Raw genomic sequence first — 71,938 nt, forward strand, 5'->3', positions numbered from 1 at the left:
GTTAGAAAACCTGACTCAGAGAAGTGGAGGCTAGTACATGATTTGCGTGCTATTAACCAAATCGTGATACCTGAAACACCAGTAGTGCCAGACCCACACACCCTATTGTCGAACATTCCACAAGGGACCAAATGGCATACTGTCATAGACTTATGCTCAGCATTTTTTAGCGTGCCACTGCACCCAGACTCACAGCATTTGTTTGCTTTCACGTATGAAGGGCAGCAGTACACATACACTAGACTTCGCAAGGGATACTGTGAAAGCCCATCCATATTTAATCAGGTACTGGCTCAAGACCTCTCAGCCCTGGAGTGTCATAGCACCATCTTGCAATATGTCGATGACCTTTTGATTTATAGTGCGTCCAAAGAACAATGCCAGCATGACTCACTAAAGGTTCTAAGAATGTTGGCCGAAAATGGCCACAAAGTGAGAAAAGAAAAGTTGCAATTTTGTAGACAAAAAGTGGAATACCTAGGTCGTGTGTTAGCGGGAGAAAGCCGTACTATAGCGCCAAAGCATGTAGAGGCCATATGCAAGGCCCCACAGCCAACCACCGTACGACAGATGTTGGCGTTTCTAGGAATGGCGGGGTTCAGTCGCCCATGGATATGTGAGTTCGCGCTAAGGGTTCAACCATTACGGGACATGATTAAGGCAGCAGACCAATCACAGCCAAATGCCCCCCTCGTCTGATCTCCAGAAGCTCTAGCCGCACTTGTAGATATTAAAATGGCCTTAATGACCGCTCCTGCATTGGCTAACCCAGACTATAGCAAACAGTTTCACCTCTATGTATCCGAAAAAAAGGGGTACGCATCGGCCGTCCTAACTCAGCAGCAACAAGAGATGGGAAAACAGGCCATCGCCTATTACAGCACGGCTCTTGATAACATAGAAAAAGGGATGCCACCCTGTTATCGGTCTTTGGCAGCAGCCGCATTTGCATATCAGACAGCGTCCTCAATCACCATGGGGCACCCAGTTACATTATATACGACCCATGCATTGCATGCGCTCCTAACGAGTCAGACCTTTGTGATAACGAACTCCCGTCGAACGGGATATGACTCCATTCTGTCAGCCCCGGAGCGCACTATAGAACGGTGCACCACGGTGAATCTGGCCGATAAACTGGTAACCCCGATAGATGGTGTACCCCATGAGTGTGTAGCGGAATCAGAGAAATTTTTGAACGCGCGTTCGGATTTGGAGAACTGCCCTATTGATAATGCTAAGCATACGTATTTTGTGGACGGTTCCTGTTATCGTACTGATACGGGCAATAAGGCTGGGTTCGCAGTAGTAGAAGCACGACGAAACCCGGCGACGTTTGAGGTGGTGATGAGTATTCCCCTTCCCCAACCCTGCTTGGCCCAGCTAGATGAACTACGGGCGTTGACAACTGCATGTAATTTGGGCCGTAATGAGAGTTGCACTGTATATACGGACTCGGCCTATGCTCATGGAGTCTGCCATGTGTTTGGACCAATCTGGCCTCAAAGGGGATTCCAGCGGGCAGATGGGTCCGCCGTGACCCACGGGGAAGCGATTTCAGATTTACTACATGCTATGACATTGCCCACAAAATTAGCTGTAGTGAAATGCAGGGCACATAAGACTGATGATTCCTTTATCACTAAAGGGAACGCACTGGCGGATGAGGCAGCAAAGAAAGCTGCCGTAGGGCCTGCGCAGATGATGGCCCTAACTCAGCCGGGGGGGGGGTCAGCTGCAGCATCCACAGGAAGACAATGTGGCCCACTTAGTGGAGCTGCAGAACACCGCAGGTGTGGCTGAAATATCAGCGTGGATAAATATCTGCGTGGGGGGGAGGCGGGTACTGGATTGTGGCGCAGCATAGAAGGGTTATGTATAGCCCCAGCCTGTTACCTCCCGCTCTTGATCAAAGAAGCCCATGGCTTGGATCATGCCCATAGGACCGAAACTATCCGAAAAATTCGTCAGGAATGGTGGTCCCCATTTCTGGCCAGTATGGTGGACTATGCATTGAAAAGATGTGATGTGTGTATCAAGAACAATGTGCGAAAGAACTTTACTGCCCCTTTAGGACATATTCCCCCGCCGACGGGACCTTTCCGGCATATAATGATGGATTATGTAGACATGGGAGCAGACAACCGGAAAGAAGGGAAGTGCTACATTCTAGTAATAGTAGGCCGCTTCAGCAGGTGGGTGGAGGCAACTGCGACTTCCAAGGAAGACGCGAGGGCGGCGGCTAAATTTTTATGTCGCAAGGTCATTCCCCGGTTCGGTATTCCAGATTTTCTGAGTTCAGACAACGGCACCCACTTTGTGAATAACGTCATCGACAATGTTGCATCTGCCTTGGGGATAGATCATAAGCTAGGTTGTGTATATCATCCTCAATCCCAGGGCATGGTGGAACGAGTGAATGGTACCCTAGTTAATAAACTGGCAAAAATATGCGAGAGCTCACGCCTAAACTGGGTCCAAGCCTTACCACTGGCATTGATGAAGATGCGTTCACAGACCAATCGTATGACGCACTTGACTCCTCATGAAATGCTTATTTGGCGCCCAATGCCTATGGCGTTCACCCGAGGTCCATACACAGGGCTGTCTTTGGCACAATTGGAGGACGAAATGCAGGATTATGTGCGAACCCTCACCCAAATCCATAGACATTTGTATTCACAGGTTCGTGAAGCAGTCCATGGAGAGAAAGAGGTACGGGAGGACGTGCGTCTAGTGGCACCCGGGGACCAGGTATACATTCGTGTTTTCAAGAGAAAGAGCTCCCTTGCGGGAAGTCGGGAAGGACCTTTCACCGTGGTCGCTGCAACCCCCACGGCTGTGAAAGTTGAGGAGAGGAATTACTGGTATCACTTGAACCACTGCAGCCACGCCGAACCAGGTAAGGGGCCGCTACTGCAAGACACTACCGACGAACAACCATCGACCTCAGGTCTAGTCAGTACAAGGCAGCCCATTGGGGCAGTGGTGTTCACCGATAGCGACAGTGATTCGGATCCATCCCTGAGCCCTGCCTACGGCTCTCGAGCCCAGACTAAGCGGCGGGCTGTGGAAAAACTAGATAAACTGTCTCAGTCTGATGCCAGCAGCCCAACCATCCCTCTGCTTCTCTCCACTCCTTGCTATGATATGGACCTTGTTCTCTCCCCCCGAATAGAAGTGAAGGGTGTCGTAGTTACCAGCCCACAGGAATTTGTAACCCCAACGGAGGAGGATTTTCTGTCTACGCTTGCCAATCTCTGTCAAGACCTTGACGACCCCGCTTTGCCTCTGAGCCTAATTGACTCGGATACGCTGCAGTCCCTAGAAGCACAGTTGAACTTACCTGAGATTACTCCTGAACTTCAGTCTCCGTATGAATCCTTGCACACTCCCCTACCACCGGTTCCAGAGGGGACCGGTGGCACGAGCTCCACAGAATAGTAGCACATATGGGGGTAGGGTGATTTTTGCAGCAGGGCTAATAGCACTCTTTTTCTTTTTCTACGACCCAATGTTTAGAAGGACTATTCATATCTTCAATAATGCCCTGGATTCCTATCACACCTTACGCCCACAATTGGCTGCTACTTCCCGCACAGCCCCCTATCCCCGTATCAGGCATGTTCGATCCTGGACGGCCCCTGGCTCAACTGTAGGTTCACGTAGCTCGATGTGCGTGTTAGCTCTCCTTAGACTCGCCCATGAAGAGTCCCTGATTGGCAGAATTCAATTCAATTCAATTCAATTTTATTTGTATAGCGCTTTTTACAATAGACATTGTCTCAAAGCAGCTTTACAGAAATATCAACATGAGAGAGAGATAGTTTGTATATAATGTAACCTTAGTTTTGACAGGTATAGGTCAAAGGTCAAAAAGATACATATTCTCACTCTCTATATCTAGATCAAAGGTCATGATCATAAAAATATTTATAGTTATGTTAAATCGGGATCACATACATTCGTGTCACAAACGTTACCATACATGGTACGGCCATGTGTATTCCAGACACCCACACACATTGCACACATGTTCTTTCTTTTCACATAGAATATGAAACTCTCTGAGGTAGGTCATAAAAATATATATAGTTATGTTAAATCTGGATCACATCTATTCCTGACACAAACGTTACCATACCTGGTACGGCCACATGTGTTCCACCCACACAAGTTGCACACGCATGTTCTTTCTAACACTCTGAGGTAGGTCATAAAAATATATATAGTTATGTTAAATCTGGATCACATCCATTCCTGACACAAATGTTACTATACCTGGTACGGCCATATGTATTCCAGACACCCCACACACATTGCACATGTTCTTTCTAACACTCTGAGGTAAAAATGGTAAATGGCACACTTATCCAAAGCGCTTTACACTGTGTTTCATTCACACATTCACCAGTGGTAGCAGGAGCTGCCACGCAAGGCGCTAGCTTACCATCGGGAGCAACTTGGGGTACAGTGTCTTGCCCAAGGGCACTTCGACATGCGGAGTCAACTGGGCTGGGAATCAAACCGCCAACCCTATGATTAATGGGCAACCCACTCTACCAACTGAGCCACAGCCACCCCACAGGTAGGGCAAATGTTACCAGTTATGTTAAATAGGTTTCCCATCCATTCCTGACACAAACGTTACTATACATGGAATGGCCATGTGTATTACACACACACATCCAAGCAAAAATATGACACACACAAACACACTTCATTTTCACATTATTTAAAAGGAATTTAAGTGTTATGTACTAAATTACCATAATTATGAACACAAGTTGTTAAGTTGACAATCATTTTTAAAATTACGTTTCTCCATTTAGATTGTCTGCAGTAGAATGCAGTCTTTTAAACCAGGAAAAATGATTGCCTTTAAGTTGTATAACAATAGTAAGTAAAATCCAGTGTGATTTACATTACAAATCTCATACGTAACATCTCTGCAGGATTTATAGACGTTAAAGCACTGAATGAAATGAGCAATATAGACAAAAAATAAACACTCTGTGTCTACTACTTTTATCTCTCTCATAGAACTATCCACAGTCCAAAGGCTGTGGAGCTAGAAGGCTACGTGTGCGAATGACAAAAGATTTTAAAAAATAAAATAAAAAATGTATCAATACATGAAATTAGACTACACAATGTAGTTGAGGTTTACATGAATAAGCAGAAATGTAATCATGCTTATCTTTCCTGTAGCACAAATGAAAAGCCCTCTCTAGATGAACAGAACTTTTTCCTTCTTATCCACTGCTACGGTAAACTAAAGAGTAGATATTCAAATTACACTGCTAAATATGACTAGCATTAGCTACGTGTAGTAGTGCAAAATAGTCCATCAAATGTATTAGCAGGTGTAGTCTATACACGAGTCCACTATTGGTCATATCACAATTGAGAACATGCCCCAAATTCCTTGCTTTAGTAGAATTTAATTGTAAGTGAAATGATAATCACATTGTAATGTCCTTAGTATTTGTTCAGTCTACAGGTCCTCTAACACTCTGTTAAATGAATAAATGTAAATGTACTACAACGTAAATTTTGTTTTAAATCAATTAATGCAGAAATTACACACAATATTAAGTTGATATAATATATATATAATATATTGACATTATTATGTCAACATAACTAATCAATATAATGTGTACAACTTTAAATATTTAATTAATTCATTAAATTAGAATTTTTATCTTACAACCAGACATTAAATTTAGATTGTGGGGGTTTGTTTTGTATCGCTCTGCTGTTAGAAAATACATGATGGTTGAATGTGAACATAAATGAGCAGAATGTAAGCTTGTGAAATAAATGAAACTTTATTGATTGCACTTTTGAGAAAATGGCATGACTTTGAATAAAAATGTACTGAAATAAATACTCTAAAACATTGATATACCCGAAGAAATGTAAAGAAAAAAAAAAGAAAAAAGAAAAAAAAAGTTTCTACATACCTTCTAAATAGGTCCCTTTAGGAGGTAAACGTTTTAAAAACGTTTTTTATAAGAAACGCGCGTATTACATGCCTTCTAAACCTAACCCTTTAGCATGTAAAATGTTTAAAGTGCTGCTTAAAAGAATCGAGAGTTTTGTTTAAACTAGAAGACACATTTTTCGGGCGATGTCTTGTAGGCCTATACACACTGTCCTACACATGTGTTTTCCTGGGGTGACAGTTCTGTAGACAGTGTAAATTTTACATTTATGAGCTCTGGTGACAGTGTCTGAAGTGTGTGTGTATGTGGGTGTGTGGGTGTGTGTGCGTGTGTGTGGGTGTGTTAGAGAGAGAGAGAGAGAGAGAGAGAGAGAGTCATGTGTTTCCTGGGGGTTTGCTGACCAGAATGCTTACAGTGTGTTTATGTTAATGAACTAAGGGACGAGTCGTGTGTTTCAGGGTTTAACTATCCCTACCAATGTGTACATTTGTGGTTTAAGTGAATCTTTGTTTCTGAAATTACTTCTGTGGTAAATATCAGTTTGTGTAACTAATCTATCAGAAAATACTAGACCTGGTGACTGAATGTGGTAGATGTATTAGAATTTTGGACATGTTATGCATGTGTAGCTCCCTATGTGTATGATCTATGTGTAATCCTTCTGTCAAGAAATGAACAGACTGAGGTTTGTGAAATAATTGAACTGTTTATTGGCTACGTTGTTGAGAAAAACACTGTGATGTGTAAAACATTTCTACAGTCCTTCAACGCTGTATGATGTCGTTGTTCTCTTTTACTGAAAGAAAGGTCAAAACCATCGGTGTTATTCGTTGTGGAGACTGAAGTGACAATATGTCTGAAGAAAATGAAAATATGTATTACATATCCTACCTTCTAACCAGGTTAATTTAAGGGTGAAAAACCTTTTTTAAAGACGGTGTTTTAAAAGAGTCGTGCTCTTTGTTTAAACTATAAACAAGATTTCAGAAAATGGTTCGCCAACGAGGATACTTACACAGAACTGTCGCTAAATACATAAGCTTTTGCTATGCTTTGACATCCCATGTCCAGCAGTACATTTATGACCTCTGATGACCATGTGGGTGTGCGGGGGTTGGTGTGTGAGAGAGAGAGAGACACAGCTGTTCTTTTGTGGGTTTTGCTGACCAGAATTCTTACAAATGTGTTTGTTAACGAATTAAAGGGAGTCGTGTGTCTCAGTGTTAAAATAATGGTTAAGACGTTGTAGTTAAAACACAGAAGAAAGTCTGCAACTATCTGTTACAATGTCTGCTCCGAGAAATCCTAATACCCTTAGAAGATTGCTGTGTATTCACCAACAAGAGGACCTGTTGAAATGAGAGAGGACCTGACTTTTGCTCCAAAAAAATTAAAAAACCAAGAGGTTAGATTGACAAATTATTAATGAAGGTAATGTAAAGACGTTGTTGTTTAACCCTGAGCAGGGCGTCAACAACTCCAAAGATCGTGTCTTAAGTCCGAGGGTTTAGTTAGGAGGTAGAAAAACATTTTTATACATTTTTCTTTTCAAGCATCGTGTTCAGACATTGCAAATCATCAGTCTGAAGGTTAAGGGTTTCTTAGATTTTTGCTTCTTCAGCATCAAAAAAAAGTCTAAACCTTAATCTTATTATTAAACTCAGAAACAATATAACTGTCTGGTTGTGATCATAATAAAAGGCAACGTGAAAGGTGACTTAATTCCCAATGAGATTTCTCTATGTTCTCTATGACCTTTCTACAGTATATGCCATTAGGTCCTTGTTTCCAGCCATCATTACAGCACGGGAGAGGAAATCTCATTTATCAGATGTGTGATGTACGTCTAGACAATCTGATGACAAACTACACACAACATTTATGTTGAGAAAATTCAGCTTGATCTTTGTTCCCAAATAACATTGTGCAGATCCATGTTGTAGAATTGCGTTTATGTTGTCTATGAATGTGATTAATCTCTTATAGGATGCAATAGGGTGTGTTAATTAACCACTAATAAAGTGTTTTAGTTTACTGAATTTCATTCACTCAGCTCAAACGGGTCATTCCTTCTGATATCTGTATTATTACTTTTACTCCGTGTCTTTATCTCCACCACTTTTGAAACAAAGTGATGCACATGTATTGCCTAACCCTATCCTTACTGAGTGTACCTATTCCTTGTGGACAGGCTGTGTCTACAAAATCAGCAGGGGATCAAATACTTTTTTCCCTCACTGTACATAGCAGACAAATATACATATAGACAGTTTTATTTTGTAGACCATGTATGATAACGTTTGTGACACGAATGTATGTGATCCCGATTTAACATAACTATAAATATTTTTATGATCATGACCTTTGATCTAGATATAGAGAGTGAGAATATGTATCTTTTTGACCTTTGACCTATACCTGTCAAAACTAAGGTTACATTATATACAAACTATCTCTCTCATGTTGATATTTCTGTAAAGCTGCTTTGAGACAATGTCTATTGTAAAAAGCGCTATACAAATAAAATTGAATTGAATTGAATTGAATTCTGCCAATCAGGGACTCTTCATGGGCGAGTCTAAGGAGCCAGGGGCCGTCCAGGATCGAACATGCCTAATACAGGGATAGGGGGCTGTGCGGGAAGTAGCAGCCAATTGTGGGCGTAATGTGTGATAGGAATCCAGGGCATTATTGAAGGTATGAATAGTCCTTCTAAACATTGGGTCGTAGAAAAAGAAAAAGAGTGCTATTAGCCCTGCTGCAAAAATCACCCTACCCCCATATGTGCTACTATTCTGTGGAGCTCGTGCCACCGGTCCCCTCTGGAACCGGTGGTAGGGGAGTGTGCAAGGATTCATGCGGAGACTGAAGTTCAGGAGTAATCTCAGGTAAGTTCAACTGTGCTTCTAGGGACTGCAGCGTATCCGAGTCAATTAGGCTCAGAGGCAAAGCGGGGTCGTCAAGGTCTTGACAGAGATTGGCAAGCGTAGACAGAAAATCCTCCTCCGTTGGGGTTACAAATTCCTGTGGGCTGGTAACTACGACACCCTTCACTTCTAATCGGGCCGAGATAACAAGGTCCATATCATAGCAAGGAGTGGAGAGAAGCAGAGGGCTGGTTGGGCTACTGGCATCAGACTGAGACAGTTTATCTAGTTTTTCCACAGCCCGCCGCTTAGTCTAGGCTTGAGTGCCATAGGCAGGGCTCAGGGATGCATCCGAATCACTGTCACTATCGGTGAACACCACTGCCCCAATGGGCTGCCTTGTACTCACTAGACCTGAGGTCGATGGTTGTTCGTCGGTAGTGTCTTGCAGTAGCGGCCCCTTACCTGGTTCGGCGTGGCTGCAGTGGTTCAAGTGATACCAGTAATTCCTCCCCTCAACTTTCACAGCCGTGGGGGTTGCAGCGACCACGGTGAAAGGTCCTTCCCGACTTCCCGCAAGGGGGCTCTTTCTCTTGAAAACACGAATGTATACCTGGTCCCCGGGTGCCACTAGACGCACGTCCTCCCGTACCTCTTTCTCTCCATGTACTGCCTCACGAACCTGTGAATACAAATGTCTATGGATTTGGGTGAGGGTTCGCACATAATCATGCATTTCGTCCTCCAATTGTGCCAAAGACGGCCTTGTGTATGGACCTCGGGTGAACGCCATAGGCATTGGGCACCCAGTAAGCATTTCATGAGGAGTCAAGTGCGTCATACGATTGGTCTGTGAACACATCTTCATCAATGCCAGTGGTAAGGCTTGGACCCAGTTTAGGCGTGAGCTCTCGCATATTTTTGCCAGTTTATTAACTTGGGTACCGTTCACTCGTTCCACCATGCCCTGGGATTGAGGATGATATACACAACCTAGCTTATGATCTATCCCCAAGGCAGATGCAACATTGTCGATGACGTTATTCACAAAGTGGGTGCCGTTGTCCGAACTTAGAAAATCTGGAATACCGAACCGGGGAATGACCTTGCGACATAAAAATTTAGCCGCGGCCCTCGCGTCTTCCTTGGAAGTCGCAGTTGCCTCCACCCACCTGCTGAAGCGGTCTACTATTACTAGAATGTAGCACTTCCCTTCTTTCCGGTTGTCTGCTCCCATGTCTACATAATCCATCATTATATGCCGGAAAGGTCCTGTCGGCGGGGGAATATGTCCTAAAGGGGCAGTAAAGTTCTTTCGCACATTGTTCTTGATACACACATCACATCTTTTCAAAGCATAGTCCACCATACTGGCCAGAAATGGGGACCACCATTCCTGATGGATTTTTCGGATAGTTTCGGTCCTATGGGCGTGATCCAAGCCATGGGCTTTCTGATCAAGAGCGGGAGGTAACAGGCTGGGGCTATACATAACCCTTCTATGCTGCGCTACAATCCAGTACCCGCCTCCCCCCCCCCCCACGCCGATATTTATCCACGCCGATATTTCAGCCACACCTGCGGTGTTCTGCAGCTCCACTAAGTGGGCCACATTGTCTTCCTGTGGATGCTGCAGCTGACTCTCCCCGGGCTGAGTTAGGGCCATCATCTGCGCAGGCCCTACGGCAGCTTTCTTTGCTGCCTCATCCGCCAGTGCGTTCCCTTTAGTGATAAAGGAATCATCAGTCTTATGTGCCCTGCATTTCACTACAGCTAAGTTTGTGGCCAATGTCATAGCATATAGTAAATCTGAAATCGCTTCCCCATGGGTCAAGGCGGACCCATCTGCCCGCTGGAATCCCCTTTGAGCCCAGATTGGTCCAAACACATGGCAGACTCCATGAGCATAGGCCAAGTCCGTATATACAGTGCAACTCTCATTACGGCCCAAATTACATGCAGTTGTCAACGCCCGTAGTTCAGCTAGCTGGGCCGAGCAGGGTTGGGGAAGGGGAATACTCATCACCACCTCAAACCTTCTTTCCCTATGCTTGAATATGTAGCTCCAGTGTCGATCATAAATGGTGCTCGCAAGGTGTTTCTGATCGTCACTGTAACAGATGGCTCTTGTTCTGGGTGCAGTGTGGTGACGGACTGCATGAGCTCCCCCCGGGCTTCTCTAGGCCTCCTCAACTCTGGCTGGGTCCTGGCTCCCCATAGGGGCCATACATGGGACCATCTGGGGGTACTGGGGGTAGTGGTTGACACTGAGGTGGCATTCCATAGCTCTCCGGCGCTCTCGGTCCAAGCACCTGACCTCTTCTTTCAGCCCTATCCACGCGGTCTCCCCAAGTTGGTCGTGGGACACGTGGACAATTTCGCCTGAAGTGGCTAGGGTCGCCGCATCCCCAGCACCCTTCAGTTGCCATATTTGATCTTTTCAAAACCCGACCCCGTCCGTATCCTCGTCCCCTCCCCTAGGCAGGTGGCGTCCCCGGGTACATGGGAGCCCTCATATGATATATATAATCCATCTGGGCGGGGTGCAGCATAGTAGTTATGTGTGGGACTTGCGGTTGTGGGTGGGCCTGGTATAAACTGGCCAGCACCTTTTTCTCCTCCTCTGGTATGTGGAGCCCCTCGTGCTCCGTTTTCACCCTCGTGCCCTCTCTCACTCCTACGACCTTCTTGATTGTCATTGGTCCTATGCTCCTCCTGCTCCTGTATTTCCTCCAGTTTCTTGTCTCTTTGCTTGTGCACCATCGGCCGTGACCCTGGCCTCGGGGTGCTAGTGCTGGTGGGAATTTCCCCGTGCTCCGGCCACCCCGGAGTGTGGGTCCAGTTTTTCATATACTCCTGTAGTTCCCTGTCCCTCTCTTTGTTGCCTACCTGTGAAAGGTCCAGCCGTGGGCTTTCACTCTCGACCGGGGTTCTATCCTCATATCCAGCAGCTCCTTCTTCCATTTTGGTAGGTTCTCCATCCTACCGCATGCGATGCCTCATTCTTTGGTATCCGGTGAATGTTCCCTGTATGTCCACCTCAGTTTCCTTCCATTCATCTTCTCTGTCCTCCAGGACTTGCATCATGTAAAGCCCGGCAGGTGGGGCACTTCCGACAGGTCTCACTGGAGGGCGGTACTGAAGGTTATATGGGGCGGGGCCTCGGCCCATTCCTTCTGAATGGCCTCTTTTATCTTTTTTCCTAGGCTTGCTTCCCTTTCTTCTTTCTTCCGTATCACTGCCTCTGCTCATTCTCTCTGCCGTCTATCCTTCTCCTTCTCCTCCTTCCCTGCGTTCACAAACCAGTCCACTATCTTCTCTGTCTTCACACATTTCTCCCTCACTCTCAAGCCTTTTTTCTGTTCATTCCATACAGCTAAGCTCTCTTTCATTATCTGGCATAGCTGTTCATCTAGAGTACCTTCCTCGGGCCATTTCCACTCACCACTAGTCTTCTCACTCCATTTTTTACAATAATGCCTAATGTCCTTCTCATCTGTACAGTGTTTGCTTATCACCCTCTCTATCGGGCTCATCTTTTTCTTACATTCAGCCATAACTCTGGTCGTGTCTCACACCTCTCAGCCCTTAGAGTCTTTTGTACATGCCCCCCCTCCCCCCCAAATCCCCTAAATTATCCCTCACAGCCAAATGTTTTCCTCCTACCTTGTCCTGCTGTTCCAGCCTGCTTAGCCTATCTCGTACCGATTTATGCCTGATTTTCCCTTCCGTCCGTACTCGGTCCAGCCAGCCGCCCTAGGGACTCACATACACTCAGAGTACATACATTCAATTAATTAAAATGATTAATTAATTAATTAAGATTATTCAATTAATCTTATGAATCTTAAGTTTAACTTTAGGTAATTCACACAGCTTCACACAATCCGGCAATTCTTACATGATTTCAATGTTCTTAGACATAATATTTACAACCCCTATTCAATATTACCCAATTTTGGGGCCTGTACTTTTTCACTTATCATAAGTGTTTTCGGGAAGGAATGCAAGAGGGGGAAAATTATTTTAAATTAAATTATATTATTATTATTTGTCATTTAACTGAACAACACCTTCATAATTTATGGAATATAAATGAAAGGTCCCAATGGACTGACTCACTCATTTCTCAACAATTTTGTTATATATTACAGGTCTAGAAGTTCTTATTTACACAATGGGCAGTCTGACAGATGTCTAAAATATTTACAATGTTCTTGCATGCTCCCCCAATTTTTTAAAACACTCACACAGCAGTTATTGATACCAAAGAAATTATAATACACACAGTCACACCGACTCACAGAAAGTCTGTACCAGATTCAAAACATTAAAAAAAAATCTCACACTGTTCTGTGTTACCCAGCTCAATCTGAAGAGCGCGCACACACACAAATTTTTCCTTCTTTTTTTGCTTAAGAACAGATAGGAACACACACACACCACTCCTTTTTATAAACAACGCCCGCAAGCTCACATACACATATTATATTCACACACTATTACACATATTTATTTATTACATACACACAATTGTGGTCTCAGAGTATAAAGCGCCTTCACACCAGCTCCGTATGTATGAAGCTTACAGTCATATAAATTAAATGCAACTTTCTCCAAAATGCAGAAACATTCAGAATGCTGCAGCGCATCTCATCTTCAACCAGCCCAAGAAAACCCATGTCACACCCCTCTTCATTTCCCTCCACTGGCTTCCTGTAGCTGCCTGCATCAAGTTCAAGGCCTTGATGCTCACCTACAAGACCTTGTCAGGAACAACACCTCCTACCACAATTCTCTCCTGAAGGCCTACGTTCCCATATGGAATCTGCGATCGATTAGCGACCGACGCTTAGTAGTTCCCACTCAGCGTGGTGCAACTTCCAATCTCAATCCGGACCGCAGAATCTCTCACCATCTCCAAAAAACAGCTAAAGACCCACCTCTAAAGACCCACACCTAACCAACACATAATTTTTTTTTTGCACTTTCCACCTCTACTCTGTGCACTTTGCTTCTTCTGGAACTCAAATTTAGATCTTGTATTTGCTTGTACTTTTCTCATTTGTTAGTCGCTTTGGATAAAAGCGTCTGCTAAGTGCATAAATGTAAATTTATTATTATTATTATTATTATTATTATTATTATTATTATTATTATGAAAATGAAAGATTTTGTGCTCTCTTTCTTGTAGGTGGGTGAGTCGGGCAGGGACAGGGGCGTTGGGGCGAGGAACAGCCCAGTATAAACTTCACCGACATCTTATCCTCCTGTTTTCTTATTCTGGACTGATGATTTTCTCTCTCACTTTCTGTTCCTGGAATTTGACTCCAATCTTTCTTTTGCACTTTTCTACCCCTAACTCTTCCTCCACATCTAGATCACTGACTCGACACATTTGTGCATCTTAGTTTCAGTCACAGCCTCTCAGCAGTCCCGACAAGTTCAGGAAAACGTTGTGATTTCAACCAGACAGTTCGGCGGAGTGTGTTGTAGAATCGACCTTGTTTCGACGCCGAATAGATATTTTATTTCAGACCTGATAACGCTGCGGTGAACAGAGCACACAGACTACGTTTACATGGACAGCAGTAATCTAATTATTGACCTTATTCTGAATAAGACAATATTGTGATTAAGGTGTTTATATGAGTCATGTTTAGAATACTCCTTTCATGTTCAGGTTTTACACGTTATAGAACACAGACCGATTAACAGCACACGTCATTACGTCACCGCGCCACGCCGTCCGACGTCCCTCCAGAATTTCACGTATCTACATACAGTTGGTCTTCGTTATGGTACCGTATACAGTTTTGGGTGTTTTTATTTTGAATTTTACAGACACTTCAAGTGCAGTCAATTATTTGTCGTGTTATACGTGCTAATAGACGACTGCTTGAAACCGTGGGCTGCGTCCCAAACCGCACATTTACAGAAATACGTGAATTTCACCTACTATATAGTAGGTAAGTACGCAGCCGTGCTCTCTTGTTTGCCTTCAACAGTTGAGCGCTGCCGTGTGTGTACATGTCCTGTCGCACAATGCGGTGAAAACTCCCACATGATGTTAATAGTGTGATTAAGGTGTGTACATGTCCGTAACGCACGTCGATAATGCGACTAAAACAGGAATACTCCACACGTCTTTATTCCATTTGTGTTTACTTCGAGTATGACTTTAATCAGATTAAGGAAATAAAAAATTGTTCTTTACATGCTAGTTTCTTAATCAGAGTATTTTCTTAATCAGGTTAATGTCGGATCATTGTTGTCCGCGTAAACGCAGTCAGTAGTGAATGCCGACTGAACACTGTAAATTAATTGGTGACTGATTCTGACTATATAACTAAAACTAGACGTGAATCGACGCCTCTTTGCTGTATCCTATGTGAAGGAAGATTTCCAAAAAAGAGGACACATCCGGGGTAAATGGAACGTTTCTCAGACTGAAAGCGAAAGTAATTTGAAATCCTACGGTTAATGTGTGTCATTATCAGTGTGTGAACCTGGATCATCCGAGTAACTGAAGACAGATTTGGGCGTGGTGTGTGTGTGTGTGTGTGTGTGTGTGTGTAACTTGGGCGGGTTTTAGTGTTATGAGCCGAGTTGCTACAGACTGTTGGATTTGTTTCGAGCAATCTGTCAGGGATTATTTTATACACGACGTTCAGCCATGGCGCGTCGCGGCTTCTTCCGGTTAGTGCTCCTCTCAGCGGGTTTTATTCTCAAAGGTAGGATCTGAGCTCTTTGATCGACTCTTGTTTAACCTCCTGTTGAACTCCGTGTACTACATTCATTCCTCACGCTGTAAACCGCCAGCCTGAAATTTTCCACACGGTATGGAACAAAGGTTAGTTAGCAGTAAATGTACCTCAGGGAAGTGTTAGGGTTTTGCTTTAAAAAACAACATTTGATATGTTCTTTTCTTACAATAAATTAACTTCAGTTAACTGTTCGGTTCTGCTTTTTTTATATACACGTTTTTACCCAGCAAGGGTGTCAATAATTCTGAGTTCCAAATCATTTTTGGTTCCAAGAACATTTTGAAGGTTTGTTTTTGTTTTGTCTATTTCTATAGGAAACAGAACGTTATTTTTAGTTCCTTTATTGACAATGAATAATAAAATCATAAAATACAATAAACTTGGTCTATCGCTGCCGGTTTATCCACCAACCAAAACCCAAACAACCAAGAAACAATGACAAAAGAGGGCTATGGCTTACCAGAAGCTGGGTAAGCTAGCTGACAACTTAATACGACAAAATACGAACAATCAAAACACAAACGGAAAGAACAACAGAAGCCACACCATTAGTCACAGCACAGCACGGAGCAAAGAAAACAAGATTTGCTGGATTCGCACCAAAGCGATGGATAAATCCTCCAAAAGTGGCCCAAGTGCAAAACAAAACAGTGTCAATAACAAGCAGGAATTATAACTGGTAGTCACCATGACAAACGGCCAGTAAACAGAAAAAAGCAGCAGTAGCAAAACAGCTATGATATCATAGTGAAACGGCAGCAGCATCAGCAATCAGTGTCTTCAGACCAAGTGTACATTGTGTCCCTGCAACCAGAACAGAGAAAAGGTCATCAGACATGCGATTTCCTTCACAGAACAATTGTATTATTACTAAAAACATAATGAAGCCCAATACATCCCATACGAACGAGTCGGAAGCAACTCAGCAGTCAGTCTCAGCCAAAATCAACGACTGCGCCAAACTCTAACCCGCTCAGGCAGAAGCGGAAGTGCAAACCGGAATGGAGGTTGTGCCCCCCATGACACGTGACAGGCAACCAAACAAAGGGTTTTTAAATAGTGCAGATTTAACTATGACCCCCCCCCCCCACACACACACACACACACACACACACACTTCATGCACTGACAGTAACATTACTGTCCATTGTTAGTTAAAGATGTTAGTTAAAGTGTTGAATAGGTACTTACCACTGGAGCTTAAGTGCTGAAAGAAACAGTGCCGCAAGTTTTATTTTAAACAAACCCGACTCAACTGATGGAGTGCTCTGACATCGATCAGAGATGATTGACAGGACAGGGGCATTTCACATTGAATTCTCTAAATTGACCTAAAATGAACCTCGAGAGCGTTCTGTATAGGTTCTCTTCTTTAGGTTCTCACAAAATAAAAACTTCCCTGGTTACAAAAAAAAGGACCTACAGAGAACACTCCTCGAATGTTATTATTTGGTTCCCGAACAAATAGCCAAACAGGAGCCGTATGCTAACGTTAGGGGAATGTTTGGTGTTTGCCGGGTGTATAACAAGTCCAGTTGCCTTGTCTCACTGTTACTATGATTATTCAACATTAAAAATGATCTTAATGCCTCTCAGTCACTAAGTCTGTCAGTTATTTAATTATTGAAGAAACTAGTTGAGAATCCAACATGATCCCGACTATGATTCTGCAATTCAAACCATATTTGTTCTTGAATATGTTCCTAGCTGCTGGTGACCTCCTGGTGCTTCAGCCCTCTAGCCTGGTGGTGGAATATGGCACTCAAGCCTCAGCTAACTGCTCCACTACCTCCAGCCATAAAGGAATAGGCTGGGAAGCCTCAGAGGGAGCAGTGGATATGGTACAAACCATCCGGCACCTTACGTGGACAGTGCCGAACCTTACACACTGGGATATAAAGCCACTGTGCTACATGAACTTGGAAGACGGGGAGCAAATTGAAAAGGTTCTCCCGGTTACTATTTACAGTTAAGTTGCTGTCTTTTAAATAAATTTATGTTTGGGTGATCAACTTTACAGTGTCCAAAGATGCTGTCTCTTATGCATTGTTGCCTTTAAAATCACTTAGCCATAAAACTGCTTGTGTTGTGGCGTGACACGTAAAAGCGTCACCGTTTCACGCAATTAAGTGATGTGAATAAAACACTCCCAAATTTACATTGTATAGCATTTACACCATGTCTGCTCTGTTTACACTAACATTAAAAAGGGACTATTCATCCAAATAATGGCTCAAACATGGCCACCAGTGAATGGACAGCTGCCAGTTAGAAACACTAGCTTTCATTCATCAATAGCCATTATTATTGTTTAGCTGTTGTTTACTAAGACACATTTCTACTCCACAGAGCTTCCAGACACATTGTCCGTCAGTTTGAAGAATTGCTCAAGGACAATAAATGAGGGGGAAACCTGCTTGCTTCAGTGTTACATTCAAAATGTTGCTCCTGTTCCGTACCTTAAAGTCATGTGGTACAGTCAACAGTTTCTTATCACGAATCACTCCTTTGATGAAACCGCCATCAAACCAGTGAACAAAACCGTAAACCTCCTGATCCAGCCCAGCAGAAATGACGATGGAGCCGAGTATTGGTGTGAGGCAAAGCTGGAACTGCGCCAAGAAGGACTACAGCCTCATCTTAGAAAGAAATCGGAACGTCTCAGTATTGCAGTACACTGTAAGTTGGGCTGTTCTAAAATATGACCTGTAGATATCACCTGTAGAAGTAATCGCGGTCTCGGCGTGAGATTAGCACATGCATTTTAAATGATGATGATGATGATGATGATGATGATAATAATAATGTTTCAGCAAATAATTCACAGGAGGAAAGTCCATGTTACTTCATTTACGCCTGAATATGAATGATCATTCTTTGGCTTTCTAAAAAACAATGCAATCAGTTCATTTCTACGGTGTCCGCTTGGTAACTAGTAATCAGTGATTATGTACAGTATTAGTAGCATGTGCTCACACACAATGGATATGGTGAAAGCTGACTTTGCAAAAGTGACAAGATGGAAACAAAAAAAGCAAGGGCGGCGTCGTGTCTGTTTCTGAAACTCGTCGGCCCGTTGCTGAGAACCCTGTGCTGTATGTTATTTGAACCGTTCTTTCTGATACTTACACTTTTAGCCTTACGCCTAAGTGTGTATGACTCCTGTATAAAGTGAAGTGATCAGCACGCTGTTGCCTTTATGCTCCGTGACCTTTGACTTCCCTATTTTCACGTTTACAGATTCAGCACTGCTTAGATTCCTTATTTTATGTGCTTCAGGTTGTTTTTGTTTTTTTTGTGCTTTCTTCAGACAAGCCAGTGTTCGCTAATGATACAGAGCAGAAGATCCTAGAAATAGGAAATGAAGAGATCATCTTAAACTGTACTGCCAGAGCAAACCCTCCTTCTGAGTACACCTGGAATGTGACACCTGGAATGGATAAAAATGAACTTGATTTATCGTCCCCGTCATTGTCCGTTTCTCAGCCGGGAAACTACACTTGCACTGCGTCAAACCGTCAAGGCATGGCAAAGAAACTGTTCGTCGTCAAACGTAAACGTGAGTATCGAAGACTTCTTTTGTCCTCTGATATTCGTTCCATCCATTTGTTTTGCATGCATGCAAATTGCAGTATGGAGCTTTCGCTTCAGTTTGGGCACGGTAATGTGTGCCTTGATAGATTTATATTTATGCATTTGATCTAGCAGACAAACTTTATATTCAGCTACTTGTTCACACGCATTTGTGAACGTATTGGTTATAACTTCAAAATATACAGTTTATAACTTCAACAGATTATCACGTAGTCTACATCTCCATTAATCCAGATCAAATTTGAAAAACACGTTTTTCTTGACGTTTTTGGCCGTAAGTCCACAGCAGCTGAGCTTATTCAAGAACGCTCTCCCAAGCGGATGGATTTGAAAACACCGTTTTCGTGTTGTAGCGTGGTCTGAGAAAACGGAGATTTTCAAAAAAAACAAAAAAACTTTTTGGCATATTTTGAGTCACGTGACCCGTTCAACTCAAAACAAACAAGCTGGTTGTAGTGTAGTTGTTGCGCCTGAAATCCAGTTCGGTAGCTTTGTTAAAGATTAATGTCACTTTGCACAACTTTCGAAACGCCTGAGCGAACAGACGCAGGCCGGAGAGCTTCTTACGTTTTTACGTTTCGGTGTGGACGAGCAATTTGGAAAATGTTTGAAAACGCCAGCGAAGACGGAAAGAGCGTTTGAAAATGCAGTTTTCAGGTCTGTCCGGATTAATGTCGACGTAGTCTTAGATTAGTTCTCAGCTTTTGAAGCACTGTGTTCCTTGAACTTGCTGATTTTAGTGCTAAAAATGAACTAATAATACGTATATTTTAGTTCTTTATACCTTTTTTTTCTCACAGATCATGACTGGACCACTTTCTGGATTATTTTGACGGTTGGATTACTCCTAGCTGCTGTTCTGCTGATTACAGGTTTAGTTTACCAAAAGAAAAAGTCTGCAAATAACAGAAAGGAAGTTAGAGAGTCAGTTCCTTTGAAATAAGTTACAGTTACATTACTTTTGTCACTGGTGATGTTGATGCACTGTTAAACATACTGATGCTAATTCTGATACAGCATTGTGTGGCAAAGAGATCAACTTATTTGTACATTTTTTTATGTGCTGTAAATGCCAGAGCGGAGATTGCCCAAGGTTTAGAATTGTCAGAAGAGTAAAGCTGGGGTTAATCTGTCTGTGTAGCCTTCACTCTCTTTTGCATTCAGTTCTAAATTTAATCTTCCCCCTTTTTTGGTTTTGGTTCACATTCTGATTTTAATACATAATTAAGCAATATCACGCGAGCAGGACGGCCGTTGTAGGGAAAATCAGCACGGCTGTGATTCGCAGTTGTGAAGCCGCAGTTTGCGACTGTGAAATTGCTTTTAGACAAAGCAGGAAATGAATAAGAGATTAACTGAAATTTTAACACAAAATATGGCCAATGAAAGTATTTCCCAAAGAAGCCACAAGTGGATAGAGTGTTGCCACGGTAACACACAAACTGACCGACAACCTGTCGTACCTGTAGTAACGGTTGTGACGTAATGAGCTATGAACACGGACGAGCGGGGTTAGGCACGTACATCTCTACATCTTGGTTGATGCAATCTAGCGTTACGTTTCTGTATTATTTAGCACAATGTGAATATACAGTGGGAATATGGGATTATATACAGTATGTTTATATACGTTTTGTTTTATACGCGTTACCGCTGATGGGCTGAATTCACCAGGGAAATGGCAGTAAAAGAAGGAATCTCTATGACCCTATCTGGCAGACTGACACAAACCACGGTCGGTGAGAAGATCCCAACGCTCACTGATAAATGACTCTGCGAAAACGATTTGGACTCTTAAGCCACACTTAAAAACTTTGACTGCGTTAGAAAACAAGATGTCAAACCAACGTGGCGTTGAATTTAAAGATCGATAACTAGCACTAGCATGCTTTTCGAGCAAGAAGATAGGTGTTATGTTTCTAATTATAATATAGCCACTGTAGGAAAATCAGCCCCGGCGTCCTGTGTGCTTTGTAAATACCCTCAGTGCAGTTTGATTGCAAACACTTCACACAAACTCTTTTTTTTCCCCCTCTTTTTATTCAACTGAAAACTAAAGCAGTTCTTCAGAAGCTGCTGTCTTTCTGTACATGCTCTTTTGCAGATTTCACCCATGCTTTCTTGATGAATGGTTTCCGCTCCATTGCTCTCTCTCTGTACCCATGATGTGGTTTTGAAGAGTTTGTGTGCTAGTTGTATATCTGCTAATTCGCACTGATCTCTGAAGCACCCCTTGCTCCCGTTTTTGCCTATTTTTCTTTCTTGATTTTACTGACAATTACCCTGCCCAGTCTGCTGGTGTGTTTTTTTTCTGAGTCTGCCTACATGTTGTCCGTTTTCATTCAGAAGTCCTTCCTCTTTGAACATTTTTTTTTTACTGATTTGGTGAAAAAAGGGAGCGATGATGCTAAAACTTCCTTCCCTGTTCTTTAACCAGCCGATCCAGAGGTCATTCGGGGCCACTGTATGTTTACTTATTTCAGATTTTACAGTAGCAAATGAACACAAGCTGTTATACATAAATCACGCCTGTTCTTTGTAAAACACAAACAACATAGATTTTTTTTTAAATCGTCTGGTCACGAGTGAGGTTTGCTCCTCTCTCGTTCTGCAGGATCACTGTTCGAGTCTGTGAATCTTTTAGGTTGTGATTAATATTTGCTCCTCTGTCAGTTAGCGGGTCGACGTGTCGGATGTAGTTTTACCCCAAGCCGGAGATTTCATTTTGATAAACGGGGTCTCAAGTAGCAGGCATGGTATATGTTTTGTTGTTTATACTTGTGTCAGAAACAAATTCACTGATGTGAATATGTTCAGTGGTCTTAAAAGATATCTGTATGCCATGTATGTGTGCTTAATAAATATTCTGTTTTGCTAACTGCTTGCCGTGACCTACATTTAAATGGTGGGAGGATTTGAGCTGGTACAACTGAGTGGACGATACTATCACCATTATTATTTCTATATAATTATATATTACTATATAAGTGCAAATAATACGATTGAAGTTTGCTTCAACCTTTTACCGTTTCACAGTAATAACACCACAACGAAGCTCCAGAAGCAAACCGTCAGCCGTGCTGCGTTCGACGGATGGTTGTAACTCGTAATTCCCGACCCCAGACTAAGAAAAACCAAAGTAAATGCCCCTTCGACTCTTAATCAGGAAACTCAGGACGGTCTCCTCATCCCCGAGTTCAGCACGCGACCTCAAATCAACATGGCGGCTCGGAGCATGAACAGTAAACACAGTAACAGCACTTACCTTTAAATGAGTTATGCTGTGTTTATAATCAGATCAATCAACATACAGACATCGTCTATAACACTGACTCTACAGTTCACTGTTTTTAGGAGAATAATATACATCACTCATCACAGTTAGCTGGCTAGATCGTTGCTAACAAACGACAAACATAGAGCTGTCCGTGGTTTTTCCCCGTTCTGTAGCGCGAATGCACAAAAAAGTGACATAATTCCTAACAATCTCCTACTTCTGAGGTAAGTCGAATGCAGGGTTGGTCTCTTCAGTAAGTGTTTCCCAGGGCCTTTTATTTATTTATTTATCACTTCTGTTTGGGAAGTGGGAAGTGGTCTCAGTACACCTCCCCCCCTCCCAGATAAATAAATAAATGGTTCAATTGCAGTGTAAATCCAACTAAAATACATTATAGCACATAGCAGCTAGCTAAAACTATACATGAGATGGTACTAAATACCAGAGAACAGATACAAAGAGAAATGCTCCGTACAACATTCCTAATTTAAATGATTTAAACTATGCGTTTATGTACGCAATTGAGTTATTAATTATTTAACTGTCTTTTTTTTCATGTTCAGACGTGAAATTTTTATGCAAAAGCTTTGTTCACCTTATCTTCTACCTTATTTCTGATCATGTAAAGAATCATTCCCCACCTCTTCAAATAAAGAAACCGCTTCATTTTTTCATCCGTGAAGTGTGAAATCAAATTGGACCAAATATGCAAAAGTAGTCTTTATATATATATATATACGGATTTGGACTATGCGGCCTGTGAAATTGAGGTTTGTAACATTACACAGCTGAGGGTGCCATTACATTTACAAATGTGTGAATGTAAAAGAGGTGTAAAAAGTAACGTGTGCTTCAGAACAACCGACATGCATTTCTCAGATAAATACCCCGAGGGTGCTGTTAAATATATACATATATATTTTTATATTAAAAAAATCAGCGATGGGGCGGTGTGAAGAGTAGAGCTGTTGACACGCCGGATCATTTTCCAATAATAACACGTCCCGATTTTTTTTTATTCCTCACGTACCAAATAATTACAATGTTTAAAAAATATTTGAATTTTATTCATGAACAACACGTCATACTTGAAACCATTCAACGCTACATTTAATGTTGTGGAAAGTCTACAAGGACGGTTAGTTTCTGTTCTCACTCACATCAACACCTTCTGACATGCAACATTCAGACTGCATGTACACATGCATGGCATCTCTCACCGCTCACTAAACCCAACTCAACCACACTGCGAACACACTTGGATTTGTGCTTATTTTCTTAGCAATTATCATTCATACATATGAATATAAACCTGTGATTTGATTTGCAACGCAGCTGCTGTTATGGAAAATTAAATCGACACCTTCTGAGCTGAGAATTCAACAGCACTGTGGTATGCAACAATAAATCCTACAGCACTTATACAACAGAATTTAGCCTGTCCAACTCATTAATAACTACACTTCGGCTTAAAAGCTAATCGTTACAACACTCACTCCACCCTGTTACCCGAACACATGAAACGTTCCACACACCACGTCTTCAGCAAGAATGTTCTGAAGAGCATGAGAAGAAGACAGTAAGGTTCTCTTTTTTTTATTTATATTCAGTGATACTGTGAGGATGTTATACTGTTATAGATTGTGTATAAAAATATATGTAATAAATATCCCGACTGTCCTCGTGCCACTAGCATGGATGCTAGTTAACCTCATTTTGTGTATTTGCAAATTCTATGGTACAAACTCGACTCCGTGATTCATTTATGCAGCCAGTATGTAACGGAGCATAAACACATCCTTTACAGGCATTGTTGCTCATAATGGCTGCACATATCACGATGCAATATACTGTATTGTATCTCAAGTTTCACATGGCGCATTCACTGACTATAACCTTAACGTAGTAGCTCCCACAGTATAATGAATCATTTTATAACTAGAATTTTTGATAATATGTTAAAAAAAATAAATACACTACGCATATGTAGTTCTTCCCCAAACTGTTACCACACTGTTTTAATCACTCAATTGTATAGAAGGTCGTTGTATGCTGTAGTATTATAATTTCTCTTCACTGGAACCCAAACCTGTTCTGGCACGACTATGATCCTGTACACAAATTGAGCTCCATGAAGACTCCACGGTGTGAAGATTGGAAGAAGGTGGAAGACCTTGAGTGAGACCTGACTTCAACCCCACTGAACACCTTTGAGATTAACTGAACCTGGAGTCTCCTCACATCAACATCAGCGTCTGATCTCATCCTCACTAATGTTCTCGTAGCTGAATGAACACAAACCCACACAGCCACGCCCCAAAATCTAGTGGAAAGCCTTCCCAGAAGAGTGGAGCGCATTATAACAGTAGTGTGAATAAATCTGGAATGTGATGTTCAAGTTGCACATATGGGTGTGAAGGTTATGTGTCCACAAACATTTGGTCATATAGTGTATGTAATATTAACCATTGTTAACCATAGTGTATGTAATATTAATATTAAAGCGGTGTGTAGTTGTGTAGCAGTAAGCACAGAATCTAGGCGCATACACATATTTAGCCTAAATGCTAATCTCTAAACATTAGAGACACTAAATATTATACCAAAGATATAATATCCAAGTAGAGGAGAAATTTCTAAGAGTAAGAAAATGTCCTTGAACATCATTCTTACACAATTATTTTACTCAGGAAATTGGACTAAGTCTTTATTAAAGTTATAAACATTTTGACGTCGAACTATCAGCAAGTCAAAGACATTCGATTTGTCTTCACACACGCAAGTCAATACAGCATGTAGAGCTATCCATGAGTTTCTTTACTGTACTGTTGATTATGCACCTACTCTGTATTTATGCTCGTTAGGCCACTTTATCAGGTGCACTGATAAACATATAAACATATGGATGCACTTTGTACTGTAGGTATGCACTTATTGGGCCCCATTAACTACAAAGAACTCACTCGCAGGAGCATTTACACAAGCACTGTGGTGGGTGTTTGCGAAAATTCTGTTAGTTCCTTAAAAAAAAGAGGTATATATATATGAGTTCCTGAGTTTGTGTAAATGTACATATAAGGAGACTCACTTATGTGTACTGTATGTGTATAACTGCCATGGATTACTGCACGCGATTACGTTCGCTTCTTTAGTCATTTGGTCATTTTCAGCTCTCACTGAGCTTTTGTTAAGGTCATTTACAGGTGATTAGTATCCCGTCCACACGATCACATGCGTGTGCAGAAAGTCAGCTGACCACAACCTCTGCAAAGCTGATGGAAATGTCTTGTTCTGGTTTCGTATACGAAAACATTTTGATGCACAGGTTTGATCAATGAGGCAGAATGACGCCGTCCATCTGATGCTGTACACAATTTGCAAGCTTCTCTTTACCACCTGGCTACAGACAGTTAATTACTGTATACACCTATAAACAAGAGCAGGGTGGACAATACTTGAGGGATTGTACTTTGTTACTACATTTTTAGTTTGGTGTATTTCTACTTTACTGGAGTATTAATGAAATTGAATACTTATATTCTTACTTAGCTTCATTTTCAAGAAAAAAAAGAAATTGTACTCCTTACATTTTTAATATATTTTTCCAAGTTAAAAGGTCTCCTCTTCTTTCATACAGCCAGTGACTGTACACTATTCATCAATCAATTGGGCTCAGTTTAGCGTCCGATCATTTCACATTTCACCCCCTAATAAATCCTCATCTCTGAATTAGCTAGATCATTCTCCTCTCCACTAATAGCTGGTGTGTGATGGGTGTTCTGGCGCACTATGGCTGCCATCACATCATCCAGGTGGACGCTACACACTCCCCCCCACATACTATGTAAAGCGCTTTGAGTGTCTAGAAAAGCGCTATATAAACGTAATTATAAAAAAATATCAAGAATCATAACAAAGTTCATCACCAGCCGTGACCTTCTCGTGCTACACAATGTAGTTGACACTACAGCTATTCATGTGTGTGTTTGAAGACTGCAGTGTGGAACTTGAGGATGCGCGTCCCTGGCCCTACCTCGGTAAAATGTTTCAGACGCGAAGACTGAGGCGTCTCTTTTACCTCTCTAGAAGGCGTGAACTCTGATTCTAACTTTAAAAAAAGCACGTTGAGCTCATTTTCACTAATTTGCGAATATCAACTGGTTATTATTGACGAAGTTAGCTTGTTTTCTTTGTTAACATCAGGTTAGACTAGCATCCATTCCAGTAGCTAACATAATTTTTCCAAGCAGAAAGTCAAATTGTAGCTAATGGAAAATATTGCGCAATGTTTTCAAGTAACATGACGTAGTCGCTACAGCACGAAATATAGTCACAATAATAATAATAATAATAAAAGTCATCAAAGTTACTTTTCCCATTAAAAACATGACATAACTTAATTCCGTCAGTTAAAAACCATTTACTTTTCACTTTTTAGTACTTTGAGCACATTTTAAAGCAACTTTATTTACTTTCACTTGAGTACAGCGTTTTGCTGGACACAGAGTCTATACTTTGAAGTAGAATTTCTCAAGGGTGGCCCTGAGTGAAGAAGCATCCAAGTGAGCACTAGGGAACAAAAAATGTCCAGGAGAAGGAAAACGGTCCAGAATTCATACCAGCTCCCCTGCAAACAACGTGAACCCGTATGTAGATCTACCAGATAAAATGGATTTTTAAAAAAACCCAGGGGTGTATGTGCTCATTTTATTTTAAAAATACGTTGAAAAATGTTAAAGAAGCTGAGACATTAAATCGACTATCATAGACATTACACACAATGTTAGAAATATTCGTGTGTGTGATAATTACAGGGAAAATGTATAGGTAAATAAAAAAAAAAATTCATTGCCGGGCTCTGGCGTGTTTGGACGTCTTCGTGAGGTCTCCACATCTGAAAGAGCAACGAGTCAGTAGAGCAAGGACAGCTGAGAATACAACACAGTGTAACTACTGTTGATTTCTGTACTGTAAAAGTTTGAAGATGGATATAAATGGAGAGGTATACATACCGTCTGTAAATCCATCCAGTTTAAACACCAGGAAGACACTAAACACCTGCAAAAAGAAAAGACACATTAATCTTAATGTCCTTAATTTTACTAGAAACCCATTCAGAATCGTTAATGTTTGTGTCCTTGCTGTAAAGGTGAATAGTCCTTCATCACCACATGCTCCAAAGAAGTCATACACTGTAAGTATTACGGTCAAGCTGTACTGTTGTCTCTCTCCATAATACACTCACTGGGTGTACAACGGTATATTAATACCAGGTAGCGCCTTCCTCTGTTCTTAAAACAGCTTCAATTCTTCGTGTTACGGATTCTACAAGATGTCAGAAATGTTCCTTTGAGATCCTGCTCCATGTTGACGTGATTGCATCACGCAGTTCCTGCAGATTATTCAGGAGCATTTTCATGCCAAAGGTGATCTACTGGATTCAGATCCGGTGACTGGGAAGGCCACTGAAGAACACTGAACTCATCGGCATGTTCATGAATCTTATCATGATGGACGTAGCCGTTATAAGATGGAAATAATATTGATTGATTTGTATTAACGGACCCAACATGTGTGAAGAAAACATTCCCACCACCTCCACCAGCCTGGACTGTTGACACAAGGCAGGTTGGGTCCATGGATTCATTCACGTCCTACTTTTATACCCTGGCTACATTGCAACATGATTGGCTGAGTAGATGAATGAGTATTTGTACAGGTTTTCCAAATAAAGTGCTCAATGAATGTATATAGCATTCACATTATCCATACCGTTTATCATCTAGTTATTTCAAGATTTTCTCAACAGTTGCTACTTTTATACATTTTAGAAAAATAAAATCAGTGTAGCTTAAAAAAACAAATCTTTGACACATCATTCAGTGACATCACATGTATATGCATCTTATAATTAAAGCACTTTCAACTAAAAGTTGTGAAAATGAAAATGTCTTAACTGCACTCCTTAATGTCCCAGATTTATTTTTTCTTTAAGGACTTATTCCCAGTCTGTTGTAGTTGACCATGCCTTGTGTTTAAATACTGCCCGTCCAGAGTCTCAGAAAGTCTTACCTTTGGATTTGAGCTTGACGATGAACTGCTTGCTTGATTTGCCCAGTAAATTGTACGCAGTACAGGTGTAAGTGCCTGAGGAAGAAGCTGTGAAAAGCGGCTGATTATCGTCACTCTCCTGCAGGTGCAGTGAGCTCCAGGTGTACAGAGGTGGAGGATTTCCTCCTACTGAGCAATTAAGCGTGATCTTATCACCATCATCGAGCTCGACGACCTCCTGCTGTGGGTCGAATGAGTCAGGAGGGTCTGAGGGAAAATAATCATGAACATCTACATGCTCGTTAGGGATAAATTCAAACATTTAAAAGCTATATCCTGAACTTATATGTTTCTGTAAAGCTGCTTTGGGACAATGTGCATTGTTAAAAGCTCTATACAAATAAAAACCGAGTTGAATTGAATCGAATCTTCACAAAACAATGATGCTGAACCATAGACAGTGCTGCCTGGATGCACTTACAGTTAACATTAATGCTGAGAGGCTCTGATTTCACTCTGGGAGGAGGTTGAGGTCCTTCCAGTCCTAGTTCCAATGCTGCCTCACAACTGTATGGAGCTCCATCTTCTGCCTTGCTTGGAGTGATCAACAGGGTAGAAGACACTTGGACTGGAGTGGTAGGTGACAGCTCAGAGAACGTGTTATTGTAAACTTCAGTCTGCCCTCGGTACCACCGCAGTGTGAGATACTGGACTGGCGCGATGTTCTGTACCTCACACAGCAGCTGGTACTCTCTGCCTTCCACCATGGCTCCAGTGTGGTTCACCAAGCTGATGGAGATGCTGTCTGGAGTTTCTGGCAAATTGAAAAGTAATACGCTCACTACTTTAACCTTTATCTTTATATCTAAAGTCATATTACCTAAGCAATAATACATGCACATTACTATTCGAGGTGTTTTGTCATACTGTATAGAACGAGGTTGAGCTTCTCTTCACACTGTCTGGGTGCAGTGAAGAAAACCCCATAGCAGATCGGCTCCTCGATCCAGTCAATCAAGCTATCCACCTGCCACTGGACTGTGAGGTCGCGCTGAGTGTATGATGCACCAATGGCTGATTCCCATCCTAACACACGCACAGGCCGGGACGCCACACAGTTCACCGACACCGGTTCTCCAAACCTCACCACCACTCTCGAGGGAGAAATCTCAAGAGAGCAGTCATCCCCTGACGCTAAGGACAGTGGGAGATTGTCACAGACATCTACTGCACTGCAGGATTTAAATACTTTTAAGGAACATACTGTCTATGATACAGATAGAGACTGATTGAAATTGACTGCTTTTCCGGTGGGGTATTACTGCTCAGGTAAAGCTGTTCTCGATTTTCCTCTGGTACTCAAAAAAGCATCGTGACCAACCTCCATCACATAAGGTGGCTCATGTGTATCCTCTTCACTCACCTCAATCTTATGTCTTCCCACCCCAAAATCGAAATCCTTTACTGTTAAAATGGCTTGAAGTTTTGGGATCAATTTTATGTCTCTGATGGCTCCAGAAATAGAATTTAAGAGACAAAGATAGAGAGATTGCACTGGTCACGTGATCGTTTTCGACATTCCAATCATCAACCTCCGAGTGCTTGTGTGTGACCTGCTCTCAGGATCTCAGTACAAACACAGAGCCAGACACTTGAGACTTGGGAGGCGGTTTTGGATCAGGTCATATCTCCACCATATGCACATATATCCAGTGTTCTACAATGCAGAGTTGTCCATAGAGTACACTGGTCTAAGAGGAAACTCAGCATTTTACTGAATTAGCAGTATTCTGACACAGTTAGCTAGGACTCATTCTAGTTCACTGAAGAAAAAAACCCCCACAAAACCCTCCCAGTTATTTTTCCTCGCCCTTCCCTTACTTCATTTTCATGTTACTCTTCAGTATATATTATTTGTTACATACCTTTATTTCTACACTTGCCAGTGTTATTTGTTGGCGTGTACACTTGTATTCTGTTCGATTACTTCCCACAAATAATGTTATCAATAAATAAATAAATAAACTCCTAAAAAGGTATTTCTAATGCAGAGAATGTCCATTCTAGGTTCAAAAAACACCGTTCACATTTTTCCATTTGTAAAACCCAAGGTTATTCTAAACTAAATATAGATATCATATTTAACTCAACTAAATATCATATTGTACCTCAGGGTACTGCTGACTGTGTTAACGTACCTGTTTGGAGGATGAAGAGAACAAGGCATTTCAGCATATTCTGCAGCATGTTTGAGATTTAGTTCAACTCTACACAGTCCTGGTGCAGAGGCGAAAGGAATTCTGACTTGATCCTGCTTGGCAACCCAAAAACTGAGCTGTGACTTCTAACAAAAGCTCTGCTTTGCATCGCTGCTCTTGTCCATGCCATAGTTCGACTGAAGGGGAACCAGAAGGGACTGGGGGCCCCAGTAAAGCAAACCTTCTTTACACCGAAAACAATCACTGTAAGCACCCCCCTCCCTCGCTTCTAATGACGTTGCAGCGGGTTTGAGGGAAGCTTGCAAACCTTGAATTCAAATCAGGGGCAGTAGTTAAGGAGAATGCTCTGACTAATGTTCATGGAATCTTGCCGCATTTCCAATCGAGAGCAAAAAGCTCCGCTCACACGTATAAGTACATACAGCTATAGGAGCAGTGTTGTTACTATATTATTATATCTCTTTGCTTTGCTAGACGTATGCGTAAGTTACTTGTCCTTCAGCACACTACTCAGCAGGGCAACACACCCACCACATTTTAGCAGCAGAGTGTCCTTGGACTAGTTACAGTAAAATGTAATGCATCCCAGCTGTATGAAACTCACTGGACTGATGATATGCATGAGAACAGAGCGGGAAACGGCTTCATTCTTTTGAGATTGAAAACAAAATACTGTAGTTACAAATACTTTGCACAGCATCTATATAATGATATACTATTCTTTTTTGATGTGATGTCTTCTTTATTAACTGGGATAATGTGATTTGGCAGGCTGTTTCAAAATGTCCCTAGCACAGCCAAGTTGCTATGCCAACACGCTCTATACAAACACCCCAACACAAACGGTTTTTGGCAGGAACAATTTCAAACAGAGGCCTTTTTTTTTTTTGTTTAAGTGAGCAGTGGGACATAAATGGGCAACATTTGATTAAAAAAAAAAACAAGTTACTCAGACAACCCTCATTTTAATTTTGCAGAACTCCTTGCTGTCGTTTGATGTACGATACACTCAGAGTAAAGATAAAAGAACATGAACGGACACGTCTGAGAAATGCCTGGTTTCACCTCCCTGTTCCACTACAATAAACAAGTCTGAAGTGATGAAGCCCAGACATATATAAATAGTTATCTTAGTGCTTGTGTATTCGCGACGTGATTGGCCATTTTACCTCCTCACCATGGACAATCTTTATTAACTCACACTGACACACACTGGCTGAGATGGATGGACACTAATGATATATATTTACACCAATGTATTATTGCTGACGTTCAGTAGACATAGCACGTCCTTGAAGAAGTCCACTCCGTTCATACACGCTCATACAAGTGCAGTGCTAAGTTGTTGGAGGTGCTGTAGGAGAGTGGCACACATTCAGTTACACGCCTGATTCCAGATCAGTAAACTTACCAAAGCGTACACTGAGTTTTTCGAATGTTTAAAGTGCCCCTATTATGCGTTTTCAGATGTTTCATTTCATGTAGTGTGTTACGTCACAGTTCGTGAACGTAAAACGTCTGCAAAGTTTCAAAAATTAAAGCAGACGACAAACGGAAAGAAAGAACCGGTTCTGAACAGCCGAAATGAGTCGTTAGTGATTCCAGACTTTACTTCCTGTACTAACTTACATAGGTTTGTAACAAAAAAAAATACGCCTCTGGTCTTCATCGGCTCCTCATGAACAACGTGTACTTCGACCCGCCCTCAGACACTACTGAAGGAGTTAGGTTCACGTCTAGAAGACGTTGTTTTCTGCGCTGCAAACGCTAAACCACTTTGCATGGCCTCCCAGTGGATGAGGATGTAAAGCATCAGTGGTTAGAATTCATTTTAAGATGATACCGCAGCAGTCCAACTCCAACTTTCATTTGTATTCCCATAATTTCACTGACGACTGCTTCTCACATCTCACATCAAATCGTGGGATTTGCTGAACAATTATTCATTAAAAACGGGGCCGTACCCACTGAGCTGAAATTCAGATATGATAATGAGCGTTTCTGTTCCGAAACGCGCTGTAAGTGGTAGACCAATCACAACGGACTGGGGCGTCTGACCAATCAGAGCAGAGGCTCTCTGAAAGGAGGAGTTTCGAGTGAACGGATCCTTGAGCGAGTCATTTGTGACACTGAGAAGAAAAAAAAACGTGATGCTACAATGTAAATTATGAGAAAATGAAAGTGTTTGTTGAACTTGGATGCATGTAAACCTATTGCATAAGAAATCTAAAACAAAATTAGGCACTTTTATATAGCATAATTGGGGCACTTGAAGTTTTTCATGTACAGATTTTTGGTTGCTTTGTCCAAACAAACCCCAGCCACTAAATACTAGTGGACATCTGACTGTAGTGTTAGTTTAACTAGTTATGCAGCTAACTAAGTTAGAGCTAACAAGTTGGCCTGGATCGAGTACAGTAGAATGGCTGAAGTTACAAGCTAACATGTTTGGGAGGATAACAGATTTTCTGGAGGTTGACAAATTACACCAACAGAAAAACGACCTGCTGAACAGGAACACAAAACATCTCGCCAGTGCTGAAAAGGTTATGTTTCACTTCTTGTTCAGTTTTGTCACCTGCCGGATCCTTTCACTTCCACTGCACTTTCTCAGGTTGTTTAGTAGTTTATGTCATGATAAGCCATGAAGAAACCAGAACCTTTGGCTGAACATTACTGCTCTATACAACTTATGCCATCATCCTAGACTTAACTTCTTAACTTGTACACTCCATCAAGATTTCACTTCACTTCCTGATCATTTATAGCCTCTAATAACTGGTCTGTAAAAGTTGTTGCAATATGTTTCCATAGGTATTAAATGACCAATCAAATAATATATGATATCACTAATCTACTCAAATACAAACAATAAGATGTGATAAACCTACACATCAGCTACTGCACAGAGCTTCATAAATAACCTTGCAGAAACATCAATTAGATTTGGATCACCGTCAGATCACACAGAACTCGATCAGGCGACTGAAAGCTTGGAGTCAACACTCCGCTACACGCTAGATAGAGTGGCTCCACTCAAAAGGAAAATAATTAGAGAAAAAAAATTAGCACCCTGGTATAACGATCAAACGCGAACCTTAAAACAGACAACTCGACAATTAGAACGTAAACGGCGTCAAACCAAACTGGTGATATTTCAAACAGCATGGAAGGAGAGCCTACTGAAATATAGGAAATCTCTTGGCGATGCTAGAAAATCTATTTCTCCACCTTAATAAGAGACAACAAAAACAATTCTAGATTCCTTTTCAACACAGTAGCAAAATTAACTAGGAATAAAACCACTACAGAGAGAAACACTCAATCATTACATAGCAGTGAAGATTTCATGACATTTTTCAATGATAAGGTTGAAAATATTAGACGTGAAATACAGGCCATTAAATTAAAACTGGACAGTACTGTAACAAACCCATTCCATGACAATGTAGCGATATCAGATCAATGTTTAGAGTGTTTTGCTCCGCTTAGAGAGACCGAACTAGCTACATTAATCTCTTCAGCCAATTCATCAACTTGCATACTAGATCCCGTACCTACATGTTTGTTTAAACAGATTGGTCCAGTAGTAATTGAGCCACTTCTAAATATAATCAATTCTTCCCTAAGCAGTGGCTATGTACCTAAATCACTTAAATTAGCAGTTATTAAACCCTTGATTAAAAAACCTGATCTTGACCCGTCTCAATTGTCCAACTATAGACCAATATCAAATCTCCCCTTCATCTCTAAGATTTTAGAAAAGGTTGTAGCAAAGCAGTTATGCTCGTACTTAGATAGGAATAACATTCATGAAATATATCAGTCAGGATTTAGACCTCATCATAGCACAGAGACAGCGTTAGTTAAAGTAGTAAATGACCTTCTACTGACTTACGATCAGGGTTGTGTCTCGCTGCTTGTGTTACTCGACCTTAGTGCAGCTTTTGATACTATAGATCACACTATTCTCCTTGATAGATTAGAAAATGTTGTTGGTATTAAGGGAACAGTCCTCTCCTGGCTCAGGTCTTATCTCACCGATCGTTATCAGTTCGTAGATGTAAATGGTGAATTCTCCATGCGTACTGAGGTTACTTTTGGAGTTCCACAGGGTTCTGTTTTAGGCCCACTGCTCTTTACTTTATATATGCTACCCCTAGGTCAAATTATTCGTAAACATGGAATTAGCTTCCACTGTTATGCTGATGATACACAGTTGTATGTTTCAGCGAAGCCAGAGGACAGACATAAGCTTAGTAAAGTTGAGGATTGTGTAAAGGACATTAGACGTTGGATGTTAACTAACTTCCTTCTACTTAATTCTGATAAGACAGAAATACTTTTATTAGGCCCATGTGTAGCTAGAAGTATTCTTTCTGATCACATGGTTACTCTGGATGGTCTTTCTGTTTCATCATGTGCAGCAGTTAAAGACCTTGGAGTGATTATTGACTCCAGCCTATCATTTGATGCTCATGTAGATAATATTACTAGGATAGCCTTCTTTCATCTCAGAAATATTTCTAAAATAAGAAACATATTGTCACTACATGATGCGGAAATACTAGTTCATGCATTCGTCACCTCTAGATTAGATTACTGTAATGCCATACTGTCTGGATGTTCCAGTAGGAATATAAATAAGCTCCAATTAGTCCAGAATGCAGCTGCTAGAGTCCTAACTAGAACTAGAAGATACGACCATATCACACCGATATTATCCACACTGCATTGGCTCCCAGTAAAATCTCGCATTAATTATAAAATACTCTTATTAACCTATAAAGCACTAAATGGTCTCGCGCCACAATATCTAAGCGACCTTTTGGTTTTCTATGATCCGCCACGCCTACTTAGATCAAAAGATGCAGGCTATCTGACGGTACCTCGAATAGTGAAGGCTACAGCAGGGGGAAGAGCTTTCTCTTATAGGGCCCCACAGTTATGGAACAGTCTTCCTATTAGTGTTCGGGACTCAGACACAGTCTCAGTGTTTAAGTCTAAGCTTAAAACGTATTTGTTTACTCAAGCCTACCCTGACTAGATTCTGTTCTACTTTCTCCCTCTCTCCTTTCGCCGAGCCCCACACGAATTTATGGAGATACTAGAGATCCAGATCCTTTCTGCCTCTGGATGGAGCTCAAATCTTCTTTAATTCCAGACTGCTGGGACTACGGCTGCTCTTAACGCCATACAGACTTCATATAAATCCATAATGAACTTTTTCACAATATCTGTTGTTACCCAGATGAGGATGGGTTCCCTTCTGAGTCAGGTTCCTCTCAAGGTTTCTTCCTCTTAAAACATCTTAGGGAGTTTTTCCTTGCCACCATCGCCACTCAGTGGCTTGCTCAGTTGGGATAAATTCACACCTTTAATATCTGTATACCATGTTGATATTTCTGTAAAGCTGCTTTGAGACAATGTCTATTGTAAAAAGCGCTATACAAATAAAATTGAATTGAATTGAATTGAATAAACATTTCATAATACTTGATGCTCTGTAGCGCTTGTCAGAGGGCAGAGAGGACAAGTTTCTGCTCTGAACATTGTATATACTAGCCAGCACTTTCCGTTTTCTTTTAACTGACATTGCAGTTTTAGTCAACTTTTTATTCTCATCCAAACAGAAAAGGTTGAAGAAGCAGGCAGATATACTGACAGATAAAAACGCCATACCTCTTTTACGTGATAAAAATCTCAATGTCCATTTTGACTTCATACGACTTCATACTTTCCTAACTAATGTAAGTTGTCTAATTGCTTTCTTAAAAATATATTCTATATTTCATATATTTCTATGTTCAGAATGTTTCCCAAATACCTAAACTCAGCAGGCTTTACAGGGTGGTTATTCTAGCTTAACACCTGTGCTTAACAACTGTGCTCCAAAACATCTGGGCAGTGGTAGCTCAGTGGTTAAGATGTTGGATTACTGATCAGAAGGTTGTGAGTTCAGATACCAGCACTGCCAAGCTTCTGCTGTTGGGCTCTTGAGCAAGGCCCTTAACCCTCCAATGCTCAGTTGTATAAATGAGATTAATGTATGTTGCTCTGGATTGGTGTCTGCCAAATACCATAAACGTAAAATATGGTGAGCACATAGTAAATATGTGAGGTTCCTGGAAGAAACCAACTTAAATAATATCGTCAGCATATTTATATAAAAGAATCGTTAAGTTTTATACATGCATTTTATTTGTATGTAAAGGAAAGAGCTGTGGTAAGAGCACACAGACTTGTTTAGTGTGATCTTACACACCTTGAGGTCTATAAGTAGAAGCAGTGAGATGTGAGAAGCTGTGAACAGTTTCATGTCAAGGCTATAACCACATCTTTGAACAGTGGGGTGGGGTCAGGGAGGAATCACACAAATGTAACGGTCCTTTTTGGTTCTCTATGTAATGAAGGCCCAAATATTTATATATATACATTCTTTATATACCATGTAAGAGCTTTATATTTAGGACCAAAATAACTACAGTAAGTTCAGTGTGTATTACAAAATAAAAACAAGTTAGATTAGATGGTTTATTATATTTCAGATTTACTCACTCTCTACCCTCAGGCAGGCCTTTCATCTTATTATGCACAGATATAGTGAATGATATGTTCCAAACAGTAGAGCAGACCCAATATGAATTACAAATCTTCCACTGTGTATATACTGTATAACTTTTTTTTCCTGTTCCTGTCAGTGTACTGTTTTTTTCTGCTGTCCCAAAGAAAAAAAATTATATCATTTGATTGTTGTTAGAAATAAGGAGTCTCAGATTATGTCCTTCAGTCCTCCGTCAGCCTTACAGCCTTTTATTTCTCTTAACTCTTAGTTCTGTGCTATGTGTGTTTGACCTCAGACCGTTCAGGCCTGGAGAGTCTAAATGAACACACACTGACACACATGCTGATCACAGAGATGTTCGGTTTATTCATGCAAAACAGGAGTATTTATACACATAGATAAACAAGTGCGTGGGTGGGTTTCTCTACTTGTGCAGGTTCTAGATAGATTTCAGATAAAGCACACAGCACACAGAGTCATACTACAAAATAAGTCTTTTCAAGGTATAGAAAATACATGTGTCAGCTATAATAAAGGATGGCAGTTGATCAGCTTATTCAAAGAGGTAATTACGTGAATACATCCATCATAGGTATTTGATAGCACAGAGACACACACACAGAAACTATAACCCAGTATTCCCTGTATCTAAGGTGTCTTAATAGCAGTTCGTAATATAAGAGAATACATGATATAAGAGAATTCCCTTCAATTGTCTTGTCATTATTGTCATAATAAAGCTAGCCATAGAAAATGACTTACACAAAATTATTTCCTCACCCTTGAGTTGTTCCAAACCCGCATGCTGTTTTCAGTGTAACACAAAAGGAGAATGTTGAAGAACGTTTACACGCCCATACAGTTAAAGCTGTCCATATGACACAAAGCTCGCAGATGGCCACTTGGAGTATAGTTTTTATCACCTTTAAAGCTCATATCTTCTGCCATTTTATGGAATAGAGCTGTAATAGAGTGGAAAAAGAGTCGTCTACTTCTCATTTTATGTTGTGAGAAGTAACAGTATTTAGTTTTGAAATAACATAAGTGGAAGTAAATGATAACAGAATTGAAAATTCTGTTATCATTGAAGACGAGGCGCGCTGCAGCATTCTGAATCATCTGAAGGGGTTTGATGGAGCTGCTGGGAGGCCCGAGAGTAGTGAGTTGCAGTAGTCCAGTTTTGAGATAACAAGAGCCTGGACTAGTATCTGTGTAGCCTGTTCGGTGATGTAGGGTCGGATTTTCTTGATGTTGTACAGGATGAACCTACAGGACCTTGCAGTTGTTGAGATGTGGTCTGTAAAGGTCAAGCCATCATCAAGAATCACCCCAAGGTTCCTGGCCGTCCTGGTTGGCTTGAGTGTGGTTGAGCCGAGCTGTACAGTGAGGTCGTGGTTGACTTGAAATATTTCACTTCATGTGTAACGAATCTACAATATATGAAAGTTCTACCTTTTTAATTAAATGACGGAAAAAAAGTCAAACTTTTCAACGAAATTCACATTTTTTGAGATGCACCTGTATGTAACTTGGAAAATTAATGGTAAATTGCAGTAGGTGATAAATGCCTATAAATGAGAGGAATTGTGAATGTTTTTGCTCTGGCTCACCAAATATTAGACTAAGTGTTTAGTAACTAAAATGAGATTGGCACTCCTGTCCTATAGACTTCATCCGTCATTTAGTTCGACTTGAATTCATTAAATGAGCTAAAGTTTGTAATAACGTGCATTAAATGGCGAACACACCTTTGACGACCTTTGGTGTTACAAATGACTTCAGAACTTCAGTTTCAATACAAAACTCCTACAGGGACGTACTGTGCAATATATACAGTGTGTGGCATCTAGAATTTTAGCGCCATCTTCTGGATGATGTCTAGGTTCTCTCACTTCAACTTGCTATTTGTTGTACAGGTGTGAATATTGCATATGGTTTTGATTTTTTAAACTCTTCCACACTCAGGGCTAAAGATAGAAATCCCAAGCCCCGTGTGTGTATTACATATGATCTTGTTCTTGCTGTTATTCCCTAGGATCACTCACAACTTCTGGATGATGTTTGTCACATGTATCTCAGAAACTCTGGAATAGTGTTAGTAGTACCAGCTACTACCACACAGATAATACCACATAGGTGTTTTCCTATCCTGACTCAAGACTTACATGTTAAGCCTGGCTTTTATTTAGTTTACTAGACCTTTTATTTTCCTTTAAATAAATTTCATATGATTTTACACTTTATATTTCATGACTTGTAATATTATTTTTATTTATTAACTTATTTCTAGGCAAAGCCCTTTGAGATTTTGGATTCCAAAATGTGCTAGACTATATTAATAAAGATTGTTGTTGTTGCTGTTATTATTTTGAGACAAGGGAGGGTAGATTGTCTATATGACATTTCCAACATTTTATCAAATATAAAATCACATTGTGTAATAATGATATGAATAAAGAACCGACACATCCCCAGAGTTTTCTTAGCGGTTGAGGAGTTGAGGAGAGTAGGTATTTAAGTTCACTATAATATACATGGTGAATTTTATACATTTCCAACAATAACACACAGAAGAGCAGAGCAGCATTTTTACACTGAGACATATTCAATCTCCTCAGTGCTGCGCCAGCAAAGTTTTCAGATCATTAGATGAAATTAGCTTTCACTGTAATGCTTTTTGGGCAGATGTGTCTAATCTTACAAATCTGGATGAGACTGGACAACTCTGTTTCAGGGCGTTTTGGCACTATTCTGGTGTTCACTGTGTAGGAAAATGAAATACTAAATGTAATATACCAGAACAACAAGAGAAACAAACTTTGTTTAATTATGCAGCATCAGTGCGCCTGCTCTGTAACCACATGCAAAGTTAGCCATCTTTATTTGTTAAGTTTAAAGAACTTCACAACTGAGATAGTCTTCATTGCAGATCCAAGTCCAGAGGGTGGAGCTAGATCTGATCCAACTGCTCCTATAAACCCGAACCCTAACCCCAAACTTGAAGAATTTGTATTATCACCCAGTTGTGACATAACATCGAAGGGGGTGGAGTCAGACCCAATCCAGTTCCTCCTTCCTGGGTGGAGTCAAAAGAAAAGTCCAGGGGGTGGAGACTCAGTGTGCTTCCGGTTGGATAAGCTTGTTGTACTGTGTGGGAAAGCGTTACCTGAGCTAGAGTTTGGGGTAACACTTTAGAATACAGATCCAACATTAATGATTAACTACGCAGGAAGAAATGAATAACACAATATTAACATTCTAGTAACTTCTATTAACCAACTAGAAACTCTGATTAATGAATTAATAAGTAATAGCACACAGATGAATGCGGTAGCTCACTATTAACTAATCAATAACTACTTTTATTTCATGCCTCCAAGAGAAGTACTAAGAAACTATATACAGTTTCATAATTAATGTGAAACCTCTACTGTTAACAAATAAACAAATTGTTTACATAATCAATAGGTAATAACGGACTTATGATTTGGGTAGGCTGTTTGTGAGGGACCAAGGCAGTCAAGGCACACAGTTTAATGAATCACAATATATATTTACAAATAAAATCAAATAATCAAAATCAATACACAGGCCTATAAGAGAGGTCAACTTGTAATGCAGGCCACATCATATTCAATTCGTTATAAACTGAACAGAACTGAACACAAATAACTGGAGGCGTGAACAGAAGCAGACAAATAAAATCAACAGAGGAGGCAATACAGACGGACTAGTCCACTTTAGACACCCCCTGGGGGGTGCAAAAAAAACCACTACGAAGTTCAAAGTACAATATTAAAGAAAAGATCAGCTAAATAATTGAAATAAACTAGAAACCAATAAATAAATAAATAAAATATAATCATGGTTAAGAAAGTAAAGAAAACGAACACAAACCTTCCCACTCTCCCCACAGGCAGTCTGTGTCATGTAAAGGACGCGCCGACACAAGCAAGTGCCGGTTAGGCAGTTTAACGCAAAAACAACAAAGTCCAAAGGGTCATGCAAATATCCATAACTTCAAACAGGCAGAAGTCGAGCAAAGAGTCAAAACAAGGCGAGGCAAAACGAGGCAGTAGACGAGAGTCAAGTCAAAACCAGGAAGACAAACACGACAGCAAGGCTTGGTCTCGACCAAAACAGAGCGAATACAAATACATAGTGTTCAAAAAGTCTCTTATACAGCGTGGAGTGAGTGAGTGTGAAATTGGCAACATGTGTGTATGATTAGAACTCCAGGGAAGGTGTATGTGTGTTGGGGGCATGGGGGGGATTGTGGTGTCGTCGTCTTCTGCCATGTTTGTAGTTGGTGGTGCATTCTGGGAAATGGAGTTGCTGGTTTGCTGTGACATGACACTCTGCCCCTTGGGACCGTCAAGCGGAACTGAAAATAGCAGTCATTGCGGCGAGTCGGTCTTTAATGCGCACGGACCACATCGGATTTTCCGCAAGGCAGCTACACACACCAGCATCCGAACCTCAGCTCATCCCACTCAACAATAACTGAACTCAAAGAAAACAGTTTTAACAAAAGTGTGTACAGTACAACATAAAACAGAATGTGTGCACTCCAACTAGTTTAATGATGCACTGGAAGTAATAAAGTATTTGAATAAACATAAACTGAGTCTGAGTCTTAATATGGAGTGATTACTGATATGCAAATGTAAACCATTGAGTGAACGCAAACAAACAAACAAACAAAAAAAACTGAAGCTAATGCGTTCCCCCCAGTTATGATGAATAAATATTATGTGCAACCAAACACTAAAGTCAGTGTAAGCTTTTGAAGTTTTTGTAAGGGTTTGGTAAGTAATTCCTTCTGAAGGATTTGGTAACACTCGACTTATGTGGGCTAGCATGATTCATACAATAGTTATTAATAGTTATAAAACCTAATCCTGAAGTATAGAATCTTCTAACCATAAGGTAGAAGACTTACATAGCAGCATATATTTCTGTGAGGTATGTTAAATAAATAAATAAATAAATCACTGTATAGGTTACAGTATGTGTGGCATTTGGGGTATGGCTGATGACTTGAAATGTTCCGGTAGTCTCCATGATTCTCAGGTGATTCAGTGAGAAGTGTGGACCTAAGCGGTCTTCTCTTTATTTAAAGTATTAATAATAATGTGGGGGGGATTACAATATATATATATATATATATATATATATATATATATATATATATATATATATCTTAGTACTTCTCGACGGTAAGCACAGTGGCTTAGTGGTTAGCACGTTCGCCTCACCAGGGTTGGGAGTTCGATTTCCGTGGCTCTCTGTGTGTGGAGTTTGCATGTTCTCCCCATGCTGCAGGGGTTTCCTCCGGGTACTCCGGTTTCCTCCCCCAGTCCAAAGACATGCATGGTAGGTTGATTGGCATGTCCAAAGTGTCCATAGTGTATGTGATTGTGCCCTGCGATGGATTGGCACCCTGTCCAGGGTGTACCCCGCCTTGTGCCTGATGCTCCCTGGGATTCACCCTGAAAAGGATAAGCGGTATAGAAGGTGGATGGATGGACTGTGGCTCAGGTGGTAGAATGTCTACTAATCGTAGGGTTGCCGGACGACAAGACACTGAACCCCAAGTTGCTCCCGATGGCAAGCTAGTGTGTGTGTGTGTGAGTGTGTGAATGGGTGAATGAAAAAGTGTTAAGTGCTTTGTAGAACCGCTAAGATTAAAAAAATACATCCTAGGTCACAGATTAAGAATACCATCAGTCTTAACACTCTGTTAGGCGGTAAAAAACACACACACACACAGACCGTTCTAATTTAAGTACTTTAGGAAAAGGTCTTTAGACGTGGTCTGAACACCACCAGTGACTCAGCTGTTCGGACATCTAAGGGAAGTTCAGTCCACCACCTAGGTGCCAGAACAGAAAAGAGTCTTGATGGATGTCTTCCTTTTACCCTGAGAGATGGTGAGACCAGTCAAGTGGTGCTAGAGGTTCTGAGGGAGCGTGGTGCAGTGCAGGTGTGATAAGTGCTTTGAGGTAAGTGGGTGCTGGTCCATTTTTGGCTTTGTAGGCAAGCATCAGTGTTTTAAATCTGACGCGGAGAGCTAAAGGAAGCCAGTGGAGGGAGCGGAGCAATGTGCTGGTGTGGGAGATGTAAGGAAGGTTGAAAGCCAGTCGAGCAGCTGCATTCTTGTTCAGTTGCAGAGGTCGAATGGTGCTCAGAGGAAGACCTGCCAGGAGTCAGTTGCAGATGTCCAGTCTCAAAATGACAAGAGACTGAACCAGCACCTGCGTGGCCTGTATGGATAGAAATGGAGGAATCCTTCTGATGTTGTAAAGGAGAAATCGACATGAGAGTGTCAGATTAGTAATGTGAGAGGAAAAGGACAGTTGATTGTCCATGGTTACCCCAAGGTTGTGTGCAATAACTGAATTTCTCCATAGTAGTAGTTATTGATAGTTTCTTAGTAGTTCTCTGAGAAACATGAAAGAAATAGTAGGTATTGATTAGTTAATAGTGAACTACCGCATTCATCTGTGCACTACTACTTTTTAATTCGCTAATTAGAGTTTCTAGTTAGTTAATAGTAGTTACTAGAATGTTAATATTGCATTATTCTTTACATCATCTTCAACCTCCATGCTTCGAGCTACAAAGTGGGGAAAAAACATGGACGCCTCCGTGTTCATCTTTTGTTAGCGACAATTAGCCAGCTAACTGTGATGAGTGATGTATATGTTCTTTCTCAAAACAGTGAGTTATAGATTTAACAAGTGAAGATATCTGTATGTTGGTTGATCTAAAGCGAATACATGTACAGTGCATCCGGAAAGTATTCACAGCGCTTCATTTTTTCCACATTTTGTTATGTTACAGTCTTATTCCATAATGGATTAAATTCATTATTTTCCTCAAAATTCTACAAACAATACCCCATAATGACAACGTGAAAGAAGTTTGTTTGAAATCTTTGCAAATTGATTAAAAATAAATATATGTACAGCATAACTCGTTTAAAAGTAAGAGGTTTTACTGTGTTTATTGTTCATGCTGTCAGCGACCATGTTGATTTGATGTCACTTGCTGAACTCTGGGTTGAGGAGACCGCCCTTAGTTCCTGAGTAGAAATTTCAAGCTGATGGGTAAAGTTGATAATTACATTATTGACTTATCGTACGATATACGGACGTGACCGCGATCATTACTGCAGACCTCGATATCGCCCAGTGTGTTTACATTTGTGTTTGTTTACATAAGAATGAATATCACCAACATTTTAGCTATTCGCTCTGCTTCTGTCCTATCGTCTGCTCTAGGGCTGTCGAATTAAAATTAACATTTCAACTATTCGTCGAATTTAAGTTAAAAATGCACCAAATCTGCATGCATTTGAATTTGAGATGTGTAGCAAACAATGTTTTTTGAAGAAGAAAAATCTAGAAAGAATAGTTCTAGTGTATGAAATAATCCAGTCGTAGTCAATAATGTTGGGGTTTGAGCCGCTTAAGCTGCGTGAGCTGCGTGAGCTGAAGCTGAACAGCGAATGAACAGCGGTTAAACTGAAGCACTTTACTACTGGGTTAATTAACGCACCCAAACACATCCTACACACATATGAGATTAATCAGATATTTACACATAACATGAACCTAATATAACAACTCGCTTCTGCACAAAATGATACTAATACACAAATGAGCTTGAGCTTAAGTAATGCGCCACGTAGAACAGTAAGTCACGTTGTGAATACGCTCTTTCTGTAACAACGCACTAAACCACCGGCGATGAATAACTAAAGCATAAAGAATTCACGGTGTTGTATTACAGTAATGAACTCGTAATGATATTACTTCTGGAGGTCAGGTTTTCACGAGGCCAGTTTTCACATGCCTTTGCTGATAAGACTGGACACCTCGGATTAAATCGAATGCAGCAATGTCAGCAGGGTGATAGCTAGGAACTTCTGGGCCCCCTGAAAAAATATTGATGTGGGCCCCACCGCCCTCCACCCAGATCATATACAGTATAAGACATGTGCTTGGAGGCCAACATCTACATATTATTTTAAAAGTGTAATATCATATCACTTTCATACAGTCTATTTACTTGTGAATAGTTTTATTTCAAAAGTGAAATGTTTAGATAAATATCACATCAAAACAATGGCATTAAGCCATTAATAACTTCTCATGAAACATTGTTTAAAGTCCTCGATCAATTGTTCAAGACAAACTAATCATAATCATAATAACAAAAGACAAGAAAATCATAAAATAGTCAAATAAAACATTTTTTTTTTTTTTTTGTAAAGGTACCAGCAATATAATCAATAGTCTTTCCAGTCAGTCTGGTGTCTAACAGCTGAAGTAATCATTCAGAAATGGAAAAGAATGCAGTCAAATATAAAATAAAACCACTTCAATTACTCATTGTCTTCATTTCCTTGGATTATTATTTGATGATTATTTGTTTGCTTACAGCCATGCAGATAGGCTTACAGCTACATGGTCCTGCTCTTTAAAGATAATGAATCTGAATATGAATACACTTCAGTGAGACCTCTGAAGTCTGAAGAGTAAACCGTTCTCTGCTGTGTGTCTATTATTTTTCTTCTTTCAAGGGCTTCGTCAATTCCTTTAATAACTTTAGGACTGTTTAAAACAGTTTCAGATATTCATATATGACTGTAAGTCATTCCCTTCAAAAACTTTATTCCAGTCTCTACATGAAATAGTTATTATTTTAAGGAGCTGTGTGTGTGTGTGTGTGTGTGTGTGTGTGTGTGTGTGGGTGGGTGTGTGGGTGTAACACGCTTAAAAACCTTTTATTTTGAAGACCTCCCGACTCACTCATGGATCGTCCATGTTTTATCAGACGTCCAAGTTATTGCGATTAGACCACTGTGCGTGTGAATGGTATAGAGATCAGATCACCTACGCAAAAAGTCTTTGGTGTGTGATTGGATTTGCTCTTTCCGTCACAGACCCTCCCGTGTCTTCAGCACGCAGGAAGCGCGAGAGACTCGGTGGGTGAGGAAGGAGATGTGACCTGGACACCTCAAACCCCTCCAGAACCTCGTCCCAGATCTCCTACACCCCACTGTGTGAATGGTAGGTGTGTGTTTCTCTGGGTTTACTCTCTTATTTGACACTTCTCCAGCCACAGAGAGTCTGTGGTCCGGTAAAGCTTGAGGAACCAGGAAGTAGCCTTATCATTACTGTATCATTACTGTATCATTACTGTAGCAGATTGGGTTGTGTTGAGATGTTCTGTTTATTTTGAGGTCACACTGGAGTCCATTTTATAGGTTTATAGGAGGAAAGTGAATATTCTGAGGTTATTCTTCATCATCATCATCATCAGCTATATTATTGAGTTGAACTCTTTTACTGACTTTGTTTATGACTTTGTTTATTTCCTGACTTTGTTCATGACTTTGTTTCAATCCAACAACAAGCCGTAACTCCATTCTTTACTCTTACAGTGCTATAGTTTCACTTACAAATGTTGTGCTGTAACTAATAGACCATACAGTGTGTGTGTGTGTGTGTGTGTGTGTGTGTGTGCGTGTGTGCGTGTGTGTGTGTGAGTTCAATTCAAGGTTCTTTAATGGTGTGCAGACTGTTGCCAGAAAATGGTTAAATAAAATAATCACTATGACATGCCTCCAAAAACACTATACAGCCAAAAGTATGTGGACACCTGACCATCACATCCCACATACAGATTTATTCCCCGTTCTGGGAAGGCTTTTGGGGCGTGGCTGTGTGGATTTGTGTTCATTCAGCTACAAGAGCGTTTGTGAGGATGAGATCAGACGCTGATGTTGACGTGAGGAGACTCCAGGTCTAGTTCATCTCAGAGGTGTTCAGTGGGGTTGAGGTCAGGGCTCTGTGCAGGATGCTCGAGTTCTTTTACCTTCTTCCAACCTTCACACCAGGTCTTCATGGAGCTGTGTGCATTTTGTCATACTGGAACAGGTTTGGGCCTCTTAGTGCCAGTAAAGGGAAACAATAATGTTACAACTTCCAACTATGTGGTAACAGTTTGGGGAAGAACCACATATGGATGTGATGGTCAGGTGTCCACATACTTTTGGCTACATTGTGTATATCTACCAGAATTAAATAGGAAATTAACTAGTAATGCAGTTTTGGGTCTGTAGGCCCTAAGGTCTGTAACCAAGAGCCAGATGTTCCAGGTGTAGTGTCACGAATGGTGAACTGATGAAATGTTGATGCTGGTGTTATTAAGAAAAACATACAAAATCAGAACGTAAATGGCGCACATAAGTGACTAGGCAAGTTTGTATCTGTACAAGATCGGCATGGTCTGTCAGATGAATAGTATGTGAACGCAGGATGAACTGCTTCATGTCATGATAGCTGTGTTTGTATCAGCTCACACAGTATGTCTACCAGCGCAGGGGCATGTATCAGCGTGTAGATATAAAATTAGGTTACGTACAAAAACAGTGACATCTCCATAAGGTAATGATCGAAAAATAGCAAAAGGAGAAGCCAGATTATACTGGAACCATGAGGAGGACATAAAAACAAAATCATGAAGATATTATAGATTATGTGAGTGAATACAGGGCATTTTGGTGGTGCTGGCTAGGGATGGGTGATATGACAAAAATAATACATACACAATATTTATCATGATATTTAGGTTTAGTGGCCAGCTGCCAGAAAACAGTAGTGTTTCATTCATAATTATATTTATATTTCTACAATATATACAAAAATAAACTGTTTTTAAAAAGTGTTTTTTTAATAAAATAATTTTAATAAACTTGGTGTTGTGGTTAGTGTTGGAGTTTTGGTTAATTTTGTGGTTGGAGTTGTGGTTAGTGTTGGAGTTGTGAATACTGTTGGAGTTGTGGTTAGTGTTGGAGTTGTGAATACTGTTGGAGTTGTGGTTAGTGTTGGAGTTGTGGTTAGTGCTGGAGTTGTGAATACTGTTGGAGTTGTGGTTAGTGTTGAGGTTGGAGTTGTGGTTAGTGTTGTGGTTGGAGTTGTGGTTAGTGTTGAGGTTGGAGTTGTGGTTAGTGTTGTGGTTGGAGTTGTGGTTAGTGTTGTGGTTGGAGTTGTGGTTAGTGTTGTGGTTGGAGTTGTGGTTAGTGTTGGAGTTGTGGTTAGTGTTGTGGTTGGAGTTGTGGTTAGTGTTGGAGTTTTGGTTAATTTTGTGGTTGGAGTTGTGGTTACTGTTCTTGTTGGAGTTAGGTTAATGTTGTTGTTGGAGTTGTGGTTAGTGTTGAAGTTGGAGTTGTGGTTAGTATTGGCGTTGTGGCTAGTGTTGGAATTGGAGTTGTGGTTAGTGTTGTGGTTGGAGATGTGTTTAGCATTGTGGTTGGAGTTGTGGTTAGTGTTGGTGTTGTGGTTAGTGTTGTTGGAGTTGTGGTTAGTGTTGGAGTTGTGGTTAGTGTTGGAGTTGTGGTTAGTGTTGGAATTGGAGTTGTGGTTAGTGTTGTGGTTGGAGTTGTGGTTAGTGTTGGAGTTGTGGTTAGTGTTGGCGTTGTGGTTAGTGTTGTTGGAGTTGTGGTTAGTGTTGGAGTTGTGGTTAATGTTGGAATTGGAGTTGTGGTTAGTGTTGGAGTTTTGGTTAATTTTGTGACTGGAGTTGTGGTTAGTGTTAGAATTCTGGTTAGTGTTGGGTTTGTGGTTAGCATTGTGGTTGTAGTTGTGGTTAGTGTTGAGGTTGGAGTTAGTGTTGAGGTTGGAGTTGTGGTTAGTGTTGAGGTTGGAGTTAGTGTTGAGGTTGGAGTTGTGGTTAGTGTTGAGGTAGGAGTTGTGGTTAGTGTTGGAGTTGTGGTTAGTGTTGACATTGTGGTTAGTGTTGAGGTTGGAGTTGTGGTTAGTGTTGACATTGTGGTTAGTGTTGAGGTTACAGTTGTGGTTAGTGTTGGAGTTGGGATTAGTGTTGGAGTTGTGGTTAGTGTCGACATTGTGGTTAGTGTTGAGGTTGGAGTTGGGGTTAGTGTTGGAGTTGTGATTAGTGTTGACATTGTGGTTTGTGTTGTTGGAGTTGTGGTTAGTGTTGAGGTTGGAGTTGTGGTTAGTGTTGGAGTTGTGGTTAGTGTTGTTGGAGTTGTGGTTAGTGTTGGAGTTGTGGTTAGTGTTGAGGTTGGAGTTGTGGTTAGTGTTGAGGTTGGAGTTAGTGTTGAGGTAGGAGTTGTGGTTAGTGTTGAGGTTGGAGTTGTGGTTAGTGTTGGAGTTGTGGTTAGTGTTTAGGTTGGAGTTGTGGTTAGTGTTTGAGTTGTGGTTAGTGTTTAGGTTGGAGTTGTGGTTAGTGTTTGAGTTGTGGTTAGTGTTTAGGTTGGAGTTGTGGTTAGTGTTTAGGTTGGAGTTGTGGTTAGTGTTTGAGTTGTGGTTAGTGTTGATGTTTTAGTTGTGGTTAGTGTTTAGGTTGGAGTTGTGGTTAGTTTTGGAGTTGTGGTTAGTGTTTAGGTTGGAGTTGTGGTTAGTGTTGAGGTAGGAGTTAGTGTTGAGGTTGGAGTTGTGGTTAGTGTTGAGGTTGGAGTTGTGGTTAGTGTCGACATTGTGGTTAGTGTTGAGGTTGGAGTTGTGGTTAGTGTTGACATTGTGGTTAGTGTTGAGGTTGGAGTTGTGGTTAGTGTTGACATTGTGGTTAGTGTTGAGGTTGGAGTTGGGGTTAGTGTTGGAGTTGTGGTTAGTGTTGACATTGCGGTTATGTTGAGGTTGGAGTTGTGGTTAGTGTTGGAGTTGTGGTTAGTGTCGACATTGTGGTTAGTGTTGAGGTTGGAGTTGTGGTTAGTGTTGACATTGTGGTTAGTGTTGAGGTTGGAGTTGTGGTTAGTGTTGACATTGTGGTTAGTGTTGAGGTTGGAGTTGGGGTTAGTGTTGGAGTTGTGGTTAGTGTTGACATTGCGGTTATGTTGAGGTTGGAGTTGTGGTTAGTGTTGGAGTTGTGGTTAGTGTCGACATTGTGGTTAGTGTTGAGGTTAGAGTTGTGGTTAGTGTTGGAGTTGTGGTTAGTGTTGAGGTTGGAGTTGTGGTTAGTGTTGAGGTTGGAGTTGTGGTTAGTGTTGAGGTTGGAGTTGTGGTTAGTGTTGAGGTTGGAGTTGTGGTTAGTGTTGGAGTCTCTACGCTCAATCACCACGGTGTAAACTGCATTAGCCAAGTTGAATTACACTACTTTTGTATTTAAAGCAGCGCATGAGTTTCTTATGCATTAAAAAGTGCCGTTTCCTCACGTCTGGCTCAGCGCCAGTGACGGATTGCTCTCACCCTGTTCAAGCTGTAGTGTGTAGTGGGGGAAAGATTCGAGGTTGTGATGAGGTAATAATGACTGCCCATGCATGTGTGTATGCTGTGTGCACAGCTGTTAAAGAAAAACGAACGCGGCGTTATATCAGGCTGCTGAATGTAGTGCACACCAATGAAATCGCGTACCACAATTCCTCAGCACATCTTGTGTCACAGGTTTGCGTTGCGCACACACACGGCACACACATCCCTTACGCTTCCCCCCGAGTGATCAATAAATTCTCTCATGTGACACTTTTTTTGTTTTTTTTGCGTAAGCGACCGCCATTTTTCTCGACAAACACTGTTTCCATACTGTTTTTGACGTAAACTTTCTGAGCTAAAGTTAAACGGAAAAAGAATACGTTGACGCTTGTGAAATTTTATAGATAATTTGCATTTCCATCAGTTATATCGGTAAACATGTTCATGCGTTAAACCTTTTATTGCAAAAAAACCCTAAAACAACCCTTGAGTGGAACCGTGGCTGTGTCTGTGGTCTGAGGCGGATTATAGTCAACTGGCAGGTTTTAAAACATGATTGGATTGAACAGCTTGGCAACCCTCATTTCTTTATGACTGTCTCCTCTGTGTGTGTGTGTGTGTGTGTGTGTGTGTGTGTGTGTGTGTGTGTGTGTGTGTGTGTGTGTTATACTAGCCACATATGGTTCTCTGTAATGCTGATGCTTCCATGGAATTAGATTTTATGTGTCATTTTTACTCAGAAGACTGTATACTTCTGTGGCTCAAACCCTTCATCATTTTCTCATGAGACCAAAGGAAAATAAAAAATGAAAGGCAGGCTCGTTTATTAACGAGCTTCCAGGGATCACACGTGTACTGAAAATTAACTTTCCGAAATCATACTCCGTCATGTCTCATGGTTTAACTGTGAGCCGAAATGTTGTTTTTTTTTTTTTGCCTTTGTTGCAGTTTAACACCAGTGAAAGCAGATCTGACTTATTTACAAAAAGAATGTAATGCTTAAAGCATGCCAACAAAAAAGCTGCTTAAAAAAATACCAGTGTGTTGCAGGGTGTCGTCAGCTCCACCCAGTGTCACTCACCATTTCTGCTTAATGAGTTATTTTCTCACACAGACTAAACCTTCAACTAGGGATGCACCGAATGTTCGGCAACCGAAATTAGTGAAAATGCAGAATAAATTTGACTGAACAATGACGTGTTTGATGACACGTCCAAATAGCCTAGCAACTAGAGTGAGACCCACGAATGTCACGACCTCGATGAGGGGCCGCGCGCACGCACGAGCTACATGCACGAGCTACCTGCACGGGCTACATGCACAAGCTACATGCACGAGGTACATGCACGAGCTACATGCACGAGCTACCTGCACGAGCTACATGCACGAGCTACATGCACGGGCTACCTGCACGAGCTACATGCACGAGCTACCTGCACGAGCTACATGCACGAGCTACATGCACGAGCTACCTGCACGAGCTACATGCACGAGCTACATGCACGGGCTACCTGCACGGGCTACCTGCACGGGCTACCTGCACGGGCTACCTGCACGGGCTACCTGCACGAGCTACATGCACGGGCTACCTGCACGAGCTACATGCACGAGCTGCATGCACGAGCTACATGCACGAGCTACATGCACTAGCTACATGCACGAGCTGCCTGCTTGTCGGATGTTGACGGAAGTTTACTGTGGACAGGTGCGTTTGTTTTGTTTCTGTTCCGGAGTATTCTGTCACGTCGCGAGACGTAAAGGGAGTAGAGTACGGAATCAGGTAAAGACATTTATTTAAGGGCAGGCAGACAAATCCAAATCGTAATCCAAAAAATGTAGTCAAGACAGGCGAAGGGTCGGGCGATCGGCAAGCAGGCATAAACGCTGGAATCAGAGTCGCGGTCACAGAAAACTGGGTCACAACACAAAACAAGAAACATGAACTAGCTCTATGGACTGGGAGTGGAAAAACCAGCGGGGACTAAATGAACTGATCCATAGATCAAACTAACTAAATCTATCAAGGAACAGAACATTAACAACGTATCTAACTCTACTATATCTACTATAATACTCGGCGAGGTGTACAGGGACGCGAGCGGTGAATATCCCCAAAATAATCAGCTGAATAGAACCCAATAGAACCATTTTTTGCACTCTTGTCAGTGCACCTTTTAATGCATGTTTTTAGTTGTAGGCTACAGAGTGTTCCGTTCTTTCAGCAGTAAGTTATAGGCCTAACATGGGCTATTCAAGGGGCTCAAAGATGACCACATCAAAATATTTTTATTTTGCTTATTTATTTATTTAAAGTTATATTGTGCCTTGTCGGTAGCCTACACCTGCTGGAATGGAAAAAAATGTTCAGTGTTAAATAAATATTTTGTTTCTTTAAAAGCAAGACAAAATCGTGTTCGGTTTCGGCCTTCGGCTTTCGGACGTTTTTCATTATATTCGGTTTCCGCTTCGGCCGAGAATTTTCATTTCGCTGCATCCCTACCTTCACCAGAGGATGCTAGCGAGCGTCCAGCGGCTGAACAGCTCAGACATGCAACACCATTGTCTGGTGAATACAGCACTCCGTTTGACTGCATAGAGACTTAAACCCGTGGGGGACGCTGTCTGTTTTGTAACGTATGTAGGAGTGGTGTAAAGATGGCCGGATCAGAACTGTTTCATATTAAAACGAAGATCAGAGGAAGAGAGTGGGGAGTGACACTCACCACACTGCTGAAATGGAAATTCATCAGTAACAGCCAGGCCAGTGGTAACAAGTTTGCAATACCTTTACAAATGAAGAGTAGAAACACACACGCACACACACACACACAGCTGATCAGATTGCAATACAATTATCCCATTGTTGCGGCGAGAACAAGGACAATAAAAGGTGTTCAGGAAAAGTGTCGAGAGCCTTTTCTTTAGGCCTTCCAGAAGAGTGGAGTTTATTAGAACAATAATGGAGACTAAATCTGGAACGGCATGTTCAACAAGCACTGAGTGTGATGGTCAGGTGTCCACATTTGGAGTAAATTGTATTGCAGAACACAAGATTGCAATTTTGTTTTTAAAGGATTTGTTTAATACAGTCGTCTAAAAGCATACGCCTAATAATAACTTGTGCATTAGACCATTGAATGCACAGGATATTTCACTGCATGTGTGGCAAATGTAAATCTGCAGTAAGAGCATATACCAAGAGAGTGCAGCTGTATAACGAACCACATCTACAACCGCACACCGCCTCGTACAAACCCTGGCCGGATTGTCCGTATATGGGACCGGGCGAGTTAATGACTAGACTTTTAAAATATTTGTCATATTTTGTACTGGAAGAGATGCGAACAGATACAGAATTAACAGTTAATACTACAACTTGTGGAGGTTTTTGTGCTTTATTTATTTCTTTTTTTGTGGAAAACCACTTGGACTGGCGAAATTGCTACTGTCTTTCATAGTGATGTTTGTAGGTAAATCAGACCTTTCACAATGTACCCCCAAGGGAAAATGGTGGACCATTGGTACAGCAGTAACATGTTTTTACAAGATAAGAGAAACTAGGAGATAATGACACATTTCTGTGGTATAGGTAGTCGAGAGACAAGAAAAAGCTCACAGTGATCTTCTTCTCTCTCTCTCTCTCTATCGAGAGAGAACTCACATAAACTCATGAGTTAACGTAAGAGAGCGTGCCATATTAATAGTGATCAATAGCTGCATTTACATGGACAGCAATAATCCACTCTTAACCCGATTAAGACCATACTCTAATGAAGAAACTACCATGTAAACAGCAATTTTTACTTACCTTAATCTAATTAAGGTCATAATCGAATTAAGCTCTAATCTAATTAAGACAGGTGGAGTACTCCTGTTTTAGTGGCATTATGGACATGTATTACAGATATGTAAACACCTTAATCACATTATGAACGTCGTGTGGGAGTTTTCACCGCATTTTGCGACAGGACACGATCACACACGGCAGTTCTCGACATTTTAGGGCGAACAAGAGAGCACGGCTGTGTCCCAAACCGTGTACTGACCTGCTATAGGTGTGTAGTGGGGGAAAATACATGTATCTCAGCTACTATATAGACGGTAAGTATGTGGTTTGGGACACACCCACCGCTTCAAGCAGTTGTCGTTTAGCATGTACAGCATGACAAATAATTAACTGCACTTTAAGCGTTCGTAAAAAAAATAAATGAAAACCCCCAAAACTGTATACGGTACCACAACGAAGACGAACTGTATGTTGATACGTGAAATTCTGGAGGGACAATCTAATCATGTTCTACAACACGTAAAACCTGAACATGACAGGAGTATTCTAAAAGCGACTCATGTAAACACCTTAATAACATTATTATCTTAATCAGAGTAAGGTCAATAATTAGATTACTGCTGTCCATGTACACGTAGTCAGTGTTTGTCTACGGTGTCAGGTTTGGTGGTTGCATCTTACGTTTTTCATTCATGTAGTATGTGTGGTGAGCCTGTACTTTAGCTATACGTTCATGTAAATCTACGGTCTTTATAGCCATAGTAAACATAAATGTAAAGTAGGAGGGGGGCTGGATCAAGGCCCGCATATAACAGAGGGTTTCTTTCTTAGAAAAGTTTCCAAAAAGGTTTTTTTTTTTTTTTCCCAGAAACTGCATAGTTTGAGGCTAATTTGGATTTGCTGCTCAGAAAATGTGGACCCTGAATGGCCATTTTAGGCAAAAATAGGTCTAAACATATGTGTGGATTCAGAGTTTATTTATTATTATTATTTACTATTATTAATTTCGACGACACAATCAATCAATATGTAAATCAAGATTAAAAAATAAAAAAATAGGTCTTATATTAATCTTTATTGCTCTCTTGGTGTGTGTTTCTTGTTTCATTGGAAAATGTGTTTTTAATGTGTTGCTCAAGTCTGTTCTGTCGGTTCAGTTTCATCTTCGCTGGATCAGCATGGGTTTGTTTCCTGTGTTCATCCAAAGGGAGAGAATAGCCCTGTTCCTATTGGATTATTTTATCAGGGGAAGTCCCTAATACATATTTTACACGCCTACACAGTCATAAAACTCTCACATCTGGTCAGCATTAAAATGACCACAGGTCGGATCGAGCTTCTATTGGGTCGTACTTTCTACAAATCTGGACGTCTGCATCATGTGGTCACGTGATTACGACATGACATTCAAGCGGTCCTCGGGGCTCTGGAGTAGAGAAGTAGATATTGTCTGTTATTTCGGTTTGGGGGTGAACCAGTGTTTCGGAAACAATATGAAAATACAATTAAACAAGATTACGAGGTGCATTCGTTTTCGCTTCGTGACTCAGGAAGTGTTTAATATCTGGGGGAGGGTAACTGATAGACATGCTACGAGACAGAATATGGCAGACGGGGTTTTTTTCCACACGAGTGAACATCTGCATAGAAAATCACAGACATGTGCATGTGGACTAAAATGATCAGACGATGAGTTTGTCGAAAAACAGTAGATAATGCAGACTGTAATTTTCTCAGAGGAGGATGGAGAAAAATACAGACATGGCCGACCTGGATGTATAAATAATAAGTTACCCCAGGACTCCATGTAGTTTATTCCCATCTGAGTCGGCTACTGATCTAGATGTTGATGTTGATTTCATTAACCAGCGTAGTCCAGGGACGCGGGCTGGTGGCACTGGACCCATTCCTATCGGGAGTAAATGCCCCTTTACAGGTAGCCCATGTCTGTAATAAATGCTTTCAGTGCTTTTCCCGGGTCCCAGCACACCTGAGGCAGGTGATAAATGGCATGACCGACAACGGCACTCTGTATTCTTTTGTTCTTGAATAGAGAACAAAATTGAATAGAGACCTTGAATAGATTGTCTGACAGGTTCCACAACATCCGGATCAGGGACCCCATTCGTCACATACCACGTTCAAATGTAGCGCCGGCGTACACTGCTCTCACAAACGTCATCCCGGCTCTCTGCTGGTTGTCTCGATTTCAACAAACTACAACAAAGACCTAGATTTCGTAGTTGCTTTTTCAGTTAAATGTGCATTAGGCAATATCTGACAATTTTTTTTTTTTTAAATAGTCAAGATTGGGTCTCTGTTGACATGGCTTTCAAGAACACTTGCTACACTTGCTACTGGCTCATAATGATTCATGAGGATGTTTCACGAGTGCCGTCACTGTCCTTTTTTCCTTTTCAATAAGATCTTATGAGCTCTAAGCTCCAGGATAAGCATGTTACCATCGGTGTGTCTATAAAATGACTGACAAGTGGCCCATCCAAACACAAACGGGCATTCTGGACTGTATGGCACTTTTCCAAACGGCTTTCTCGAGCACATAATACATTTGTTCTGAGACCACGGCTTAAACCTGTAGTTTGTTTTTAAATCATGTTCTGTATATCCCTATATATATATTTTACCAGCTTATTTGTACCAGTAATTAATGGGGAAAAAAATGTATTGGACCTTTATTTGGGATTCTGTAAGCCTTTGAACCAGAAGCAGTACAGTACAGTGTGGATAAAGCACAACAGTATTCAGGTATGTTCAGTGTATTGATAATACAACGGACTGCACTGTACTCTGTCTTTCAGCCAGTGGGTGTGTTTCTATTGCAGTCATGACACTAGTTTCCTGACCTCAGTGTGGGGGGTGTTTGGGAAATCTGATGCCACAGTCTTCCTTCCATTAAGCTCTTAAGAAATATATATATATATATGTGTGTGTGTGTGTGTTTACAGTCCCTTCTAAACCTACTGGAACGGCAAGGCCAGTTCATTTGTTTTTGCTGTAGACTGAAGACATTTGGGTTTGAGATCAAAAGATGAATACGAGAAGAGAGTTTATTATTTCAGAGTTTATGTTAAACGACAGAACATTGTGTATCAGACCACCCAATTTGTAGGCCAGCCAAAACTATTGGAACGTATGACTGACAAGTTTGTTCTGATAGAGTGACTGTTTAAACAATAAATAGCTCTGAACATCTACTCTTGGTTTTAGTTTAATCTGTTGTTAAAAAGTACAAACCAACGTGAAGATCAGCGAGCTGTCTATGGGAGAGAGAAAAAAGCAAGTCAATTTAAAGCTGAGAAAAGAGGGAAAATCATTCAGAGGCATTGCAGAAGCATTGGGGCAGAGCCAGTATAATAACTTGGAATGTCCTGAAAAAGAAAGAAAGCACTGGTGTACTAACAACCAGACATGGAACATGAAGAAAACAACAACAGCTGATGACAGAAACTGAAAGCTGTGAAGAAAAACCCGAAAACATCAGTTAGTGACATCACCAACAGCCTCCGCAGGGCAGGGGTGAAGGAATCACAATCCACCGTTCGAAGAAGACTTCGAGAGAAAGATATAAAGGCCATACCACAATATGTGAACCACTCATCAGCAGTAAGAATCAGAAAGCCAGATTAGAATTCACAAAGAAATACATGATCCACAAAAGTACTGGAATGAAGATGAACCTCTACCAAAGTGATGGAAATGCCAAAGTGTGGAGAAAGAAAGGATCTGCTCATGATCATGTCATTTCCTGACCAATGGGTTGTTGGTAAGACCAGTAAAAGTTTAATATTTTTCCATTTTGGGCTTGGCCCATCTTTTTTTTTTTTTTTTGCCTAGGAGTATGTGTATGTGTGTGTGTGTGTGTATAAACAGTACGTATATATAAATAGATATATATATATAAATGTACGCATATTTTATATGTTGCCATTATCTGTTAGCACTACTTCAGTGTTGGTTTTTAAATTCTCCAGCAGCTATAGAGAACAGCACTCAGCACCAATTAGATGAGAAACCTGACACGCAAATCAAATCTAATGAACCACAACGCTTGAACGCTGTATTGATCCAAGTGTCCTTCACATTAATACATCACTTGAGGGTGATGTTTTTTTAGTGCCCCTTAAAAATAATCATTTAAATAATAATAATAAATTATTAAATGTTTATATATATATATATATATATATATATATATATATATATATATAAAACTATTATAATGTATAATGTAACTACATTATTAGCTAGGAACAAGTCTACACTATGGATCCACTAATCGTAGGGTTGGTGGTTTGATTCCCAGCCCGCATGACTCATGACAACCTGCCGAAGTGTCCTTGGGCAAGACACTGAACTCTAAGTTGGTCCTGATGGCAAGCCTTGCGTGGCAGCTCTGCTACCATTGGTGTGTGTGTGTGTGTGTGTGAATGGGTGAAAGCAGTGTAAAGCACTTTGTAGAACCGCTAAGGTTAAAAAAGCGCTATATAAGTGCAGACCGTTTACTTTCAATACAAACAGTGCTTTTGAATGTAATTTGTTATGGTTTTAATTTTGTTGGTAAAAATTCTGCTCTACCCCATGGGGGAAAATCACTGCTTTTCTTCAGTATGAAGACACTCTCTCAAACCAAGTTTCAGCCAGGTTTAAAGCATGTAACACTAAAATCTAGATGATTTTTAAGATGACTTGTCAGAGATGCCATCCTTCTGGGAGTTTTAGGTAAGTTTTTGAGGACAAGATGTGTCTGTGTACTGCATATACAACTACTGGCGTGAGAACTGTGCAAGCCAAACCCGGAGAAACGATTTACGACTGGTTTACAGATGTTAGGAAATGCTGATTTTCTTCATACTCACGTGTGTAAGGTGATGAATGCCAGTCTCGCTTGGCTCACTTTCTTTATTTAAAAATAATAATAATTCTGTAATTAATGCAAATAATGTAAATGTAAACGCTTGCGATAGTTAATTAACTGTCAGGATTGAAACACGTTAGCTACTTTTGACCCAAACTTCAAGAAGAATGGGCCATCAAAGAGGAGTTCAACTCAGAATTTGTGGTTTGGGCAGGTGTGTAACTGAATGGAGGATGTCTAGACGTGGGTGTTTCAAGAGTACGAAGCAAGGGGCGTCCACAGAGCAATGCGAGGCGCCTCGGGAGTCAGGGATTCACGTCTACCTGTTCTGGACCAAAGGTGGAGATTGCTATCTGACTCACCAGGATGGTGAAGTGACGGCGGAGGAACTCTTGATCCAGGCAGCAGAAGTTGTCGGTAAGAGCATTGGCAAGCACCTGAGACTGGTGTGTGTTTAGAGTAAAGCGATGTAAGAGATTTAAAGTGTGTTTGGTGTCTTGTGCAGGGATCACACCTGTATGCCATGTTCTGTTTGCGCTGTACGACCCGTCGTGCTCTTGTTGGTACAGTCCTAACCACAGATTCGACCCCAAAAAACAGTCGAGCCTGATACTTCACTTCCGCATGAGGTTAGTGTGAGACTGCGGGCCTGTTTTGTTTTTTTTGTTGTTGTTGTTTTTTTGGTGAGGTGGGAGGGGGGCAGATTAGCTTGAATGATACATACATATAACAACGCTATTTGAGCAAAAGAGTTAGTATTTTTAAAACGTGCAGGTTCTACTTTCGGAACTGGCATGGACTGAACGAGACGGAGCCGATGGTGTCGCGTTACGCGAGTCACACCGGGAGCGAGTATGGAGCTGCGCCTCTGCTGGAGATCACGTCTCTGGAGTACCTATTTGCTCAGGTGAGGTTGTGAAGTCTGACAGCCAAATCCTGGCTTTTTATTTGTTGTTGTTGTAATATCTGCATTTTACTAAGATAGATTTGTATTGAGGAACTCCATGGCGAGGGTTGGATCACTGTTTTATCATTAACAATCCCAGAACAATCCCAGAATTTTCCTTTTTGTCTAGATTTTGTGACGTAGAAAAAATCATCCACACCTTGCATAAACCAGTCCAATTCTACCTGCTTTCTCTGAATAACTGTGTGTATGGCGCAGGCAAAATGTGATTTTGTGAACGACGTGATATCGCTGGAGGATGTGACGGATGAGACGGAGCTCAGCGGCTTTAAAAACGAGAGCTTGGGCATGGCTGTGCTGCACTTGTCCCACAAGGCTCTGCAGAATGGCACCTCTCTACAGGAAGTGGCCAGACAGACCAGGTGTGAGCTTCATTTAAAAAAATTTTTTTTTTGCAGTGCATAGAAGGTTATTTGTAAGAAGAGACTAAAGAATTTGCATGCAGTAAATAATCTCACAAGTCATGCTGACATCCAGGGACTGTAATTGACGTATGGTTAAAAGGAAGTGAATTCAGATCCACTTTGAAATCTGATCAGTAGTGGGTTAAAGACATGCACCTGTGAGTGATGTGCCTAATCGAGGTGACTGATTTCTTTGTGTGGACATGAAACTTCTCCAGCTTCCTGCGCTGCATCCCCCGCTCGTTCTCTCGCCACATCAGCCGAGACAACTATCTAACGAAGTTACGCATCCGCCGTGTGTTCGCCAAGTTCGTGCGTAGCTTCCAGCAGCATACGGTGGGCCAGGGCAAGCTGGGCTCTCAGGAAATCATGTATAAGTACCTGTCCACGCTGGAGCGTCTGGCTCCCCGCTTCGGCACTGAGACCTTCTCCATCTTCCACCTCGACTTGAGGCAACACAGCGATGGCAGCAGCTCGTATCTGAACGCCTCACGAGCACACGAGCCCCTGGAGGAAATTACCTGCAGTCGGCCCACACACGAGGTCATGGTGTCTGGCACCACTGGAATCCGATGGAGGAAGAACCCGGACCCGAGGGTAGGTATTTTTTCTGTTTTATGTTGCTGAGGAGTGTTTCAGTGTGGGCACTTTTTGGTCTGATTATGGGTTTATGTTGCAGGCTCAGGAAAATAACTATATGGGGAATGACTACTTGAGTAAGAAGAAGCGAGAGAAGCATGACGTCATGCAACAGGAAAATCACTCGGAGGAATTTTCCTGGAATGTGTTCTGCGACTTCCCTGAAATCTCACACATTGCCATAACAGGAGCAAATGTCTGCATCAGCCAGCAAGACAGCTTTGCAATGGTGAGACCCTGAACATTATACTGGTGCTGTACTGTTAGGGCAGAAGAGCCAAAAAACTATTGTTCTGTCTTTTGTTTGAACAAGAAATTGTTTTGCACTGTTTAGCATGTTACATCATATACATTTAGTAGGTTTCTGGTTTGGACTTCTTCTTTGGAATTACACTTCTTGTTTCGCTTTGAAAATGATGTAATCAGTTTTCTTGCAAAACGCGTACGGTATATGTCTGGTCAGACATATACCGTACGCCGTTTCGCAAGAAAACCGATTGTAGTTGTAATTGTTGTAATACAGGACTTGCGCTTGAAGTCCGCTCTTGAGGCGCGCTCTCTGGTGTCCCTGCTTGACGGGTACTTCCGGCTGACAGCAGACGCTCACCAGTACCTCTGCCACGAGGTGGCACCACCCAGAGTGGTCCTTAGCGAGGCCAACGGTCTTCACGGTCCAATACTGTAGGTGTCCGTTTTTACGTTTTACTACGTGCTCGGTTGCTCAACATGTGGTACTGAATTGTTGTTTATTTACTTTCCTATCAGTGATGAGTTTGTGCTGCAGAAGCTGAAGAGGGAACATGTGGATGAGGGCGCATACTTAGTGCGCTGGAGCGTTCTGGACTACCGACGTATCATATTAGCGGTTCTGAGTAGGACTGAGGTACCGTTCACATACATGGCTGCAAAAACCAAAGTAGCTGCACAGAATTCTTCTTCTTCGTGAGAATCTCACCTGCTCAATATTCAACTCAGTGAACATATTTCCTGACCGCAGTATCGTAAGGTTGGATCTTTGGGATTTTGGTCCAAAATGAGTTAACCACAAAAACTTCACCACTGGGGGGGGAGACTTTATTCTCCTGTGATGTTAGTTTATTTCTGTACCAGTTCTAGTTATTCAATGAGATTAAGAGAAACAGTCAGAGCCTTATCAAACCAAACAGTATTTGATCTTAGAGAACAATAATTGCAGCCTTCACAATTTTTACTTCCTACTTTTTTTTTTTTTTTTTTTTGAGAATGTGAATTTGAAGTAACCTTAAAGTGCATTCCTTGCACATCTGTAAAAGGAAATGACAGTACTGTGGACTTTTGCTAGCTGATGTAGCGTCAAAACTCAAAACGGCTCTTCATCCAAAACCTAAGCCATGATTTTATGTCAATTTTTGGTGCATCTTGATTTATATAGAATGAATCGAGAGTTTTGAATGTTTATGAACAAGGGTCTGGCTTGTAACACTGAGGGAATATTTGTTTCAATAGGAGGGACAGAGTCCAACACATAAGCAGTTCAGGATCATGCAGAAAGGCTCTGTGTTTACGCTAGAGGGCTGGGGCCGAGAGTTCTCTACTGTTAAGGAGCTCACAGACAGCCTGAAGACCTTTGTGCTTAAGTCTGGCCAAGACTGCTTCACTGTGAAGAAGTGCTGCCTGCCCAGACCTGCAGGTGATTTGCAGTGTTGATTACACTCTGGAAACCTGGAAGTATGTGATATGAAATGTACTTGGATGGGAGTCAAGGTACTGAATGTTGGGGGAATGAGGTTTGCACATCCTTACTTGTACAGTGGCAGGTCTATATCTCTGCCTAAATGTGACCTAAAACATCATCAGGTTTTCACACAAGTCCTAAAAGTAGATAAAGAGAACCCAATTAGATGAGACACAAATGAGACACAAATATTATACTTGGTCATTTATTTATTGAGGAAAATGATCCAATATTGCATATCTGTGAGTAAAAGTATGTGCACCTTTGTTTTCAGTATGTGGTGTGAGCCCCTTGTGCAGTAATAACTGCAGATAAACGTTTGGGGTAACTGTTGATCAGTCCTGCACGTCGGCTTGGAGGAGTTTTAGCCCGTTCCTCAGTACAGAACAGCTTCAACTCTGGGGTGTTGGTGGGTTTCCTCACATGAACTGCTTGCTTCAGGTTCTTCCACAACATTTCTAGGTCAGGACTTTGACTTGGCCGTTCCAAAACATTAACTTTATTCTTCTTTAACCGTTCTTTGGTAGAACGACTCGTGTGTTTAGGATCGCTGTCTTGCTGCATGATCCACTTTCTCTTCAGATTCAGGTCATGAACAGATGTCCTGACATTTTCCTTTAGAGTTCACGGATATAATTCAGATTCATTGTTCCATCAATGATGGCAAGTCGTCCTGGACCAGATGCAGCTAAACAAATCCAAACCATGATACTACCATCACCATGTTTCACACAGATGGGATACGGTTCTTATGCTCGAGTGCAGTGTTTTCCTTTCTCCAAACATAACACATCATTTAAACCAAAAAGTTCTATTTTCCTAATAGCATTCTGGGTTGTCTACGTGATCTTTAGCAAGCTGCAGATGGGCAGAAATGTTGTTCTTGGAGAGCAGTGGCTTTCTCCTTACAACCCTGCCATACACACCATTGTTGTTCAGTGTTCTCCTGATGGTGGACTCATGATCATTAACATTAGCCAATGTGAGAGAGGCCTTTAGTTGCTAAGAAGTTACCCTGGGTTCCTTTATGACCTTGTGGACGTCTTGCTCATGGAGTGATCTTTGTTGGTCTCCACTCCTGGGGAGGGGAACAATGGTCTAGAATTTCCTCCATTTGTACACAATCTGTCTGACTGTGGATTGGTGGAGTCCAAACTCTTTAGAGATGGTTTTATGACCTTCTCCAGCCTGATGAGCTTCAACAACTCTTTTTCTGAGGTCCTCGGAAATCAACTTTGTTTGTTTCACTTGTTTCACAGACTCTGATAGATCCCTGTTCTTTAAATAAAACAGGACGCTCACTCAATCACACCTGATCGTCATCCCATTGATCGAAATCACCTGACTCTAATTTCACCTTCATCCTAGAGGTGCACATACTTTTACTCACAGATATGCAATATTGGATCGTTTTCCTCAATAAATAAATGACCAAGTATGATATTTTTCATCTCATTTGTTTAATTGGATTCTCTTTGTCTACCTTTAGGACTTCTGATGATGTTTTCAGGTCATATTTTTGCAGATATCTAGAAAATTCATTCAAGCACCACTGTATGTTTACAGATATTTCAGGTATTATTTATATGACCAGTACACACAGGGTTATACTCAGCCTCTCAGCCCCTGTGTCAGTTTCACTAGCGACCATTTCAGTTACTTCCTTTAGGCGTGACGCAGCTGAAAGAGTATGCAAATGAAAACTGATACTGATTTGAATTCTCTTCACCGATTGGTTGTTTTCTACCTCTTGACTATGCATTGCCTGAACACAGATTTTTAAAGTGATTAAAATGTGGAGCACTGGCTATCATCATGTGTGCCGAAAGTGGGAACGCACTAATATTCACAGCTCCTCTGACGAACTGTAGCTGTACCAAGAATTGACGCGAGCTGACTTTACGGCTTGTTGACTTCTTTACAATTGGATGTTACTCAGTAGCAGTCAAACCCCTGGGGTAATTAAAGCATTATTAGAAAAGGAGAACGTTTTCCCAGCTCTGTCTGGCTTTTTTTGTCTGCCACTCTGCTCCCAAACCCTGAGCTGTGTTCATGTCACTGCCAATTTACAAACAAGGATTGAAAAAACAGATAAATAAAATAAAATGCATTTTTAATGGGAGAGAATATACTTGGGTGGGCGTCAATATTCCTGGGCATCACACCAAAGTATCATCCGTGTGTGGGAAGCACTAGAGTAGGATCCAGATAAAGCAAACATTTCCAACTAAGCAAGCACCAGACATCGCCTCAAGAATAATCATGCCTCTTCTTCTTCTTCTTCTTCTTCTCTATGATCTTGCTCACCCTTGCTTGTTCACAGAGCTGTCGAACCTGATAGTAAAGAGACAGGGCATGAACGGCAATACCAAGCCTCTTTCTGAAACCCGCAACCTATGCCAACTGAGATTCCATCAGATTAAAGACAAAGAGTTAATACAGGTCAGTTTCACCTCAACGTCGATTCAAATGCTGTTGTTACTGTGCCACATTTCATCGTGTCACGCTATCACTTATGTTGTTATTTATTTAGTCGTTTTTGTGCCATTTTAATCTCCAGGAGCAGCACTTAGGCCGTGGCACTAGGACCAACATATACTCGGGTCGCTTGATGGTGCAGAGCGGAGTGGAGGATGATGAGGATGAATGGAACAATAATCATACCAATGGAAAAGGCATTCGTGTGGTTCTGAAGATCCTGGATCAGAGCCACAAGGACATAGCACTGGTGAGAGAAGCTGTTTCATCAGCAGCCCTTGATATAGCAGGAAACGTGGTCATTTAACCCAGCATCCTTCGCGTCTACGTAATAGATCACTTGTCCTATTGACTTCTGTTTTGCAGGCGTTCTTTGAGACCGCTAGCTTCATGAGTCAGGTGTCTCACTGTCACCTGGTTTTCGTGCATGGCGTTTCAGTCAAGGGATCTGAGAGTGAGTGGTGTGCTCTTTTGGGAGTTCCTCTTCTAACAATCTTCAGAGTGTACATAAAGTTCTATGCACCTGCTTCGTTCTCACAGTTCTCTAACTTACAGACTTTCAGTCTGTTACACCTTTAATGTTAATTATTGTATATTATCACTTAGAGCAATTATGCAATTGATTTGAATTTATTTCAGTTCACTTACACCTGGAGTATTTTTTGTGTGTGTCTGAACAGACATTATGGTGGAGGAGTTTGTCGAGTTTGGCCCCTTAGATGTCTTCCTGCACAAAGAGAAAGCTCGTGTAACACCTCAGTGGAAGTTTACGGTTGCAAAACAGCTGGCCAGTGCTCTCTGTTATCTTGTAAGCGTGAAATAATTCATGAAAACTGACCACAATGTTGGTTTTGACATTTAAAATTATATTAGAGATAAATTCTACATTTCAAAACAACAATGTTTTTGCCTTTAGGAAACGAAACGCTTGGTTCATGGGAATGTCTGTGCAAAGAATATCCTGGTTGCTCGCAAGGGCCTGGAGGAGGGCACGTTTCCGTTTGTGAAGCTGAGTGACCCGGGCATAGCTCTTACCGCACTCTCACGTGGAGGTACCGCACATCACACTGTTGCTGTAATCATAAAGACTATGATGCTCATACTGAACGTCCTTTTAAGCAGAATTGACTTTATTGCAGAGAGTAATCATGTAAGATGATTTATAGTCACACAATCCGGTGTCACCTAGAAGAGGATGGGGCTTCCCTTTTGAGTCTGGTCTGAGGTCATGTCCTCATGTCGTTTCGGGAAGTTTTACCTTCCCACTGTCACCTGTGGTTTGCTCATTAGAGATGTAAATGTAAACCTACATCCTGATTTCTGTAAAGCTGCTTTATGACAATGTCGGTATTTAGAAGATCATTTATCATGCTATGCATATTTTCCACTAGTAAGAAATAAAAATTAAAAAAAACACAACAACAGCTCAGTATTTAATAAAGCACCGATCAATCAAGACTCAGCAGTAAATGAATCTGGTCCACTGAAATCTTTCGTCCTCCCTGAGAACGTTTGAGTTAGCTCTTTGACCGTGCAGTTTCTCTTCGAGAACACTGTCTCTCAGCTGTTTATACCATCTGAATTACTGTTCGTACTCGATAGCGGAACAGGAAGCCTCTAATGCTAACCACTTCCTGTGGTTGTGTTAGCTTCCTCCTATGTTTTACCTTTTAATAAGGTCACAGTGAAACTGATGCAGCACCAGAAGGCATCTGGTCTGTTTGATGATTTAGTGTTGATTTTGTTTTTATTCCTCTTGTGTGTTCCACTTGTAGAACGAGTGGAGCGCATTCCCTGGATTGCACCAGAGTGTGTGCTCAGCGGATCTGTAATAGGCAGTGCCGCAGATAAGTGGAGCTTTGGAGCCACACTGCTGGAAATCTGCAACAACGGAGATCTGGTCATGAGCGGCAGCACTTTGCCAGAGGTACACCCATCAGCCTAGCTCATGTGCCATCCACTTACTATATGTAGCAGTATAGAAAACGTTGCTGACTATAAACCATCCTTTAACGACAGAAAGAGCGGTTCTATGAGACCCAGAGCCGCCTGGCAGTCCCCTCAGCTCAGGAGCTGGCCAGCTTCATCAGCATGTGTCTGACCTATGACCCCGCAGCAAGGCCATCATTCAGGACCATTCTACGGGAGCTGACGGAAATACAGATAAAGAGTGGGCTCTCTTTTTCTTTTCTCTTAGCATGTTGTAACCTTTTCCTCTGGATAGTCTTATGCCACTTTTCAGTTCAGGGACCGAATTCAGTTCATGTTCATTTCAATATGGCCTGCTGTTCTTTCACCAGGAAATAATAATGGTTTTGCCTATTAATAACAGACCCGGACATTTCTTCTGACTGCGAGGCGCTTCCAGACAGAGATCCCAGTATTTTCCTTAAGCGGCACCTGAAGAAGATCCGAGACCTTGGAGAGGTTAGTTTGCTCCTGTCTGAGGTTGTGTTAAAGATCACGGCTTTGCTACTCAGTGTATTTTCTTTCTTCAGGGCCATTTTGGGAAAGTGATGCTCTATGTGTATGACCCTGCTAACGATGGCACTGGAGAGTATGTGGCAGTGAAGACCGTCAAGCAGGAGGGGGGCAGTCTCCTCCATGAGTCTTGGATGAAGGAGATAGAAATCCTCAAATCACTCTACCATAACAACATTGTCAAGTATAAAGGCTGTTGCACTGAACTCGGTGAGATCTTCAGCTCTCCACTTCTTACAGTTCCCATCAAATGGACTGTACTCGTCAGATGATACCGTTCACAATATCGTCGTTTGAAGAATACAGATAAATCTCACTCTCTTGGACGATTTGTTCTTTTGGACAATCTTGATATTTCAGGTGGCCAGGTGGTCCAGCTAATCATGGAGTACCTTCCACTGGGCAGCCTTCGAGAGTACCTGCCCAAACACCGTCTGGGATTCACACAGAATCTGCTCTTTGCCCAACAGGTCTGCCAGGTAAACAAAGACGTTTCGCCCACATTCACTGGTTCATTGAGAAAAAGAAATAATAAAGAATAATTTCCCAGGGAAGTTCAGACAGAACAGTTGTTCGTGAACTTAAAGGGTGGTGCTTCTTTCTCAACAGGGGATGGATTACCTGCACTCGAAAAGATACATCCATCGGGATTTGGCTGCTCGCAATGTTCTGGTGGAGAATGAGGGAGTGGTGAAGATCGGTGACTTTGGCTTGACAAAGTACATTCCTGAGGGGGAGGTGTATTACCGGGTCCGGGAGGATGGAGACAGCCCTGTTTTCTGGTTAGTTTGAGTGGCGGATAGAGGGTCGTGGATTACGTACGTCCTGAAGGAAAACACCACTCCCAGGCACATTAAATATGTTTCCTATTGAAATGTTTGTGCTGTTTAGTGATTTTGTTTGTTGCATGTATTTTTGTTTTTCCTGTGAGAAGTTTATCTGCCGGCGGACATTATTAGCTTGTTAGCGATCTATGGCATGAAGTGAGTCTTTATTGATCACATATACATTACAGCACAGTGAAATTCTTTTCTTCGCATACCCCAGCATGTTAGGAAGTTGGGGTCAGAGCGCAGGGTCAGCCATGATACAGCGCCCCTGGAGCAGAGACTTAAGGGCTTAAGGGCCCAACAGAGGCAGCTTGGCAGTGACCAAGTGACCATTAGCATGAAATTTGAAGCTTTGGAACCCTAACTGTTTGAGCAGAGTGTACAGATCATGAAGTGACCACTAGGTGGTGGTGGCATTACACACCAGCAGAAAGATATCTGTGATTTTGCCAGCTAAACTGTGAATTATGCGTCACACAACTGATATTCCATGGCATTGATAAATCTGGATAGGGAACCAGCATGCATATTAGGGCAGTTGTAGCTCAGTGTTTAAGGCACTGGGCTACTGAGCCAAAGGATGTGAGTTCAAATCCCAGCGCTGCCCCCAGCACCAGGTCCTTGAGCTTCGATTGCTCAGCTGCATCCTGTCTCAATTGTAAGTCGCATTGGATAACTCATCAGCCAAATGAGGTAAACGCATCATCCTGAACCAGCGATGAATCCCTGTGGTGAGATGCGTCTGTTTAAGCTTTCAGGACTGTGTACATAATAGAGCCATAAACTGTATATAAAAAATGAAATCGTATCGTATCGTGTGCAAGCCTGAGGTTTACAATTTGTGTCGTGGGTAATGTTGGAAACCAGTAGCCAAAGTAAAACTAGACCAGAGAGAAGTTCATTAGAGAGACGCCACTGAGGATCACATGCAAATTCAGATTAATACACAAGTTGTTCAGGGTTCTACCAGGATTCTTAAAGGCAACTCGTTTAAAATGACTGATATAATGGTGATGGAAAATGATTATCTGATGATCATCTCTATTTAATGGCATCCTAATTAGTCAGGATGCATGGAACCAGCATCTCTACTAGGACTCGTCTGAAACGCTAAATAAATGAGCAGAAGGAATAAACTATGGAGATATTTTGTGGGTTATGGAAAGCTGTGATTGACCATTTTCTTGATTATGCGTTCATCATGGTTGTACTTTTGCTTACTTCTCAGGTATGCCATAGAGTGTCTGAAAGAAAGCAAGTTTTCCTTTTCTTCTGATGTCTGGTCTTTTGGTGTTACACTGTACGAGATTCTGACACGCTGTGACCATCGTCAGAGTCCACCTGCGGTCAGAAACCATTCCCCACCTCAGTCTCTTCATGTTTTTTAATAATAATAATAATAATAGTGTATACAATGTATATTTTTTATACTTGTGGAGAGCATTTGTTGTATAATATCTACCGAATAGTGTAATAATTGTTCACAATTCGATGTACTTGCTATAGAAATATGTCGAGATGATGGGGATGGTACAAGGTCAGATGACTGTGATGAAATTGATCAGCCTCTTGGAGAAACACCGGCGGCTGCCGTGCCCTCGAGACTGTCCGCATGAGGTAGTGTGAAACATTCAAAACACAGAAGCCTACTCTACTTACCATCTCAAACACTGTACTAATTAACGTATTGCGTTAAATGTAGGTATACATGCTGATGGAGCAGTGCTGGGACTTCACACCGGCACAGCGTCCAACATTCAAATCCCTGGCAGAGTCTTTGGAGGAAATTCGGCGTACGTACGAGGAACCTGCAGTCCGGCTTGCTCAGATTAACCATCACTGACCACTTTTACAAATATATACCACTCCCTGCTGATGTGACCCCGTTGGCTGCATTGGTTATAAAACAGATGTTGCTTCACTGTTACAGTAACAAATCGATCCACTCTGCTCCTCAAGTGCTCTTTGTTGCTATGTTTGTGTTAAAGACTTATTAACTAAAGTAAGTACAGTGATGGGACTTTATTTCTTGGTCTGACTAAGTGTATTGTAAATAGATGTGTTGTTGGAATTTTACAAGTTCAAGTTTCATTATTTCACTGCTCGGCCATAAACATATTCAGTATTTACAGAATGCATTTTCCTTGTTTTTATTACTTTGTTGTCCTTCCCCTTTCTTTCCTTTTCTTTTTTTTATTAGAAATTAAATGACTAGCAAATGTAAACCAGAGTCAGGTCTGAAAGGGCTTAATGCTGTAGTTGAGTCTGTTTTGCCAATCTGCACCTTACTAGTTAGGAACTTGTAAAAATTTTAAACTATCCTTGCATATTTTTTTAAATTGTATTTATTTTCCCTTTTTCTTTTTTTAAAAAATGTGTAATTCTACCCTTAATTCTCAAAGGACTCAAGCATTATATTGAATGCTCAGAGATTTTGATGAATGAGAATGTAATTTTAGATGGACGGATGGATGAATACAGGGCTGTGGTGTACGCACCAACAATGGCTTTAATAAAAATGTGTGTTTCAAACCATTGAAAACTTTTAAGTTGTTTCCAGTCATGTATCTTATAACCCCCTATGCATCATATTTGAACTATTTTTAAATACCATTTCAGGTTACTATTTTAGTCTGACCTGAAATCATCGATCGTACTTATCCAATAAATATAGTCATTGATATGCATTTCTCTTCAAAATTCATTCAAGACTAGACCAAATAAAGCCTTATTACACTTTGGGACATCGTTTTTTACAGATTTTTTCTCTCAGTTAAAAGTGGAAGTATCCGGCCAAAAATTTATCAGTAAAAGTTTTTAACTGATGAAATCTCATGTTTTCGTGTGAAAAGTACTTATCTAACATTGTTTGATTTTTTTTGTTCTGTAGCAATGATGTCGTTTTTGCCTAAAAACCATCATTCAAATAAGTTTGTAATATTTACCACTAACTAGAATTGTCTTGCTGCCCCGTAGCTACTGGAATCGATGCTAATCTAACCTGGCATTAGCAAAATAAATTAGCTAAACTTTCATAAACATGCTTTTTCAAATTAGATGGAGTTCAAGCCTTATATTCCTTATAGAGATGTAAAGGAGATGCCTCATTTTATACAAATCTTTGCTTACTCCAGCATACTGAGACATTTTACTAGGGTAGGGCCAGAGACACGCATCCTCAAGTTCCACACTGTAGTCTGGTGGATTATCTGTCTTCACCTGCTGAAAAACAAACACAATAGAAA

The 71,938-nt window shown here is 41.2% G+C and overlaps 3 protein-coding genes and 2 long non-coding RNA genes across 6 annotated transcripts in view; 2 read left to right on the forward strand and 3 right to left on the reverse strand.

Moving 5' to 3' along the window:
• Positions 1–15,353: 15,353 nt before the first annotated feature.
• LOC108257458 (cell adhesion molecule 4) lies at positions 15,354–22,057 on the forward strand. Its single transcript, XM_053675329.1, has 5 exons — positions 15,354–15,552; positions 17,293–17,553; positions 17,935–18,264; positions 18,896–19,144; positions 19,980–22,057. The coding sequence occupies exons 1-5, from the start codon at positions 15,495–15,497 to the stop codon at positions 20,120–20,122; spliced, it is 1,041 nt and encodes a 346-aa protein (XP_053531304.1). The 5' UTR covers positions 15,354–15,494; the 3' UTR covers positions 20,123–22,057.
• A 5,092-nt stretch (positions 22,058–27,149) lies between these two features.
• LOC108257461 (cell adhesion molecule 4) lies at positions 27,150–31,114 on the reverse strand. The gene is made up of 6 exons (XM_017455261.3): positions 30,706–31,114; positions 29,435–29,701; positions 28,989–29,321; positions 28,529–28,774; positions 27,469–27,514; positions 27,150–27,350 (listed from the first exon to the last, which is right to left on the reverse strand). Exons 1-5 carry the CDS (start codon positions 30,752–30,754, stop codon positions 27,507–27,509), a joined length of 903 nt encoding a protein of 300 aa, XP_017310750.1. The 5' UTR covers positions 30,755–31,114; the 3' UTR covers positions 27,150–27,350; positions 27,469–27,506.
• Positions 31,115–39,783: 8,669 nt separating this feature from the next.
• Positions 39,784–41,572, reverse strand: LOC108257481 (uncharacterized). The gene is made up of 2 exons (XR_001810471.3): positions 41,189–41,572; positions 39,784–40,480 (listed from the first exon to the last, which is right to left on the reverse strand). It is a non-coding gene; the product is annotated as an uncharacterized LOC108257481 (long non-coding RNA).
• Positions 41,573–46,218: 4,646 nt separating this feature from the next.
• Positions 46,219–71,242, forward strand: tyk2 (tyrosine kinase 2). 2 transcript variants are annotated; one of them, XM_017455206.3, is made up of 24 exons: positions 46,219–46,371; positions 59,395–59,597; positions 59,686–59,809; positions 59,955–60,087; positions 60,346–60,509; positions 60,770–61,148; positions 61,231–61,419; positions 61,714–61,871; positions 61,956–62,073; positions 62,676–62,859; positions 65,228–65,346; positions 65,465–65,632; positions 65,749–65,836; positions 66,063–66,190; positions 66,299–66,434; positions 67,158–67,309; positions 67,402–67,552; positions 67,715–67,809; positions 67,881–68,073; positions 68,224–68,342; positions 68,473–68,645; positions 69,922–70,039; positions 70,200–70,310; positions 70,396–71,242. In XM_017455206.3, exons 2-24 carry the CDS (start codon positions 59,414–59,416, stop codon positions 70,534–70,536), a joined length of 3,525 nt encoding a protein of 1,174 aa, XP_017310695.2. In that variant the 5' UTR covers positions 46,219–46,371; positions 59,395–59,413; the 3' UTR covers positions 70,537–71,242. The 2 variants fall into 2 exon arrangements, with proteins under 2 accessions (XP_017310695.2, XP_053531204.1); XM_053675229.1 differs by having other exon boundaries at positions 46,234–46,375.
• LOC128629062 (uncharacterized) overlaps positions 70,537–71,938 on the reverse strand; it is a 5,672-nt gene continuing 4,270 nt past the window's right edge. The window contains exon 2 of the long non-coding RNA XR_008393381.1: positions 70,537–71,938. This exon is cut by the window's right edge and continues 1,438 nt beyond it. This is a non-coding gene — a long non-coding RNA (uncharacterized LOC128629062).

This window comes from Ictalurus punctatus, chromosome 24 (assembly GCF_001660625.3).
Source record: "Ictalurus punctatus breed USDA103 chromosome 24, Coco_2.0, whole genome shotgun sequence".
NCBI lineage: Eukaryota > Metazoa > Chordata > Actinopteri > Siluriformes > Ictaluridae > Ictalurus > Ictalurus punctatus.

Coding starts and splice junctions, on each gene's coding strand:
- LOC108257461 (XM_017455261.3), bottom strand. CDS start 30,754: ATGCTGCAGAATATGCTGAAATGCCTTGTTCTCTTCATCCTCCAAACA. Junction 29,702..30,705: donor TCTCTTCATCCTCCAAACAG/GTACGTTAACAC, acceptor CACTGTCCTTAG/CGTCAGGGGATGACTGCTCT. Junction 29,322..29,434: donor GCTCAACCTCGTTCTATACA/GTATGACAAAAC, acceptor TCAATTTGCCAG/AAACTCCAGACAGCATCTCC.
- LOC108257458 (XM_053675329.1), top strand. CDS start 15,495: ATGGCGCGTCGCGGCTTCTTCCGGTTAGTGCTCCTCTCAGCGGGTTTT. Junction 17,554..17,934: donor TCTCCCGGTTACTATTTACA/GTTAAGTTGCTG, acceptor TCTACTCCACAG/AGCTTCCAGACACATTGTCC. Junction 18,265..18,895: donor TCTCAGTATTGCAGTACACT/GTAAGTTGGGCT, acceptor TGCTTTCTTCAG/ACAAGCCAGTGTTCGCTAAT.
- tyk2 (XM_017455206.3), top strand. CDS start 59,414: ATGTCTAGACGTGGGTGTTTCAAGAGTACGAAGCAAGGGGCGTCCACA. Junction 61,420..61,713: donor AGCAAGACAGCTTTGCAATG/GTGAGACCCTGA, acceptor GTTGTAATACAG/GACTTGCGCTTGAAGTCCGC. Junction 62,074..62,675: donor CGGTTCTGAGTAGGACTGAG/GTACCGTTCACA, acceptor TTGTTTCAATAG/GAGGGACAGAGTCCAACACA.